Below are 72,089 nucleotides of genomic sequence, written 5' to 3' on the forward strand. Positions count from 1 at the left end.
GAAGAAACCTCCAAAATTCACAAAATATGCCAAACTTCACTTAAAAAAATCTGTTTATTGAAAACTGATTAGCTGTAGCGCTTTTCATTCAGAGAATACACGAACTTCATCAGATAACAGATAATTAACTATACTTAATATTTCCTCAACTAGCATGAATTCAGATGGAGGTGCACCTTTTTCTTTTATAGTATTGTACTAGCCCATAATTATATAATGTTTAAAAATATTTTTTTCCATCAAAAGAGCGGGGTGGTAATGAGTTCACCCTGCGGGTCAAGTTTTGCCAATTTAGTTATGAACTATTGGGAAAAGCACTATATATTTAATAAAGAACATATAAATTCCCAAATTATTTATTACACTCGATATTTGGATGATATATTTATTTTGTTTAAGGGAAATCAAAACCAGGCTGAAGACCTGGTAAAGTATTTGGATGAAAGTACTGACTTCCTTGAATTTACATATAACTTTGAAGAGAAACAAATCCCATTTTTAGAGGAGCTTTTGATTAAAAATAATATTGAGAAGAAGTACAAAACTAGAATTTATAGGAAACCTTCATATTCTAATACCTTCTTGCATTATTCAAGCGCCCACCCTATGTTTCAAAAAAAGTCAGTTGTCAAGGGACTAGTTAGGGCAGCACGAATGATTTCAAGAGAAGATGATTTTTATGATGAATGTAACAATCTAAGAGAGATGTTTCTCAGAAGAGCATATCCAAATACCATCTTGGATAACATAATAGAGGAAGTCTAAGGGAAGAGAAATAGGGGAATTTATACACCAATTGTGAGAAGTAATATAGAATTACAAACTCAAGAAACAATAGTAAATACCTCTAGGGACTCTATGTATGAAATAATGGACTCTACCACAGATGGAATACTTGGGGAAAGAGCCTTACATTTTGAATATAGTCTTACTCTGACCTTTAATTCCGATTTTTACTTTCTCAAAGGTATTATATCTAAAAATTGGAATATTTTGAAGGAGAGTAAAGAATTAATAGAGAAAATAGGGGAAGTACCCAAATTTACAGTAAGAAGAGATAGAAATTTTAAAGAACTTTTGGAGGGCATAAATAAAAACACTAAATAAATAAAATAAAAAATAAAATAAAAAACAATAGTTGTAATAACAACAAAAATAGAAGGGGCATGTATAAATGTGGCTTCTGTTTTACTGTAAGTATATTTTAGTGAATAACTCACTAACTATTAACAACTTTGATTTAAAAAGTAATGGTAGATTCAACTGTAATTCCAAAATGGTGGTATACTTGGCTAAATGTTAGTTGTGCCCATGATTTTACGTGGGGAAAACTATTCGTAGACTAAGAGACAGAATCTACGAACATACTTATAATATAAGTAAAGTCAAGCAAGAAAATGCATTAGCCAAGCATGTGTTGGAACATCTACACATATATTTAAGTTTTGGATTCTCGATCAGGTAACACCTAATATAAGAGGGGGACCTATAGAAATATAATTAGAAAGGCAGAAATTGTTATGGTAGATCAGACTATATGCATATAACTGGCCGGGTCTCAATGATATGTGTTCAATTATGGCTATATTAAAACTTAAAAGCCTCCATAGGTAGCTGTTGTTCATTATGTATTATTATATGTACAATCTTTTAAAATATGAGCAAATGGGATGTAGCTGCTGTTTTACATAAAAAAATATATATATTTTTAAAAAATATATATATTTAAATATATATTAAAGGTATCAATTTAATTGAATATAAATTTAAATAGTTGGTTAAAAAAACTTTTTTAGAATTTTTTGGTTGCTGCTGTTTGGGTTAAACTGTTTTAAATTGTTTTTTAATATCGGTATGGCTGATATAGTTTCAGTGAACTCAATGAATTTAGTAACTATCGTGAAATTTATAACATGAATTTAATATATGAAGTATATCCCTTTAATTTTCCATCAATGTACCAGCTGATTAAGTATGGATACTATTTAAACAGTATCACTTGATTCAATGTTACCTGATAAAGTTCATGTATTCTCTGAACAAAAAGCGCTTCAGCTTATCAGTTTTCAATAAATGGATTGTTTTAATGGAAGTTTGGCATATTTTATGAATTTTGGAAGTTTTCTGTGTTTTGTTTGTTTTAGCTTACTGAAGAAAGTAATGTTGACTTGGTCGATAGGTCTTTAGTTGTCAGGATCCGTGGTGGGGTCAGCCTTGTTGAGGATAACTAGTACAGCTGTTGTCCAGACTTCTGGCACATTTCTAGGGAAGTGGCTATAGTTGAATAGTTTAAGGAAAAGGTCTGTTTGAGGGAGTTAAATACTAACCAGGAAACAGCCCAGTATGTTATCTGGACCAAAAAGCTGTTGATTTTTCATTTTCTAGAATACTTTTAGTATCTATCCAGAGGTGATTAGCATGGGAGTATGGACTGGATACTTTGTACTGGGAAGTCTGAGGATAACAGAGAGGAGAAGCAAGAGATAAGTTTATTGGCAAGGATATTCTCTATTTCCTCCTCATGGTTAGAGTGGGTGATACCATTTGAGACAATACCCAGCAGTGCACCAAACATATTCTTTGCATTTTTTTTATTAATTTACTTTCTGGTCATCAGGTAGGGTTGACTTGTTGATTGACCATTGTCAGCTGTGGCCTGGGCTCATTAAGTAGCAGTACACACATAAAATGGAGAATAAGCATACAAAGAAATGGTACTCATTCCCCATCAGGTTCATACTAAAATACAATGTGCCCTTCTGCATGCCTGTCAAAACACCTAACCTAACTTAAAAAAAACTCAGTGGTTCCTATAAAAAAAAAATCTCAAGTATGAGCTCCTGTATTATCCAGAGCAACAAAAAAGGTCTGGTCTGTCTCCTATACTGCCAAGGATTGCTCTATGCCTGTCCTACAAAGTTATAAATTGCCTAATCCTGTTTGACCTACTACATATCTGTTAGACTGGTAGTAACACAAATGTAAGGTCAAGGGATGTAAATCTATACTGCAAAATAAATAAGACTCATTGGCATGACAGATATTCCTCCCAAAATATAGCTCACCTTTGGAACAAACTTTCACTCTCTGTAAAGCAAAGTACTTCATTCACTATCTTTAAATCTAGCACAGACAAATGGATGGGAAACCTAAAATTTACCCACCTCCCCACATCTGTTATAGACAAGGGGGAGTAATTAATTGGATGCACCAGTGGACTGGTATATTGCCTAGTATAATATATGAACCTATGAGCCTATGCCTATATTCAATATAAAAGACTTACATTACATGTCCTGGGGAATGGTTTTAAGCCACCTGTGAAGAAAATGTACTTAAATTAAATGCAATGGCTGACAAGGGTATGTGGATTGTTGGTATTCATAGTATATATATATATATATATATATATATATATATATATATATAAGTCCGCTTCTAAATCTTGAAAGCTCATAATCTTGAAATTCAAAATACTGAATCCAAAATCTTGAAAGTTCAAAATACTGAAAACTCAAAATACTGAATTTCATAATATTGAAAAAAAGTACAGGATATTAACACTTTACTTCACTATTAGCAGGGGGACAATTCCCGCTGCACCCCCTACACCCCCTGCTACTTAAATATATCAACTTCAAGATCACACTTTACTACACTAAGATGAGTTATGTTGTTGTATAGCAAATTAAAAGGGAACATGACTAAGGTTACAACAGGCAGTCATGAAGCACATAATGATATGTTTACCATTTTCTTCTGTGAAGTGCGATCTCAGAGTTGATATATTTAAGTAGCAGGATATGTGTGTATGTGTGGGGGGGTGCGCAACCCCCCACATAGGGGGTGCAGGGGAGCACAGCCCCCCTGCTTATAGTTGGAGAAGAGTAATATGTCTTGTTATGTAGTTGTGTTGAAATATTGTAAGTGTTGGTGTACTCTGTTTTTTCAATATTATGAAATTCAGTATTTTGAGTTTTCAGTAATTTGAACTTTCAAGATTTTGGACTCAGTATTTTGAATTTCAAGATTATGAGCTTTCAATATTTAGAAGTGGACTTATATATATACATATATATATATATATATATATATATATATATAATAGATTGTGTGTGTGTGTGCGTGTGTGTGTGTGTGTGTGTGTGTGTGTGTGTGTGTGTGTGTGTGTGTGTATATATATATATATATATATATATATATATATATATATATATATATAATCACTAATCATTGATAGATAAATAGACTGGTAGGTAGACAGATCAATCTGTCTGCCTTTCTTTATAAGTCAATCTATCTCTTTGTCTGTCATTTGTTAATTATATGGCTGGACTACCTTTATAAGAGCCTACTTCAGCCATATTATGAGCAAAAGAACAAAAACAAAGCAATGCAAAAACTATACAATAATTTAAATTTAAATGAATTATTTGCTACACAATTACAAATTACCATTCTGAATCTGATAGTCCAATAATTACAGCTGGTCTTGTTACCTGGGAAACAGTATACAGAATGTTATACTTGGCCAGTAGCCAACTACAACAGCATTTACCTGTGAGCCTTTTTGCAAGGTAACATATACATGCTAATGTGAAAATGGAAAACAGAGGAAGGAACTGATAAAATCAGGGATGCCATTCTGAAACTTACTTTCTGAAGCAGAAATATCTTTGAAGCTTTTAAATAGTTTGTAGAGGAGGAGATTGAGCTGACATGGTTGAGAGAAAGGTGACAGGTTGTCACAGAGGAATTGTATGAAATGGCAAAGGCTAGAGTAGCATGTTAATCTGTGTAAAGGAGCATGTAGACAAATGAGCCAAAGAAGAAAGAAAAACATTCCGCAATGGAGAGGTGACCATTTTTTGACAGCCAGACAATAGTGTTCAAGTTAAGAAGGAAGGACAATATATTTGCAGATCTTGCTAATGGACATCTGTATCATAAGTATGCCTGAAGTTAATTTTTTGCTTAATTAAGTTACAATGATATGCATGCTATGGTGGGATAGTGGAATATATGTGGTTGTGGGGGATGAAAGCCAGAAGTGCTACCAGGGCTAAATTGTGACTTTATCCCAACATAATGCATATCCCACACCAGCTTACTATCATTTAAAATAGATCTTTTGTCCTCCTGTTAGAAGTAAGAGTTTAGGAGACTTGGATGGCACAGTAGTGCAGCAGTAGTGTTGTCGCCTCACAGCAAGAGGTTCTCTGATTCAATTCTCAGCTGAGGTGCCTTCTGTGCGGAGTCTGCATGTCCTCCCTACATTTGTGTGAGTTTCCTCTGGGTGCTCTGGTTTCCTCCCATGTTACAAAGATATGCATCTGGAGCATTTCTCCCCGGGCCTCCGCTGAAAATTGGCTCGTTCCAAGTCGGACTTTCCCGGTTAACAAATGTAAAATAAATAAATTGTGTGTAACAAAGTAGCATTATGATTATTACTATTAATAAGATTACAATGCAACAAAAACCCAACTGGATAAAATATTCACCAAAAATGTTATGGTAGCATCCATCTGCAGTTCAGCAGATTCAAATAGTATGCACTTCAGAGTATGCATTCTAACAGGCTTTTATTTTTTTTAATTGCCTAAACCCATCCACAGTTTCTGATTTCTGCACCTATTTTATTCTTTTTATAGGGCATTCTACTTGTATTCCTATCATGTTGTCTATCTTGCCTGCTTGTTCTATTTGGAATTCAAGAAAGTAATCCTCTGTTCAGGTTCAATGGTGCAATATATATTCCAGCTGTCACACAAGAGAGGATTTCAGAGAATGGAAAACCATTCAGAAGTATCCACAGCAAGTTAAAACAGCACAGCATGTCCTCAAGTAAACAAAGCAGAATGACAGAGATTCTTCATGACCAATAAATGACACATTAAAATAGCTTTATGTGTGTAGCGCTCCATTTTATACATAGAGAATTAATATGTAAAAAAAAATTGTGAGCTCAAATAACATCATGCTCTATTTTAGCACAAAAAAAATAATGTTATGCTGCCCCTCCACACACACACACATACAGAGCCTCTTGATTTCCTGTCCTTACTATCTCAGACAATAACAGCGTTATTATTCCTTTTGTAACTAAGAATACACGTTTAGGCCTAACCCTTGACTCTACATTAAGCTTTAAACCCACACTGATAATACCATTAGAAAAGTCCTCTCACAACTAAAACTGTGCTATAGGATATCACATTTACTATCTCCTACGGCCTTCAAAGCATTTTCCAAGAATGTCCTTCTCCGTAAACTATAATACTATCTTCCTGTACTCTCTGTGTGCTCTACTTATAACATTCAAAGACTGCAAGTGACTGCAATAACATTGCCAAATATGCCCTATTGTTAACACCAGCATACACTATTGCAACCATCTTAATGACAGAAATTGGCTACCCATTACTGAAAGGTCCACTTATATTCTGTGGACCTTACTAATATATTTTTTTTAATTATCAAATATCTGAATCTACATTGTAAGTGCAAAATACTGATAAATGTCAACATTTTATTCAAATAGCACACCTCTTGACTCTAGTTATATTTTGTAAACCATAGAGACATGAGATAGATTTCCAGAGTGATACTTTTACAAATATATTAAACACTTACACAGAGTTGACCTCTTAGCCATGGCATTCTTGTATAGCTCATGGGTTTGAAAATCAGACAAGAAAGTAAAAAAAAAAAGTCTACCAAGGTGTGTGAGTTGGGCACCAGGGTAGATGATATAAAACAAAAACACAGCAAGGAAACAAGCAAAATTCTTCTTCTCTTTAACTTTAATTAGGTGAAGCACTTTTCGTTTGCTCAGTTACAAACTTAATCAGATGACGTTTGTAACTGAGCAAACAAAAAGCGCTTCACCTAATTAAAGCAAAAGAGAAGAAGAATTTTGCTCATTTCCTTGCTGTTTTTTTTGTTTTATTCAGTCTGTTATTGTCGGTTTTCATAGGTTCATAGGTTCATAGGTTCATACTAGGCTATCTGCCTGGGGCATTTATAAGCCTAGCCCGATTGTGTTTGGCTTACGCCACCCCTTGATTTGAGTATACTGTGCCCTTTTTAAAGTTTAGTTTACTGTGCCTCTGTCTAATAGTGACACAGAAGTAATCCACGGGACAAACCTACGATCCCGCATCCACTCATCAAGATTCTTCTTGAAGAGAGTCAGTGAGGTGCTCTGCCTAATATGAATTGGAATTCTATTCAGGCTGAAGGGGAACCTCTGGGTTATGAATCTGTACATGTCAGCATATTCTATTTATTTCTGTGTGCACTGAGGGTTCAAGTCCCACTCACGGCGGCGTGGCTCCTAAGGAATTTAGATTTACTGAGGTGGAGCATGTCCATTAATTCTGGGTTGGACATAAGCTTTATATGTCAGGCATAGATAAACCTCCGAAGTAGGCGGTATGCAACTGGGAAGTAGAGCTGCAGTTTTTAACCGGAGCAGCATATGGCATCTGTTTGGAGTCCCTTGATCACTCCTGGTGAAGGTACTTTTGGGGTCTTTCCTAATTGCTGCAGGTGTCGGGGAAGGTACATCCCAAAGGGTCATTGTATTCTATGATGGGCCTGATGAGGGATGAATAAAGGGAACGCGATTACCTCTCTTGATCTAGATGTGAATCCTTTCATGATGATGAGAATTGGGCTATGTAGAAGGTCTTTCTAACCACTTTGGCAATGTGGTTGTCAAAGGGAGAGATTGCTATCAACTTGGGTCCCCAGATCCCTAATTACTTTCTCTGTACTTAATGGAGTTTACCACCTATGTGGTAATTTGGCTTTAGACATTGTTTTTGCCAAAGGGGTATGACTATACACTTTTTGGCATTTGGCGCTTTAGTCCATGGCTCTGGCACAGTTATCCAAGTCTCTCGCGAGACCTTTTTGAAGGAATGTTTTGGTGTCAGCTGAAGAGTCGAATTATAGTGCCCAGTTTGCAGTCATCTGCTTGAACTTGGTGAGCCATAGTCCTCCGCGTTGGCCTATACCTCAGAAAAGTAAATACCGGGTGAGAGGTCCCAGGACAGAACCTTGTGGGATGCCACTTGTGACGGTTTTAGGAGTCTGACATGACTCCTTGGCAACTCCTGACTCTGTGTGTGTTCTGTCTTCCCAGAGCCAGTTTGCTAGGCCATCTTGCTGACATAGGGTTTGTATTTAGGCTGGATAAGCTTATCTATGATTCCCGAGTGGGGTATTGTGTCCAAATGCCTTTGCAAGGAGTCCAGAATAGGCTGTGGCCGGACTACCTTCCCTTCATCTATGGCCTTGTTGACTGTTTCAAAGAATTGGAAGCCAGGTTCAAAAAGGCAGGATCTGCCCTTGATGAAGCCAGATTAGGGTAGGATCTAGTCTGCTGTAGGTCCCCAATGTGTCTTTGTTTATGATTTTCCACTTGATGGTCCTCTCCAAAGCCTTTGCAGACTAGGCTAGTCAGGCTTATGGTGGAAGATAGTTTCCAGGGTCCGTGAGGCGCCACCTTTGTGGAGTGGGACCACTGTTGCTGCTACGCCATGGCTAACTTTGGAGCCTGTACATATCCTGCCAGTGAGGCTGGGGTGTGCAGCAGTTTTACTTGAGGGATTAGTTCTTCTTGGGTTCATGGCAGGGCGCATAACCTGGGACACCATCCTGCGGTGCACTTGGAAGCAGTGACCTTTTGCTTTTGAGAGAGCCCTTCACCTGAGGCATCAGAGATGTTTGGGAGAGCTGCACTCTTTGCGAGATGGGATCACTTGCTCTTTTGGGGGTTTTGCACTGAACCTGTCTGCAGGATATTGTGGCGATGTCTGTGGGTCAGTGTATTTTGTCGTTAGAATCCAACTCAGGGTAAGTCTGGGAGTTGCATTTCCAGGTTCCTAACACCAACTGAAAAAGCCTTATGATTGTCTTTAGTGTCCTGTGCAATTTTCTCTCAGAAGCTGGCCTTGGAGGGATTTTTATGAGGGATCGTAATTTTTGCTAGTACTAGTCAGAGATGCCTTCCACTTTTAGGGATTTTGCTCTATCATGTAGTAGCTTCCTCATCTGTTGTACAGTTTATTTATGGCTGGGGTCCACCAGACTGGATGCACCTGCTGCTGGATGATTGGGTCTTGATTTTGTTTGGGATAGCATGAATCCATACATTCCTGGAGATGTCCATAAGAATCTTTATATAGGATTTGCAGTTTGGGCCATAGTTTCCCACTGGCCTAGGGCCTTGAAGGATTCCACTTGGTTTTGAGGAAGTGTGAAGTTCTAAGCTTTTGAGACATTTTTCACAGTGGTTCTGGGCTGGGGGTGGGGTCAGGATGTGGATATCAGTGAAAGTGAATTTATGGTCTGGTCTTACAATGGGGATATACTTCTGGTATGGGCATAGAGTCCCCATGTTGGTAATGATCAGGTCTAGTATGTTTTCCCCTCTTGTGGGGTGGTGACTAGTTGTTCCATAGCATTTGAGTTTATAAATTCCAGGAACCTTTGGGCTGGGTGCTGCTGGGGCCGAGTAGTACTCCCAGTCTATGTTTGGGTAGTTGAAGTCGCCAATATATGGGTGTTTGGAGAGAGATCTTCATGTTCTCAATGTTTTTCAGGAAAAGCCGAGTGGGATTCCTGACTTTGTGAGAGGAGTGGTCATGGAGGGATGCTATAAACTGAAAAGCAGTCTTGCCACTGTCAGTTGCACATGGATGGTCTACGATGCCGTGCAATGCCACTAACCTGGAGGTGTGGATATCCTTGATAAATATGGAAACTCCCCCTCCTTTTGTGGTTGGGTCCAGGGTTTTGGGGCGAAAAACATGATATGGTCATAACCTGGTAGTGCTGGGGTGCTCCTCTGGGCCAGCGAACCAGGTTTCTGTCACTGCACAAATATATACGATGTTCTCCATTACTGAGGAGGCTTGAGTGCGTGCATCTTGAGTTAAGACTTCTGGTGTTTAGCAGCATTACCACCCTTAGTTTCTTGTTCCTTGTGCTGTCTATGGAGGTGGGTTTGACTTTTGAGCCTTGCCTAGGCACTATGGGGGTGGCAAGAGCCTTTGCCAATATCCAAAGCCAGGGTGACAGGTGCAAGCCGTCCCTAGCGAAGCAACATGGCTTGTCAGAGCGTATGTCCCCAGGCTGACGGGCACTGGATCCCCTTTGGGCAGCACCAAAATTTTAGCCAATTGTTAAAATCGATAATTTTGTCTTTATACTGTGGCATCATTCTAGATGAGGTAGACCGCTGCTCAAGGTCAGGGTCATACCGTGCGTGGGCTACACATGATCAGAAGGCTCCTCTATGTCTCTTTTCATGTAGTCAAGGGAGTGCGTCTCAGGTCATTCACTCTGGCATGTACAATGGCTGGAGTCATTTGTATTTGCTTTGGAGTGACCTGAGTGCTAACGTTATGTGGCGGATCTGGCCGACAGGCAGCTCACTGTGACCTTCTCTTTGTTATTCAGCCTGGTGGCCCGGGGGCGTCAAGTGTGTGCGACAAATAGGAGTCACCTATTACAAGGGGAATAGTTTGTAGAGGAGGAGATTGAGCTGATGTGGTTGAGAGAAGGGTGACAGGTTGTCACCGAGGAATTGTACGAAATGGCAAAGGCTAGAGTAGCATGTTAGTCTGTGTAAAGGAGCATGTAGACAAATGAGCCAAAGAAGAAAGAAAAACATTCCACAATGGAGAGGTGACCATTTTTTGACAGCCAGACAATAGTGTTCAAGTTAAAAAGGAAGGACAATATATTTACAGGTCTTGCTCATGGACATCTGTACCATAAGTATGCCTGAAGTTATTTTTTTGCTTAATTAAGTTACAATGATATGCATGCTATGGTAGGATAGTGGAATATATGCGGTTGTGGGGGATGAAAGCCAGCAGTGCTACCTGGGCTAAATTGTGACTTTATCCCACCATAATGCATATCTCACACCAGCTTACTATTATTTAAAATAGATCTTTTGCCCTCCTGTTAGAAGTAAGAGTTTAGGAGACTTGGATGGCACAGTAGTGCAGCAGTAGTGTTGTCGCCTCACAACAAGAGGTTCTCTGATTCAATTCTCAGCTGGGGTGCCTTCTGTGCGGAGTCTGCATGTCCTCCCTGCATTTGTGTGAGTTTCCTCTGGGTGCTCTGGTTTCCTCCCATGTTACAAAGATATGCATCTGGAGCATTTCTCCTGGCCTCCATGAAAATTGGCTCGTTCCAAGTCGGACTTTCCCGGTTAACAAATGTAAAATAAATAAATTGTGTGTAACAAAGTAGCATTATGATTATTGCTATTAATAAGATTACAATGCAACAAAAACCCAACTGGATAAAATATTCACCAAAAATGTTATGGTAGCATCCATCTGCAGTTCAGCAGATTCAAATAGTATGCACTTCAGAATAATCATTCTAACAGGCTTTTATTTTTTTTTAATTGCCTAAACCCATCTACAGGTTCTGTTTTCTGCACCTATTTTATTCTTTTAACATGGCATCCTACTTGTATTCCTATCATGTTGTGTATCTTGCCTGCTTGTTCTATTTGGAATTCAAGAAAGTAATCCTCTGTTCAGATTCAATGGTGCAATATTTATTTCAGCTGTCACACAAGAGAGGATTTCAGAGAATGGAAAACCATTCAGAAGTATCCACAGCAAGTTAAAACAGCCCAGCATGTCCGCCAGTAAACAAAGCAGAATGACAGAGATTCTTCACGACCACTAAATTACACATTAAAATAGCTTTGTGTGTGTAGCGCTCCATTTTATACATAGAGAATTAATATGTAAAAAAAAATGTTGTGAGCTCAAATAACATCATGCTTTATTTCAGCACAAAAAAAATAATGTTATGCTGCCCCTCCACACACACACACATACAGAGCCTCTTGATTTCCTGTCCTTACTATCTCAGACAATAACAGCGTTATTATTCCTTTTGTAACTAAGAATACACGTTTAGGCCTAACCCTTGACACTACATTAAGCTTTAAACCCACACTGATAATACCATTAGAAAGTCCTCTCACAACTAAAACTGTGCTATAGGATATCACATTTATTATCTCCTACGGCCTTCAAAGCATTTTCCAAGAATGTCCTTCTCCCTAAACTATAATACTGTCTTCCTGTACTCTCTTTAAGTTCTACTTATAACATTCAAAGACTGCAAGTGACTGCAATAACATTGCCAAATTTGCCCTACTTGTTGAAACCAGCATACACTACTGCAACCATCTTAATGACATAAATTGGCTACCTATTACTGAAAGGTCCACTTATATTCTATGCACCTTACTAATATATTTTTTTTTAATTATGAAATATCTGAATCTACATTATAAGTGAAAATACTGATAAACGTCAACATTTTATCCAAATAGCACACCTCTTGACTCTAGTTATATTTTGTAAACCATAGAGACATGAGATAGATTTCCAGAGTGATACTTTCACAGATATATTAAACACTTACACAGAGTTTACTTCTTAGCCATGGCATTCTTGTATAGCTCATGGGTTTGAAAATCAGACGAGACAGCAAAAAAAAAAGTCTGCCAAGGTGTGTGAGTTGGGCATCAGGGTAGATGATATAAAACAAAAAAACAGCAAGGAAACGAGCAAAATTCTTCTTCTCTTTAACTTTAATTAGGTGAAGCACTTTTCGTTTGCTCAGTTACAAACTACATCAGACGATGTTTGTAACTGCGCAAACAAAAAGCGCTTCACCTAATTAAAGTAAAAGGGAAGAAGAATTTTGTTCATTTCCTAGCTGTTTTTTTGTTTTATTCAGTCTGTTATTGTCAATTTTTTTGGATCGGGGTAGATGATCTCTGTTAACAGAAGGGGAAGACACTCACTGGTTTGAGAGCCTCTGAGTAAGGCTGTTTGTCTTTTGCCACTAACGGGCTTTTTGGAGCTCATCTGCCTCAAAAGTCATCGCTTACATAACAGTGATCACTATGACAGGCAGCTAACACTGAGAATTTGCACTCCTATTTAACAACAGCAATAAGTGGTTGTTTATTCTTATTTATTCTCATTGAGGGATAATGTCATAATAAAAATAATTTAGTAGCACTCAACAAATAAAATTAAAATAGGAGTGTTTGTAGGGAGCGGTTTTGGTCCTAACTTGCTGGTATGGCATTTCACAGGTTAGTTGCTTCCACTTTAAAAAAAAGTGTTTATCCACGTACATATATAAAAGCAACACTCTACTTTGCTAGGTTTTAGTTTGACAGGCTTTCTGCTCTCTCTCTCTCTCTCTCTATATATATATATATATATGTATGTATATATATATATATATATATATATATATATATATATATATACATATATATATAGATATATAGATATGCATACATATATATGTATATATATATATATATATATATATATATATATATATGTCTACTTTGAAACATCTAAAACCCATAAAATCGAATTTCATAACATTGAGATCAGAACATCTAAAACCCAAAACATCTAAAACCCACAAATCACAAGGAAATAACATCCCCTCCACATATGACAGCACCAAACTACCAAACATACTTTTTACTATGTTTATGCAGGGGGGAAAGCCCCCCTGCACCCCCCATGTGGGAGCTCTGCCCCCACACCCTCCGTAAATTAAATATAACAGCTCCAAGATCACACTACAGTGGGAAAAACTTAATTTCCTAACCCCACTGTATCAAGCCCCCCTGCAGAAATGTAATAAAAAGTGTGTTTGGTAGTTTGGTGTCATTATATGTCGTTATATCTGGAGGGGATGTTATTTTCATGTGATTTGTACTGTTAGATTTTATGAAATTCAATGTTATGAAATTAGATGTTACGGGTTTTAGATGTTTTGAAGGGGACCCATATAATATATAGCTATAGTCCGAATTTATTAAAACTTTATTTTCTTTCAGGATTTCACCATGGCATCATTGCACAATTGGAAACAAAGATGGAGCCATATATATAAAATTAAAAAACAAAAAGTAAAGGGCTCCTTCCACTAAAAGTTCTGCCATAAAAAATCCAAATAATAAATCCAAAAGTAAGGCAAGTACTACCACTCTGTGTATGAAGCAACTTCACTTTATTAAAACAATGAAAGCAGTATCATAAGTGCTTTCGGGTAAATCCCTGCATCAGATGATAAAACACTAGTAAAAACATAGCATCTAATATAGTACAACACAACTAATGAAAATCAATAGTTTACCCTCCTTTTTGCTAGAGCTGGTTTTAAAGGGAAAACATCCTTTAATCCTGGGGCTTTGTCATCTCCTAGTCTAAGAATCCATTGCATCTTTTTGTATTCAGTTTCATTATACAAGTCACCCATTCTTTGACTTCTGTTTACAACACAAATAACCATAAAGGCAAATACATGATCACTATGCAATTCTATATCCTTGTACAGTGCATTGTATTCTTTTTGTAACCTTATATCTGATAGATGCGTAAACATTCTATCTTTAAGTCTGCAATTTGATTTTCCTACATAATATGCAGTACACTGTTGACAGTTCGCAATATAGACAACATTTTGCGTGTTACAGTCAACATACATATTCAAAACATAATTCTTGTTGGTCCTGGGGTGTATAAAACAGTTTCCTTGTAAAATGTGCTTACAGGCTTTACAATGTAGGCATGGATAAGTTCCCATCTTCTTAATGCCTGAATTTTTAAAATGCATACGTTCTTGACACAAAATATCTTTCAGATTTTTATTTCTTTTAAAAATAAATCTAGGTTGTGTCCCTGCAATTCCAGTTATATTCTCATCTGTTAAAAGAATTCTCCAGTTGTCTCTAATTATATTACATATACACCTATATCATTACTGTATGTTAAACTTATTTTCAAACATTCATTAGCTTTTTGAACCTGTGCATCTACCTTATCAGGCCATTTTTACCTCTATGTAACCATGGTTTTACACTTTGTTTTCTATAGAGACTGCTGTTGTCCATTTCCTTTTTCAATAGATTTTTGCTATAGCCTTGTGCTTGAAAATGGTTCTTTAAAGAGTCCAATTCCTGTATAAAGGAGTTTTTATTCATACAAAGTCTAGATATTCTACAGACTTGTCCCTTGACTATGTGTTGGAATACATGTCTAGGGTGCATGCTATCATATCTAAGCATGCTGTTGGTCCAACAAGGCTTCCTATATAGTGAGGTCTCTACCTCCCCATTTTCTTTCTTAATACTAACATCCAGGTATTCAATAACAGAACTGGAATAATTCAATGAAAATCTGAAGAAGCTGGTAGTGGACTCTAGATACTTAACAAAGGATGTTAATTCTGATGTGGTGCCCTCCCCCCACAAAAAGAAAACATTGTCCACAAATCTATTGTAAAAGAAAAGTTTGTCTTTCCAATCATGCGTTGCCTCAAATATCACCATATCTTCCCAGTATGCTAGGACTAGGTTAGCATATGTGTTCGCACAAGGTGTACCCATAGCTATACCTTGTCTCTGGGAATAATATTTTGTTTGACAAAGAAAAACATTGTTCTGTAATACTAGTCTTAATAAGGAACATAACCATATATTTTCATCTATATGTATATTCACCTTTTTGTTCAGTATTTCTTCTATGGCAGTAATACCATATTGATTTTCTATGACAGTGAACCCATTCTTTACATCTAGGGTGACAAACATATAGGAAATATCACTGTTCTCTTGTAAATAAACACCCAATGATTCCAAAAATATAGCAGCATCTTTCAAAATTCTAGGTAAGGTTTGTAACATTGGTCTAAGAATACATTCTAACCAGATAGAAATATTTTCTGTTACCCAACCCCTACCCGATACTATAGGTCTCATGGGTGGTGTTTTAGGATCCTTATGAATTTTTGGTAAGGCTTTAAAAACTGGGATAGTAGGATGTTGTATATATAAAAATGTCAGCAGCTCATGGTCTATCAAACCAGTTTTTTCCATGTTAAATAAAGATTTGTGCACTTTTTGTATATAAGAATTCACCATTAGTGGTGACAGCTGAAGAAAAGTCAGTCTATCAGCTAGCAACAGATCTGTGTGTTATAAAACTCTTTACTAAGTACAACAACAGCACCACCCTTATCAGCAGATTTTATAACTATGTTGGTATTATTCTTTAGCTCTTGCAGTGCATTTCTATGTGGTTGGTCTAAGCTGAAATACATAGATCTATGTGTATTCTGTAGATACTGTTCAATTTCATGTTCACATGATTTAACAAACAACAACAGTGTAGAATTTAAAGTAGGTGAAAAAGTGCTGACAAAGCCCCAGGATTAAATGATGTTTTCCCTTTAAAACCAGCTCTAGCAAAAAGGAGGGTAAACTATTGATTTTCATTGGTTGTGTTGTACTATATTAGATACTATGTTTTTACTAGTGTTTTATCATCTTTTGCAGGGATTTACCCGAAAGCGCTTATGATACTGCTTTTATTGTTTTAATAAAGTGAAGTTGCTTCATACACAGAGTGGTAGTACTTGCCTTACTTTTGGATGTATATATCTAAAGTTGCCGGGCTGTTGTTTGAAGAGTTTTCAACAGAAGGGAGCAAGACAGCTATGGAAACCATTTAGTCAACCTCAGGACAGCAGGGCAAATTAATGAAACAGCCAGTGTAGAAGAAGGTACCACTCTGAAAGGAATGAGAAGAAACAAAAGCACCAGTTCAGGACCTCAGGGAAAATCTTCAGCAAATTAAGACAGGTATGACGAAGACAGTAAGACCTGTTAGTCAAGGGGAAGACATATGGAGGACATTGATGAATATTTAGAATCATTCACTGAAGCACTTAACAAGGAAGATAAGATTAGTTTAGGTAAGATAGTAATCAGGAACAGCAACGTTCCAGATAATCAAAGGCTTATAGATTCAAACAATATCCCATCTTTTCCTTTATTGCTGGCAGTGACAAATGATCTCAGGAGTTTTACAGCAACTCCAGAGGTTAGTAACATTAACAAAATCCCTAGTAACTACATTCATGAAAACACAAAACAGGGCTGAACTATAATGGCTCACATAATATTGACAGTAAAAGAAAATATCTGGAAGGGTGATTTCATAGGCATTTTTCATTTAATTGTTGCAGATGGCATACAGAGGATCACAGACACTGAATTAAAAGGGCCCAAAAAATTCTAGAAGCTTTGGTAGGTTTGGGCAGATGGCAAACAAAAAAAATTAAAAGTAAAGTCTTGGAATAACTTGGTAGCAAGTTTCATACATTACATGGCACTACTGATTGAGAAGCAACCTTCTATGGCCATGCCTTTACTAGGTTACTTCCTCATAGCAAGAGAGGCTCATGTGATAAAAGAAGGAATGGCTTGGTACCAGTATGATCAAAAATATAGGAAACACAAGGTGAAGGACAGTCAGTTAAAATGAGAAACCAGACACATGGGCACCTTTAAGTCATACCGCAGGATTCAATAAAATCCATGTAGGCTTCAATAAAATCCATGTAGGCAGAGGCAGATCACAGTAACATGGATATTGAATCCATGTAGGCAGCAGTGTAGTGTCCCGTGGATGTGGATTGTCCAGGGAAGTCCTGGATAGATGTTATGTACAGGATAATGTACAGGATAATGTACATACCTGTAATGTACCCTGGTAGTCTAGAAATATGTTTGCTTGTAATTTTTTTAATGCATGTTTATGCAGCACAAAGTGCAGCAATGCTGAACTGCACTCAGACATGCACAGGTGACATTTGCCAGATGTCTAAAAATAGAAACCAGACGCAATCAATGATGTGTTGTTAATGATGTGTTGTTGTTTACTGTGTTTTAATATTATGAATGGCCATTTGGCCAGCGCAGTGCTTAGCAATGCTAACAGGTAGCTTAGTAGTATATGTAAAGAATAGCTAGATTTTATGCTGTCCATGTAACTGAATAGGTAGAGTCACAACCTAGAGTGCAGCAAGTCCCAGGTTTGAGTCCCCAGCAGTCATATATTTTTTATACAATTATTGCTGTGGAAATGTGTCAGATGACCTAAAGAGCAGTTTAATGTAAACAATATTTGTTACATTTGAAAAACCTGCATGGTGCTAACCACTGCTTAAAGAAGGTTAACAGCCACACCTGTCTGCGCATTGCTAAGCTTTGCTAAAACACAGTTATGTGAGTTTGCGTGATGCTAAGTGGGTTTGCTTGATGCTAAGCATGAATGTTGCAGTATGATGTGCAAGGGCAGGAAAACAGCCTATATTAAGGGCACTAGGCAGGAATTCTGCAGCGTTTGTTGGAGTCTCATTAAACTTTCAGTATGCTTGGTGGTGTTGGTAAGGGAGAGTACTTTCGGGTACTGAGGTGGGGTGTGCAGAAGTCCAGAGTGCTTGTTGGACTCCTGGTCCAAAAGTACAAACCCTGGCTGTTGCAGGGTGATTACCAGGGTTCAGAATGTAAAACTGAAGCCTGGGATAGGTTGGCCAGGGAACTTACCAATGTTACTGGTATCTCCCACACTGGTGACCAGTATTGTCACCACTATGATGACCTGATGCAAAATAAGAGGGAAATCTTGAACACCTGGGTCCAAGAGGCTAGGGCTGGGCATGCCCCACAGATATGTAAGTATATTTCTCACTACTTTACTAAAATATAAGTTGACTCTGTGTAAAACTGGTATGCATAATGGTGTGCTTCTCTTCCAACAGCTGCAGCTGAATGGACTCGCAACATCCAGCTTCATGCCAGGCGTCTGGCCAGGATATGCCGTGAGTCTGGTACATATATTTTCTGATAACTATAGTGCAATAATCAATAAACAATACCAATAACAATAAACAACAAGGTGTAAAGTAGGATTGTGGTTTGATAACTAATGTGTTGTAGTAAGTAGAGTAGTGCTGTATTCATTGCATGCCTGTTCTAATGTTGCTGAATTCAGTGGTAAAACTGAAATACACAACCCACAGTATGGTTCAGGGCTGTCTGCAGCCCACTTTCACTCACATAATGCTCTCAATTTCCCACACACCAGGAATGAGGTATATGGGTAAGGTAGCCCACATTCGGGGCAGCTATCATGTGTGTACCTCACAGATTCTAATGAGCAATAACAATAAAGTGTAAAACAGGATTGTGGTTTCATAACATTATGTTGAAATAAGTCCTGTAGTGAAACAGGACCCGGTCAAGTATCACAAAATTTATTCCAAACACAAACAATCACAAAGACGTCGGTTAAGCGCTTTCATCTGTAAATTACAGACTTCATCAGAACACCATATCTGTGTACTACTGACAATTTTAAAAACTTTATGGCGCCAAAATGAACTACTGAAAGTTCGCATTTAAAGTGACAAAAAGATTCCCTTTCACATAACTGTGCTTTATGATTACCCCCCCAGCTGATATATATATTTGATCAATAATTGCAAATTTGAACATGTGTGTGTCACCATATTTGTTTATATACGTAAACAAGGCATTTTTTGTATCTTTGACTTTTATTTTATATAGGTGTTAATAAATACGTCTTTTCAGTTGTCTCTCTGTTTTCCCTATATAAAATACAGTACATGTGCTACAGCTAAATAGACAATGTTATTACTGTTACAATTTCCTTTTCTAAACCGTACATATGTCTTATTAATATCATCCAGTTTTATTCCTACATCTTCAATCTACAATTGATTATATTAATAAAGTTCAGACTATATTAATTGAATCTGGGAATTATGAAGTTGTCTCCCGTAATGAAATAAATATAGGTTACCATAAAATTGATTTAGCTTTAGATGAATATTTAGTTGATAATAGGATAACAGTTGATACATATAATTTTTTGAAAAATGATAATCCTACACTGGCGACAATAGTATGCATCCCTAAAGTACATAAAAATATTAATAACCCATCGTTCAGAACTATTATTTCTGGTAGTAAAGCTAAGACTTTTAACATAAGTGTAGTTATTGATGAATGGGTAAACACATTTATCAATATATTTCTCATATAGTAAAGGACTTGTGGATGTTTTTATCCAAGTTAACAAGTAACAAATGGAAAAATAATTTGATATTTGTCACTATTGATGTGATTGATTTATTCTCGTGCATCCCCAGAGAACAGGGTTTAGAATTTTTTTGTGATAGTTTGAGGAAATATTCCCGTTTAAGCTGGGACCGTATTAATTTAATTGTGGATATGATGAGTCTTGTGTTAGAACACAATTATATTTATTTCGAAGGTGAGCATTATAAGCAAACTCAAGGAGTGGCTATGGGTGCATCATGTGCCCCCATATTCGCTAATTTAGTAATGCTTGAATGGGAGAATCAATATTTATTCAATAGAGACTATTTTAAACATATCATATATTACACACAAAAAGATTTTTAGATGATATGTTTTATTATGGGATATAGAGAGAGAGAGGGAGAGAGAGAGTCCAAATTTATTAAAACTTTATCTTCTTTCAGGATTTCACCATGGCATCATTGCACAACTGGAAACAAAGATGGAGCCATATATCTAAAGTTAAAAAACAAAAAGTAAAGGACTTCTTCCACTAAAAGTACTGCCAAAAAAATCCAAATAATAAATCCACAAGTAAGGCAAGTACTACCACTCTGTGTATGAAGCAACTTCACTTTATTAAAACAATAAAAGCAGTATCATAAGCACTTTCGGGTAAATCCCTTCATCAGATGATAAAACACTAGTAAAACATAGTATCTATTATAGTACAACACAACCAATGAAAATCAATAATTTACCCTCCTTTTTGCTAGAGCTGGTTTTAAAGGGACAACATCATTTAATCCTGGGGCTTTGTCAGCTCCCAGTCTAAGAATCCATTGCATCTTTTTGTATTCAGTTTCATTATACAAGTCGCCCATTCTTTGACGTCTGTTTACAACACATATAACCATAAAGACAAATACATGATCACTATGCAATTCTATATGCTTGTACAGTGCATTGTGTTCTTTTCTTAACCTTATATCTGATAGATGCGTAAAAATTCTATCTTTAAGTCTGCAATTTGTTTTTCCTACATAATATGCAGTACACTGTTGACAGTTACAATCAACATAGATATTCAAAAGATAATTCATGTTGGTCCTGGGGTGTATAAAACAGTTTCCTTGTAAAATGTGCTTACAGGCTTTGCAATATAAGCATGGATAAGTTCCCTTCTTCTTAATGCCTGAATTTTTAAAATGCATAGGTTCGTGACACAAAATATCTTTCACATTTTTATTTCTTTTAAAAATAAATCTAGGTTGTGTCCCTACAATTCTAGTTATATTCTCATCTGTTAAAAGAATTCTCCAGTTGTCTCTAATTATGTTACATATACCACCTATATAATTACTGTATGTTAAACTTATTTTCAAACCTTCATTAGCTTTTTGAACCTGTGCATCTTCCTTATTAAGCCATTTTTACCTCTGTGTAACCATGGTTTTACACTTTGTTTTAGAGACTGCTGTTGTCCATTTCCTTTTTCAATAGATTTTTGCTATAGCCTTGTGCTTGAAAATGGTTCTTTAAAGAGTCCAATTCCTGTATAAAGGAGTTTTTATTCATACAAAGTCTAGATATTCTACAGACTTGTCCCTTGCCTAAGCGTTGGAATACATGTCTAGGGTGCATGCTATCATATCGAAGCCATGCTGTTGTTTTAGCAAGGCTTCCTATATAGTGAGGTCTCTACCCCCCCATTTTCTTTCTTAATAATACTAACATCCAGGTATTCAATAACTGAACTGCAATAATTCAATGAAAATCTGAAGAAGCTGGTAGTAGACTCTAGATACTTAACAAAGGATGTTAATTCTGATGTGGTGCCCTCCCCCCACAAAAAGAAAACATTGTCCACAAATCTATTGTAAAAGAAAAGTTTGTCTTTCCAATCATCTGCTGCCTCAAATATCACCAGATCTTCCCAGTATGCTAGGACTAGGTTAGCATATGTATTCGCACAAGGCATACCCATAGCTATACCTTGTCTCTGGGAATAACATTGTTCTGTAATACTAGTCTTAATAACGAACATAACCGTATATTTTCATCTATATGAATATTCACCTTTTTGTTCAGTATTTCTTCTATGGCAGTAATACCATATTGATTTTCTATGATGAAGGCAGATAAAGGCGCTGGTGTCGTCTTATATAATACAATTGATTATATTAATAAAGTTCAGACTATATTAATTGAATCTGGGAATTATGAAGTTGTCTCCCGTAATGAAATAAATATAGGTTACCATAAAATTGATTTAGCTTTAGATGAATATTTAGTTGATAATAGGATAACAGTTGATACATATAATTTTTTGAAAAATGATAATCCTACACTGGCGACAATAGTATGTATCCCTAAAGTACATAAAAATATTAATAACCCATCTTTCAGACCTATTATTTCTGGTAGTAAAGCTAAGACTTTTAACATAGGTGTAGTTATTGATGAATGGGTAAAACACATTTATCAATATATTTCTCATATAGTAAAGGACTCATGGATGTTTTTATCCAAGTTAACAAGTAACAAATGGAAAAATAATTTGATATTTGTCACTATTGATGTGATTGATTTATTCTCGTGCATCCCCAGAGAACAGGGTTTAGAATTTTTTTGTGATAGTTTGAGGAAATATTCCCGTTTAAGCTGGGACCATATTAATTTTAATTGTGGATATGATGAGTCTTGTGTTAGAACACAATTATATTTATTTCGAAGGTGAGCATTATAAGCAAACTCAAGGAGTGGTTATGGGTGCATCATGTGCCCCCATATTCGCTAATTTAGTAATGCTTGAATGGGAGAATCAATATTTATTCAATAGTGACTATTTTAAACATATCATATATTACACAAGATTTTTAGATGATATGTTTTTATTATGGGATGGGCCTATTGAGATACTTATGGAATTTTTTGAATATATAAATACCACTAGTTACTTTCTGAAGTTTACATATAATTTTAGTCGTGATGGTATATCATACTTGGATACCTATGTGAGCCACACTAATTCTGGTTTTCAGTCAGAAATATTCAGAAAGGAAACATTTTTGAATGGCTACCTTGACTACACTAGTAATCATCCTACACATATTCTTAAGAATATATATAAGGGCCAATGCATACGTGTGGCTAGAATGACCTCTGACTATAATAAAATGAAAGATGAAATAAATAATATTCGAACTATGTTTATTAACAGAGGGTATCCTCTAGCCATATTAGATGACATATCAGCTTATGTTATTAATGAATGGGGTAAAAAATTTTAACCTATTCTTGGTAAAGAGAATGTTATTATGTCAAGTACTATAAATAATGTACAAAAAGAATATAACAGAGTTTGTGTTCTTACATATTCCCCATTCGTATCTGATATTAAGAACATTATAAAGATGCATTGGAATATATTGGTAACGGATGATGAATTATTAAATGTCATTGGTAGGAACCCTAATTTTGTGTTTAAAATAGGTATGAATATTAAGAATTTATTAAACACATACAATTACAATAATAAGGTAACAAATATTCATACTAAAAAATGTGGGCAGTGTAAGCAATGTTTTGCCATTAATGAAGATGTAGGAATAAAATTGGATGATATTAATAAGACATGTACGGTTTAGAAAGGGAAATTGTAACAGTAATAACATTGTCTATTTAGCTAAGTGTAGCACATGTACCGTATTTTATACAGGGAAAACAGAGAGACAACTGAAAAGACGTATTTATGAACACCTATATAAAATAAAAGTCAAAGATACAAAAAAATGCCTTGTTTAGGCATATAAACAAATATGGTGACACACACATGTTCAAATTTGCAATTATTGATCAAGTATATATATCAGCTAGGGGGAGTAATCATAAAGCACAGTTATGTAAAAGGGAATATTTTTGGCAAATTGTAACCAATGCCACAAAATTTCCTGGTATTAATGATTTTATTTCTATTAAACCAGTATTACAACTTTTATAACTTTTTTAGCTGAGACCATCTTAATGTAACATATGTTTTTAATTTTTAGTTTTTAATTTTTCTGATTATTTTTAATCATTCATGTATATATTTATTTATTCTTATATATGAGGTTTTAATAGTATTTATATGTTGTATGTGCATAATTTATGTACTGTCACTTTAAATGCGAACTTTCAGTAGTTCATTTTGGCGCCATAACGTTTTTAAAATTGTCAGTAGTACACAGATATGGTGTTCTGATGAAGTATGTAATTTACAGATGAAAGCGCTTAACCGATGTCTTTGTGATTGTTTGTGGTTGGAATAAATTTTGTGATACTTGACCGGGTCCTGTTTCACTCGTGTTGTCTTACATAGCGGAGACAGTAGTTTGTCTCAATTGCTTTTTCTTTCTGTAGTCATTTTGGCTTTCTTGGTTTACGTTAAGTCCTGTAGTGCTTTATTCATTGCATGTCTATTCTAATGCTGTTGCAGTCAACTGTAAAACTGAAATAAATAAAGGATGCAAAAGTAATTGCCTAGTAAATGTATTGCACAACCCACAGTATCGTCTAGGACTGTCTGCAGCCCACTTTCACTAACATAATGCTCTCTATTCCTCCCACTCCAAGAATGAGGTATATGGGTAAGGTAGCACACGTTCTGAGCAGATATCATGTGTGTACTTCACAGATTCTAAGAAGCAATAACAATAAAGTGTAAAGCAGGACTGTGGTTTCATAAGATTATGCTGAAATAAGTCTAGTAGTGCTGTATTCATGCTTGTCTGTTCTAATGTCACTGCAGTCAATTGCTATATAATGTGCACATGTTCCCTGCAGTCACAGCTTTGGGGTTCTACTCCCATGCCTGCCAACTAAGACATGATGGCTGTGTAGTCTACGTAATGTACACAAACATACCTGTAATGTAATGACAACTACCCAGTCTGTCTGGTCCCTGATTAGCAGATAAATGATTATCTGGAATGCATTCTATGTGCAAATCCATTTACATAAGATCTTGGTAGTCATGTACATGCACATTATGTGAAATAGTTCTGTGTAGTTGTGTACCTGCGTTTGAGAGGTATTGAGTCACTGTAGTCACAACTGACACTGCACACCTGTAGAAGAATGTATTAGCAGTCTGTGTATTAATATAATCTGGGAATTCACTAATGGTATGTTTTTTCTCTCTCTCCCCACCCTTTATCTTCTTTAATTTATTAATGTAATTTATTATTATTTAATATTAACATATTCTGTTAAACTAACTGTTTTGTTACCATTATGGGTTATTTTATTTTGGTTTGCTGTTAACATACTTAACTATTATGTTACATAATGTTGTGTTCTACATAATATACCTAAATATGTATTTGGATTAATCAATATTATGTTCCATTATGTTAATACTAACATTGGTTTGGTTATTACTAACCTTAACTTATCTCTATATCTAATTTACTACATTACAAGGGAGCCCAGTTCCCACAGATCCACCAACCTTGCCTCCTCCAGCTGTGGCAGCTCAGCCCAGAATGTCTGGGATGCAGCCTGGTGGTGCCCTCTCAACTGCCTCTGCACTGCCTGTGGTAGTTCCACCTCTCAGGATGGGGCTCGTCTCCCCTCTGTAAATGGTGTTGGAGGGGGTGTTATGACCAGTGATAAACTGCCAGGTTTGGTGTGCAATATTGTGTACTGTGGTTTTGGACATTGCCTGCACTGGTTGAAGAGCATGCTGGCCACCCTGGTGGGACAGGCTCACCCCAGAGCGCAGCCTCCAGCACCGCCACCCCTGGGGCAGTGAAGGAGCAGTGCTGACATTACCAAAGGTGGGGACTTGAGTTACGCTGCTACCTTGTGGAGGTATTGAGACTGGGATTCCACAACATCCTCCCTATCCAAGGTGTTCACCCCCCTCTTGTGTCACTCACCACCCCTGCCTGTGGTCTTGTCTGTTTGCAAAAGCTTCTTGACCTTCCCTGCTTACCTCCCCCACATGTACCTATGTCCCTTCCCCAATATTTCACTTTCAACTTAAAAAAAAGAAATGGGTACCTGTCCCAAAATATATATATGTGTGTGTGTGTATATATATATATATATATATATATATATATATATATATATATATATATATATATATATATATATATATATATATATATATATATATATACCATCCCATATATTGCTCTCCGTTTCACACATCTGTCCAGTAGACACACATAATCTGGTCCAGTTGGCTTGACAGCACAGTTATGTTGTCCTCACCCCTCTATCTGGGGGTGACAGTACAAATTTATCTACAAATTCTGTCAAAATGTACAGTTGTTGCTGTACAAGAAATGGATAGCTATGGTTCTTCCCTACACCCTTCCTTCACATACCTACCTGCCTTTCTCTGTGTTATTCCCCCCTTCTTACATCCCATTTCACCACTGTCCTATCTCTATTTTTTTTCTTTTCTTTAAAGATTTTTTTGTGCAACGCTGCACAGCACCACTAAGCTCAGCTAAATGGAGCTATATAGATATATGTGTTTTAAGTGATAATAAACGCATACAAAATAAACACTGGTCCCCTATTTTGAACCTGAGACCATTGCACCTGCAGACCAATGCATTAACCTTCCATGTCAGACAGCTGTTAATTAAAACAGGTGGTTTAAAACAAAACATATTAATTGCAAGTTACCATAATTAAGCATGTGTAAGCACAGCTGCGCATTGCACTGTCATGCAAACTTGCAGAAAAAATAATGGAAAAACTGGGAGTGTAATTTCCAGTCTGGTACAGGAGTACACCACTAGAAAACCACACAAATGCTAATGGATGTAACTGAGGTCTCTAATAACAGGTAAATGGGCACTTTTAATGGCAACATGTACAAGTACACCTGCTGCAGCATTAATGGCAAACTGCATGTTCAACTGGGACTCTGGTGGACAAATACATCCATATAAAGCTAGGCACATAATAATGGATATAATGGAGGTATGTCACAGACTGTATGTGTGCACTTATACCATCAAAAATACATATGCTATAACAGGACTCAGTAGCTCAGTCTGTTAAATGCTGTGCAAACAGTAACGTTTGCCACACATAGTCCTGGGTTCAAATCCAGTGGTGTGTAGCATTTAAATTATATTATTGTGGTGCCGTCAATGAATGACAGAGTCATGCTCTCTTTATCCACTCAATGCATTTCAAATGAAATGAATGCTTATCACTGATGGAAGTCACAGCCCTGCAGATAGGAACACAATTGACATATCCATATAGTAACTCTATAAGTGCATAAAGTGTCACATCATGCATTAATATGCATTCACAGAGGATTTTAACTTAGGTAATGTAAATGAGACCCACTAATATCAGAGGAGCACAACACAATTATTTCATAATGATACATGTTATCACAGCTGCACAACTAACATACACATATGGAGGTCCTGCTAGTAACAAGGACTGCAAGCTTGCACATTTCACAGGACTACCATAATGTAACACATGGCCTGGCAGTTGCCCAAATAATTGACATAATGGTATAATTACCCCTTATGTTGCTAAAGGACACAACAAATATGTTGCCTAGTATCCTGTTAGTGATACCATTGCCTAACATACTTACTTTAAATACAAGCCTTAATTTGCAGTGAAATAGGTACCCTTATTATGGCCCTGCCTCTACAACAAGGCTGACTCAGCTCCCACAGTTACTCTTACAGCTTCTTGTCCTCCAAAGAGGTCACACTCTCTGCCTATGCCTATTGCATTCAGCATCAGCTGCAGCCTATAGCACACATATCTGTATGTAAAAGTAGCTGCTACAGACATACCCTCTTTGATGATGTAGTATCCTAATCCCAAGAATTTCCAGCACAACATATCAGAAAGAGCTTCTAATGTACATGAAGGCCTTATATCTTGTTCAGTGGTTGCAAGTCATTGGCCAATTATACTGTAAATCAGCTGTGTTGGCTGCATTTAGCAGTTCAGAACCATTGATTGGTTAAGAGCCAATCACCTGGTAATGAGAACCATGTTAAAAAGTCAAACAGCTGGCTAGGGGAACCAGTCTGTATGAGACTTTCTTCAGACAGTAACCACATTGCCAAACACTTTATATATATGCACATATCTACAGAGGATTATTGTACTCTATTAAAGGTGTCAGTGTACAGATGCATTTACATAGGTGTCAGGTGTTTGCTCTTTGGGGGGGGGGGTTACTGCAGTTTGAATCTCATGCTCAGATTGTGACCAACATATCAGTTAACAAAGTGACTACTGTAAATATGAGATATATGGACATATTACCCTCTTATAGTGCAACATGGTATTTACATTATCTCTCCCTCAACTCTCCACAGGCCCCTCAGGAATCGGACAAGGCTGTGGTCCTGCTCCTGGTAAGCACAGCACTGTTTTGTTACAGTGGTAGATTTACTGCAATGTATTTCCTAAAATGTCATCCCAGGCCTGATGGCTGGATTGCTGTACTGCCAACTTGATTGCCAACTGCACAGATATTTTCTGACTGTACACACTTGAGAGTCATACCTATGCCTCTTAGGGGTGACAACACTGATAGATGTGACAGTATTATCAGGGCATTACAGATTGCCATATGTGTCAACTGTGCAACGTCTTCACAAATGTCAACAGTGTACCTCATTGTTGCTGATGAGACTGCAATGTAAAGAGCTTTTATTTACAAGTAACTACAGGTGTTTGTGGGAAAAGTAATGTCCTCATGGGCTACTATATGAGGTTGGTGGTTAAACAGAGCTGTAATAGTGAAAACAATGCATACAGCTTTACATATACATAGTACTGTAGATCATGATAGTGCAGGCATTAATGTACTGTTTTTCCCTTTTTTAACACAGGTGACCAGGGGGTTGGTCTCTGTCCTACACAACCTGATGTCATTGTCTCTTCAGACTCAGATGATGATGATGGCCAAAGTGAGGCAAAGATGGGGTTTTCAGGGTCTGAATCTGTCCCAGAGGTTAACATCCCTCTTCTGCCCTCATTATCACTGCACACTACCTCCACCACATTGGTGATACCCTGGATTGGTTCACTGATGCAGTGGAAAGAAGGTGGTCTGAGACAGATCACAGAATACCTGTCTTGGAACATACATTTGTCTGTGATGGAACATCTGGTTGGAGTCGAGTGTCAGACCTGTGGATGTAGGTCAGAAACTACATCTGCTGAGAGTCCACGTGGCTATGCTCAGTCACACTCCCGTAGTGGCAGTACATCCCGCGTTCCAGAGGGGAGTGTGCTGTCCACACCAAGATGTGGCAGGCCATGGGTCATGGTCCTGGGCATTCCCATGGAAGACATGGTCCCAGCAGACATCATTCACAGTCAGGTACTAGCAAACTTCTGACCTTGGGCATGACGGTGCTAGTGCTTCACCTGGCAGAGTCAGTTCCCATGTTTGGGAGCAGAGGCGGTGAACTGTCAGCTCTACCATGCATGGTTCACAGCTGTCCAACATACACACTTGTAGGGCAAGCACTGAGCTTGACTATGTTCATGCACACACTCACACACCACCATCAAAATTCAGGTCACCTATAGACATATACAGCACATTGCCATGACCCATCTTGCCTGCTTTCCTTCCTGACTCACACACATGCTTTCAATCTATTGGGTCAGTCTAGGCCTCCTGCACCCCCTACACAACACCCTGTGCAATTGATGATACCTGTGCCACATCCCTGTCATCCTCGTCATTGATGCAAGAAATTAAGCTATGTGTCTGATGCACAGGCTGACTATATAAATTATTATGCAATTGTGTAATGCAGTGTTGCTTTGCCAAACCACCTGTACTGGTCATGGACAGATACTGTATGCTAACATTTGTAATGAGTAAGCCAGATAATTTTGTGTACCTTATGTTGTATGATGTTGTAATGGCTGCATACTTACACAATGAAAGATGTGTCATGGACCTGTTTATGGTTCAGTTTCAGGAGTCTGTAGGGGACACCTATGGATACACAGAGGCAATAAACCCATAGACTTTACAGCACAGGATGGAACGTCAGCACAGAAGACATATGTCTCCAACAAGGTTCAGCAATATAGATGCATGGCTCCATAGGGTCGGTCATATGTGTATAACAGGCTAACCAGGACAATGGCATCATGCAGCCTACTCATACATCCCTCATCTATGACACAGTCTGATACCCTTGATAAGTTTCACCAAGGTTTCTGGACCTTACACATCTACATGTTGTGGTGATGGGGATGACCCATCTACAAATTTCCTGTGTCCATTACAGACATTTGTCCTACACCAGTTATGATTGTCTTGTTCTGCATCCCATAGTGTAAATTGCACATGATGTGCATAACAGCAGATGTGTGCTTCACATACATGGGAGCCTCTTACATATAGGGTTTAGTGTCTGTGTTACATACCTGCCTCTCCACTATGTACTATTTATACCACAGAGATGGTGCAGGTGTGTAAAACAGGTAATACATGTGTTAGTTCTGTCTTGGATAAGCAAGAGGTACACATTGGGATCTGACACCTCCCTCTATGGCAGCCATACACATCCCCTGCAAAACATGTAGCAGACAGACTACACATGTACGCTCTTGACATGGACTGTATCGAACATGTTATCTGCAATGTTTATTGGTTTACCACGGAACCTGTGTGGCTGCTACAGTTGTATGATATGCCTGTGTAGTGGCATAGCAAAGGTGCCATTGCACTCGATAAGTGTGATGAGTGCCAAATAAGGTATGAGAATGACAGTCTGGGATTTACATGCCATACCTTTCTGTATATGTTGTACAAAACTGAATGGATCCCCACATCTTACTGACCAGTGAAAGTCAAAAGCTACATTACTCGTTTTCCATAAGTCCATGGGTATTGTTCAACTGTGTGCGATGTGCGGACTCTATTATATTTTCCAGGGGTGGATGAGTTCCAAATTGTGCAGTTCTTGGCATTTACTATTTGTTAGTGACTCTGACAACAACTGAATATGTGTCTCAGGCCATCCAGGAAAACAGCTCCTAATATACAATCACCTGCTAACATAGTCAGTCAGAGATCAATGACAGTGTCCGTGACTGCAGAGAAGGGAATGGCTATGAGGGGTACTCTATTAATGATGTCTGAGGGAAGGTCACTGTTGACTTGCATCATTGTAGTATAGGTCTACCTAATGCTATCTTCCTAGATTATGACTATCAGAACCTTGGCTATCTTCCAGCTGACATACCACTCTGTAAATAATCTACGCAGTTTCCAGCAAGGCCTGCTCAGCTAATATTGTCAAACACCTTGTCAGGCCATGGTAGGTGAAGTGAGTCATATTCCCATCATCCACTGCATACTGTAAAACTCAATGAAGTCCACCAATTATGACAGCTAGGCATGATCTGCCCTGGAACAAAACAAACTGTGTTTGGTCCAGTGCCAGTAGGTGTACAACATTGTTACTGATCGTATCCATGCTAACTCCTTTCATGGCTATAGATATCAAATGACTTTGAGATCGGTGAACACTGCTTGGCACTGCATGCTAGTTGTCCTCTGTGCAACTATGTATTGCAGCTACTTTCATCATGTTCCAAGAAAAGAGTCATCCAAGGTGTCTGTACAGAGCACAGACAAACAATGGAGGAAAGCGTAATATGTATATGATGTGAAGGTAAGGTGGGAGGTATTACACAGGTATTCTACAGTTGGACTCTACTCCATTAAACAACCAGTTTGTTGTGTGTTTGCTTTATAGGCATTGATTGCTTGCAAGGGAAACATAATGTCAGCAAAAGTTGAACAAGTCCTCTGTGCATGCATGGCCATCCACATCTTCACTGCAAGGTGTACCTACAAACACTGTGTTTCAGGCTGTCAACCCCAAGGATGTGGCAGCATAACCCTAATTTTGCAGGACTTGCACAGTGTCACATTTGTAGGTATGGTATTGTGACCATGCCTAATGACAAGATTATGGTCAATCCAAGGTCCACGTGACTGGCAAAGCATTGTATGGCACACTGTCAGGTGCTGTTACCTTTGGGGACCGACATACAAGTGACGTGTTACATTTCACCATCTGTCATGACACTGCCTAACGATGGCATGCTGTGACATACACACAAGCATGACTGTATTGTTAATGACACTATCAATGACTGCTGATGACATGTGGAAAGTGTACCCACCCCTCTACTCTTATGCCACACAAACACAATGTGTGACAAATGTGACTGTACTTCAATCCTTGATTGCATGGTGTCTCACACAGTAGTCAGTACATATGACAATGAGTATTTTGCCAACATGCACAGCTCAGCTCATGCAATATCCACACCCACAACACACACACACAGCTGCATGTGTGCATCTCCTTACCAGACACATTCCCAAACAACAGACACCTCCAAAATTCCTACCTCTGTAGAGCACAGTACACATAATAGTGCATGCACCACTGGTCTTACCAGTCACACACTGGAGGTACATCATAAAAGCAGACCTATTATTCATACTTGAGTTCATCTTGAGACACACTGATGTCCATGTCACCAGGTTACATATGGGAAACGTTACAGTTAGCTGTATGTGGGTTGACATGATACTCCATACCACACATTGGTGCAACTCAAGGAATATTAGATAACATAATGATAACATCATAGTTTCTGCAGGTGTGTATGACTAGGGACATACATCACCAAACTGTATGCAGACACATGACTGAGCTTACACACTCTATGTCTCTTCTGGGTATGCCCATAGCTTTCAGCTGCATTTGACCCTCACCTAGAATGATGGCTCAATACACACAGAACATGAGGGACTTCAATAATTGCCTTAGTGCGTTGTGTCATTGTAAGGGGATCCACTACATGTCTGCCTGGGATGATTTGCTCAACAGACGTCAATGCTTTGCCAGAGATGGTCTTCATCTCTCACCCCTGGGATTTTGAGCACTGGCCAAGGTTGCTGACACCCCCACAGTGCAACTAATAGGCACTATTTAGAGGGTAACTTTTCCAATGAGAATGCCATCTTCATACAACATCACAGTTATGCTGCTACATGCTGAGAACGGCAACACTAAATACCACTCTGTGGAAGGTGTCCCCACCCTGGAATATGTATACATTTGTGCAGTCAAAGACACCTGGTTTATGGCTGTGGGTACATGTCCTTCCACATGTTCAGACCGCAAACTGATAGTGTGCAAGGAATGCAGGTGGTGTATACATATTCATTAAGGATAGATACACATTCAGATTTAGTGAAATATTATGTGTTCCCGGGGACACTGCAGGTGCTATTCACTGCTGAAAAAGCATGCAATCAAGCCATCACCAGCTACAGGAGCAGCTCCATGAATCCAGACACTTATTGTGCTTATTTGCATGTACATGTGTCTATCAAGATATATCAGTACACCATGGTTTGGGGGTGACATTAAGTAACCACCAACAGTGTTGGCTAGTTATGCTGAAGCTCACTTGCCCAAAGGTTACTCCATGTCCTTAACTACAATATCCTGGACCAGTGGCATGACACCCCCCACAAGGGGAGGCAATGTAGTGCTTCATGTATATCCCAATATGGGTGACCACTGCTGCCCACCACTGTAAGGTCTTCCCCGGTGAGATCTGAACACAGATCACTCTCAATAAAACTATCAGACCTAACCCCCCCTTGCAGACAATACAGATATATACATCAACAAAGCAATGTATTACCCCCTATGGGATGGTTTACATAGAGTGACTGCACCTCCCCCCTCAGATGGGATGGGCAAGTATGCAGAACTCTACATCCATGCTGCATAGACTCAGCTGTATCTGACAGGAGGAACACAAACTCCTCAAGCCACAGCAAACCTGTGTTTTGGATAACTGCCATTAGGAGGCTGTACAATAAATGATGGGCATTGCTGTGTGACAGTTGTGGTGTGTTTGCCTCTAAAATGGAGGTGCAACCGCCTCAGCTAAAACAAGCAAATAGTGTGTGTGTGACATTGTGTACAAACAGTATGTGACAAAATTAGCCTCCCCCACAAAGCAGAACCATAATGCACAGTGTAGTTACATGTGTAACCTCAGAGCACAGGCCCAGATTGTCGTTGAACTTATACATAATGATGCCACATATAGTGTGTCTGTACTCATAGCTAACCTGCTGCTCCACAGGTTCTGCATCAACTTCACTCCCCTGTCCCCACCACATGTGCAATATGACATTCCTACAACCTGTCCCATACCTTCCATATCTACAGAGCAGGTTGTAACTCTCCTCTCAATGGTGTATACACAGCATCTATTGGACATACTAACATCCCAGTCTGCATCCTACATGGGATCCACCAGGGATTACTAACACCATCGGGAACTCCTTACAATCATACCATAACCACTGGCTGCATCCCAGCTGACTGGACAATGGCAACTGTTATTCCCCTACACAGAGGTGGTGCTTCCACCAACCACTGGAACTATAGAAATATTTGTCTGAGTAGCCATATCTGTATCCCCATGGGGCAAATCATCATGGATCTGATCAGCAAACATATCTGTGATCTACAAACAGTTGACTGTATACAGTTTGAATGTCTGACAGAGAGATCATGGCTGTTAAATGTGGTGGACATGTCCGAGGCAGTCACCAATGACCTGGGTGAAGGGACATCAAGGCATACTACCCCCTGGATGTAGCCAAGCTGTGTGACTCTATCTCCTACTCAGGTATCATTGACAACAGCATCCACATAGGCATCCATGGAAATATCATTATAGGGGTCACTAACTGGCTCATTTATGGCACACATACTCAGAATAGGGAAATCCACCTGCAATAGCTGATCTGTAGGCAGTGATGTTCAACGGGGCTCAGTCCTGGGTCCTGTACTGCTTGGGATCCATTTCACCACAATACAAGTGAATACTGACTGTCTGTGGCTGACAATGTTTCTGATTTTGCACACTGTGAACGGTCATAGACTGTGTGAGTTATGTCAATATCCTACAAGAGGGTATTGATAAACAAATGCTTGTTGACATACTACTGGCCATAAACCCCATGCAAATATATATGTAGTATAATTTCCATCAGTAACACCTACGTTCCTGTTAGTAGCACATCAGTCGCAACATGTGATGTACATACCCAGAGGTGATAGATCTGGGCACACAGGCCTGACCACACAGGTTTACACCTAATGTACATGAGATCACCATGTCTTGCCAGTGGTAAGACAGGAATCATATGTCATAACTGAGGGCACAGTCATTTGAAACTGGCATACTTATAACCTCCATGTACTCTCCCTCAGTATGCCAATATGTAAGTGCAATGGTTATTTGGTAATGTACCTTTCCAACTAGTACTGGCAATTGCACACAACACAATGGTCCCTCACAAGGGAACTTCACGTCTTCAGTATCTGTCCAATGGGCTTCATCTCACATCAGTGGTCATTGTAGTCTGCGGCATATAGACTACTCAGAGTTGATCTCTGCCTTGCATATGGGGCAATGTGTGACCCTGCTTGATTGGAAATGCTGCATATCTGTCACTGCTATGGCACATGGATTATTCACTATAAGGACATTACCCTGGTATGTGACATTAGTAATACTTGCTGGTGGGAGAGATCTGTCTAGCAGACTTTAACACAGCTTTGGATCAGAATCCTGCCTAATGGCAAATAAAGAGCCTCAGTGGACCTCGTCAGATGCCATCTGTATAACTGGCTGGGTGACCATCATTTAGTCACAGGGGTTCTGCCTGTGTCCATCATGGACAGGGGCAATATGTGCTGATCATGTAAATAAGTGTATAAACTTGGCTAGGATTGTGAGGGCTGTACGGCCATTATGCAACTAAATTTCAAAGAGCCTATGATTCCATAAGCTGATGTAAAATGCTCTAACAGCCACACACACAAACCTGGCTACATTAAGGATAGCACCACTTCCACTTACTGTTTACAGGTCACAGCACATACACACACATTGCAAGTTGGCTGCATGTAGTTTAGGACACATACCTATCTAATGGTACACACCACAGATCACAGTATGTGACACATGCGCTACACCTCAAGTATACTATTATTATCTCTTTAGGACATCTCATGCTTGATGACATCAACAGGCCTAGATGTGATCAGGCATTTGGAGGCCCACATCACCTGCTACAACCAAAATACTGAAAAACATAACCTTTTTCTAAGTTAGTGACATGATCATGTTTATGTTGTAGACAGATATGCACACACACGAGTGGCCTGGAGTGAGATTAAAATCCCTACCTCACTATTCTTGCACACTATAGATCACAGTACTTATCTCACATTCCATAGCCTAAGTTGGACATTATAATGGCAGCTGGTAGTCTTAACGTCGATAACATTAGCAGGCCTTGTAGAAGAGAGTGGTTTTTGACATCAGCAGCAACTTACAGTGCCAAAAAGTGCAGAACTATTGCAGTTTCATAGTCAATGTGGGATTCTCCATTGTCTTGGAGAAGGATACATGGGCACACACACACACACACACACACACACACACACACACACACACACACACACACACACACACACACACACATCAAGTGGTCTGCAGTGAAATTAGAACCCCTACCTAACTACTCTTGCACACTATAGATCACAGTGCTTATCACACGTGCCATGACTGTCTTTTTTAGACATGAATGCAGGCAAACTACTTGTGGATTACACAAACTAGGCTTGTGTTGAACAGCAGCTGTGACATGCAGAGTGAAATTGCTTCATATTGTCCTCTGCATCTAGTACCCTTGCAGTCAGATAAGTGTTATTTATCCTAGCTATGTGGCTACATATGTAGATGTTTGCATTTGGATGGGCATGCCTGTGGGCAAGGACAATGAGCTCTGTCCATGAGTGCGTACACAACATTATACATTATGGCACCTGCTCACCTGTTGTCATATGTGTGGTGACATCCAGCAGGCACAGAGGTCTGTAGGTAAGTACATTATGTACTGTTGAGCCCTTACTTTGGATTTTTTGAGCAACATTATAGATGTGTGACAGTGAAGAATTACTCACCATTATCAGGGTATGTAGGACAATACAGACAACCACACACATATTTATGCATATAACAGGGATATATATATATATATATATATATATATATATATATATATATATATATAGGTTCATAGGTGTGTACTAGTCTATTGGCACTGGAGCCTTTACAAGTTTAGCCCATAGAAGTGTCCTGGCATCATGCTGCCCGACATTAGTTCCCAGTGCCTCTATCAAGTACAGCCACTGGAGTGATCCCTGGGGTGAACTTTCTATTACCCATCCACTCATCAAGATTTCTCTTGAAGAGGAACAGTAAGGTGCTCTGCTTGACATGTATGGGAAGTGTATTCCAGAGCATGGGCAGTCTCTGGGTGAGGAACCTGTCCCTCCAGCATGTTCTGTTGACTGCGGTAATGAGGTTGAGGTCTCTGGAGCATGTAGTGCAGAGGGATTGGGATTTCTTTAGATGCAGCATTTCTAACAGAGTTGGGTCAGACATGGCTTTGTAAGTCAAGCAGAGATCCCCTCTAAGTAGGCAATATGAGACAGAGAATAGCTGGAGTATTTTGACTCTGTCCATGTAGGGTATGTGTTTAATGCCTAGGATCCTCTTCGTGAGGTACTTCTGTGGCCTCTCCAGCTGTTGCAGGTCTAGTGATGTACATGCCAAATGGGGCATTATACTCGATGACTGGCCTAATGAGGGAAGAGTAGAGAGAGACAATGACCTCTTTCCTCCTGGATGCAAAACCCTTGGTAGTGAGACGTGTCACATAGAAGGACCTTCTGACCACAGTGGCAATGTGGTAGTTGAAGGAGAGGTTGCTGTCATACTGCATCCCCAGATCTCTTATAATTCCTTCAGTGTTCAGTGGGCTCCCATTCATGTGGTAATTAGTGGGAACTGAGTTTTTACCAAAGGGGATGATGATGCATTTTTTGGTGTTAAAGCTTAAGGCCGTGGTTTCGACACCAGTCATTGGTCCCAGTGAGGCCTTTCTGTAGGATGTCTGCATCACTTGGTGAATTAATAATGGCTCCCACCTTGCAATCATCTGCGAATTTGGTCAGCCAGAGTCCCTTTGTGTTGGCCTGGACTTCTGAGAAGTAAATGTTGAACAGGAGGGGACCCAGTACTGATCCCTGTGGGACTCCACTCATGACTGGTCGGCAGTCTGACTTGGAGTTCGCTACGTTCACACTTTGTGTTCTATCTGTGAGCCAATTTGCAACCCACCTAGTGATATAGGGGTTGATGCCTAGTTTGGTGAGTTTATTAATAGTTCCCAAGTGAGGAATGGTATCAAAGGCCTTGGCCAGATTGAGTTAGGCTGTATGTGCTGCCTTACCTTCATCCGCAGCTCTGGTGACTGACTCAAAGAAGTCAACCAGGTTGAGCAGGTATGATCTCCTTTTCACAAAGCCAAACTGCATGGGGCTCAGATTTTGGAGCTTTCCTATATCTTTGTTAATCAGATCCATGATGATGCACTCCATAGCTTTACATATCAGACTCATCAGGCTAATGGGGCAATAATTCCCAGGATCTGTAGTTGTTCTCCTTTAAGGAGAGAGATGACTGTAGCAGTGCGCCATTCAGTAGAGACAAAGCCTGAGGTGAAGCTGTGACTGAAAAGGGCACACACATGCGGTGCCAGTTCGGTTTGTAGTTCATGTAGAACACAGCCAGGGATATTATCGGGTCCCACGTATTCTTGGCCTTGGACAATGCACCTTTAACCTGTGCTGCAGTAATGCTGGGTGCCTGGCATTCTACCAGCATTGTGATTGGTCTTTTAGGAGGGGAGAGAGGGGTAAAGTTGGTACTGAGTCGGCCAGTATGTTGGCAATATCTGTTGGCTCAGTATAGGGGGTACCATTGTGCAGTAACTCAGAGCAAATCTGGGTATTGCCGTGGAGGTTCTTGATATAACTATAGAAGGCCTTGTGACTGTTTTTAGTGTCTGCCGCAATTCTGCCTTCATAGCTGGCTTTAGAGGTGTGTTTTTTGGATTTGATGAGGGATCTCAACTTTTTGTTGAGGAAAATGAAGGAGTTTTTCTAGTCTTGAGACTTCACCTTTTTCTCCAACAGTTTCTTCCTTCTGTTGTAGAGTTTATTAATGGCAGGGGACCACCAGATTGGCTTCCTTTTTTTGGAGGAGAGCTTCTTGGTTATGTTGGGTATGGCTAGTTCCATGCATTTATGTGCATGTTCGTACAGTGCATTGGTGTATGATTTGGCAGTCATGCAGCTATTTTCCATTGGCATGGGTGCCGTGAAGTTAGCCACCTCTGTTTTTAGGAGTCCAAAGTCAGCATTGGAGAAGTTTTTCAAGGTGGTTACCTTTGCGGGGGATGTGGGTGAGATGTGGATTTCCATGGTGATTAGTCTATGGTCTATGTGTGCGTATGTGTGTGTGTGTGTGTGTGTGTGTGTGTGTGTGTGTGTGTGTGTGTGTGTGTGTGTGTGTGTGTGTGTGTGTGTGTGTGTGTGTGTGTGTGTGTGTGTGTGTGTGTGTTACATAGATATATGGGGAGAGACCTGAGATGAATGTTTTATATATAGATATATAAAGGTATATATAGGAATACCTCTAGTTGTATATTCATAGAGATAGATATACTACCTATGGGAGAGAAAGATAGTGACAAACAGACATGTATACATATATGTATGTATGTATAGACATAGCTATACATAACAGGTCATTTTGGGGAAGGAGCGACAGAATTGCACTATTTTTAACTGTGTCTGAGCATGCTCAGTGGGATTGTCAGTAGTTATAAACTGACTCCAGACCACACCTACCTGTACCATTCTGGGATTTTGTGTGTTACAGGCAATGACATCTGTCCCTGTGACTATAGTACTGCACTTCATTGAAATTTTCCATGGTATTCTTCAGCTGTCTGATTTAATTAATATGTGACAGAGGTTAGTAATCTTACACCACAAACAGACTGACAAAAAAATAACATATTACTACCTCACTTCCAAAAGATGTGTATACTTCCAGATCAGAATCATAAACATCACCCATGCTAACTTCCCTAGTCCACTGAGCCACGCAAGCTACCAGAGAGTAGTCATGCATCATACAATCAACAGCATCAATATGTACATTGTCATTCCTGCGTTGTGAGACATATAATGTATGATCAGTTTCTATGTTACTGCCCTCAGATTGCCTGGACTGCTGATAGACCATTGATGAGTTACTGTTAAAGCAGTTATAAGGGAATACTGCTGTGTTGGGGATGGGGGAACAACACCGCATGTTCTTCTGGGAGAGTCTATATCATAAGAGCGAAAGTTCAAAAGAATGAACGCTCTCATGAGGGAAAATACCGTACATCAAAACACTTTTTCTGGGGTTGCAGTAAAGTGAGGATAGGAATATTTGCCCTTTGCTCACTGTAGTGTGACCTCAGAGTTGGAATATATATTTAGCGGGGGGTGTGGGGGGCTGTGCCCCCCACAATATAACGTTCGATGTTTGTGCCTTTTCGATGTTTGAGCGTTCGTTCTTGTGAACTTTTGCTCTTATGATATAGACCCCTTCTGGGATACACAGTAGTCCAAATATCATGTAACCCCTCTGTTTAACATCTCCCTTGACTGATGTAGTGAATATACCATGCATGAAGCCTAGTGACTATTAAAAGACACATGATAGTGGACTCGGTAGCTGTAGTCCCATGTGGATGTTACTTTTGTCCAAATAGCCCACTATATTTACTTGCATAAATGTAGCACATCCATACATACCATAGTATATCACATTAATCCTTATAAGCACTGTGTAGGTTAGAGACTTACCTTGAAAATGCAGTAGTTGACAGAACTCTAGTTCAGGGGTGACTCTGTCTGATGCAAGCAGTACACAGCCAATACATGGATAGGTGCTGGCTATGTGGGTTGCCTGGCATCAAGTTTGATATATGTATGTGAGTAGGAGTAATGTGTCAGTCCCTAGGTCCCAAGTTGTCAGTGAATGTGCCATGTGTTGTCTCTTAGTCAAAGCCTGGGTGTACTGAGCATGCCTGCATCTGTCTACAGGGACATCAGCAGGGGGTTCCTCCACCGAGTCCTCCTGTGACTGTAGCTGTGGTGACCTAGGCACTGGTGGAGGGCTGTGTATCTCTTCATAGGTGTTTACTGGTCTAACAACAACAATGGCCTTTTTAAGCCTAGCCATGCATCCCAAATCTCTGACAAGTTCTGATACCCTTGATAAGTGTAAGCATGGGCCTGTGAGATAAACCATTTACAGGTTACCTGTGTGCATTAGAAACATAGGTGCCAAACCAGGGATGAATTCCCGGTTTCCCATACAATTTTCCAAGTTGTACTTGAATTGGGTTAGGGAGGAACTCTGCATCACATGGATGGAGATCCTGTTCCATAGACACAGTAGTCTCTGGGATAAATATCTATCTCTCCAGCAGGTCCTATTTATATCACAGGCAATGTTTAAGTCATTAGAATGGGCAATTCTGATGCTGTTTGTTTTGTGGATATGCAGGAGGTCTATCAGAGTTGGTTCTGACAATACCCTGCATGCCAGGCATAGATCTGCCCTCAAAAGCCTGTAGGAGACAGAATACATGGATAGGACCTTGAGGTGGTCTACAAAGGACATTTTACTTATGCTCTATATTCTTTTAGTAAGAAACCCCTGTGGACTTTCCAATTGCTGGATATGCCTGGTTAGGTACATACCAAAGGGGGCACTGTACTCAATGATAGGTCTGATGAATGCCAAATAAAGTGGAACAATGACTTCCTTAGACTTAGATGTCATACCTTTGTTTATAAGTTGTGCAACATAGAATGATTTCCTCACCATGTAGATATATGATGGTCAAAGGCTAGATTACTATCTATGTGTGTCCCTAATTCCCTAACAACTGGATCAGCTCTAAGGGGTGTGTTGTCAATATGATATTTACCAGGGATGGACGACTTCTCAAAGGATACTATTATGCATTCCTTGGCATTTAGTTTTAGTCCATGACTCTGACATGAGTTGTTTGTCTGTGTCAGCTCCTCCTGGAGAACATTTGTGTCAGTGTGAGATTCAATGACAGCTCCTAATTTGTACTAATCTGCAAATATAGTCAGCTAGAGACCACTGATATTAGCCTTGACTTCTGATAAGTAAATGCCAAAAAGGAGCAGTCCATGGACTGATCCCTGAGGGACTCCACTAGTGACTGGCCTCTTTGTAGAGGTGGACTGCCCAATTCTAACTTCCTGGCTCTTGTCTATGAGCCAGTTGGCAATCCACTGGGTGACATATGGGTTTGTACCTAACCTCTTGAATTTGTCAACAATGCCCGAATGGGGTGTTGTGTCAAATGCCTTGGCCAGCTCAAGGTAGGCATTGTGAATGATTTTGCCCTCATCCACTGCTTTGGTGACCTTCTCAAAGAAGTCCACCAGGTTGTGTAGGCATGATCTGCCCTTGACATAACCAAACTGGGTTGGGTCCAGTGTCTGGAGGTTTACTATATCTCTGTTGATCATTTCCATGATAATTCTTTCCATGGCTTTACATATAAGACTAGTGAGGTTTATGGGTCTGTAGTTTCTGGGGTCTGTAGATGGCCCACCTTTATGCAGAGAAATGATTGTTGCCTTTCTCCATTCATGAAGCATGAAGCCTGTTTGAAGGCTACAGTTAAATAGTAATTCCAGAGGCCCTGATAGGTCATGTTTCATGCTATTTAGAAGGCATCCTGGGATATTTTCTGAGCCCATTGATCCAGTGTTCTTGGTCTTAGACAGAGCATTAAGGAACTGTTTCCTAGTGACAGTAGGGGGAGTTATACTTGATATTTCCTGAGGAAAGGTTGAGGGGAGAGAGGAGTAAAGCTGGAGTTGAATTTATCAGAGAGGAGGTTTTCTATATCTTTTGGCTCAGTATAGGTGGCTCCATTTACAATGAGCTCTGCACACAATTGTGTATTGCCTTTGAGATTGTGGACATAGCTAAAGAATGTTTTGTGGTTGTCCTTGGCCCGGGAGGCTAAACTTACCTCAAATTTGGCTTTAGTAGACTTTATTTGCCCTCTGACTTGTTTATTTAGTTTGAGAGTGCTGCAGCTGTTTCCACAGGATCATATTATGTAGCATAGCACATACTGTGAACATATATGCACATGTGGCTGGAGGGTACTGCAGGGCTTCACCAGATATATCAAGGCACCAGAAGCATGACTTCAGAAGCCCAAACACACACTATGTGATGTTCCAACTTTGTGTGTGTGCCTCATTATGTCATTTTTCTGTGGGTATGTGTGCATTTCTGATGGGTGTCATCATCCACGGTTCCAGGGCATAGCCAGCATCCACCAGTAAATGGTCATGTGGGATGTACCCCCTAGCAAACATCTGGTACAGCTGTGATGCGTGCCAGATATGGGAGTCATGATAACGGCCAGGCCTGCCAGCACACACATTCAGGGCAATCCCCTGGGCACTGCACATGACCTGGCAGTTGATGGAGTGGTACCCCTTGCGGTTGATGTAGATTCTACCCAATTCACCAGGTGGTGCTTTGATGTGAGCATGAATGCAATCTATGGCACCCAGTACTTCAGGGTAGTGTGCTATATGGTAAAAGTGTGGCATACTGCTGGCCCTCACCTCAGGGGGTGAGGGGAAAAGATATGTGCTCACTAGCATATGGTAGCATGGCATCCAGGAACCGGTGGAATATCCTGGATGCAGATGCCTGTGAGACCCTCATCATGTCCCCAGTTGGTCTTTGGAAAGTACCTGTAGCTAGTATCCTAAGGGCTGCACATACCTTTGTTTCCACTGGGATGGGTTCCCCTCTGTTGGCTCTGGGTCTGAGTTGAGGGTGGCAAAGCTCAGTGAGTTCCTGTATTATGCCTCTGTCCACCCTGTAGCACTCTACAATCTCCAGATCATGTAGCTCCTGGAAGGTTACCTTGGACCAGAACACTCCTCTCCTTCTCTGCCTAGGCCTATTGTCAACAGCACCAGCAGCATTAACTTCAGCCTCTAGCACATACAGATGTAGCAGACCTGCAGCAGTTCCTAGCATTATGTCAGTTAAAATTTCCAAGTCTGTAGTCCAATGGTCCAGAGTACTGGAAGAAAATCAGAATGTAGGGTGCATGCATATTTTATACAGCTTTCCTGTAGGTCCAGAATGTGTTATTGGCTAACTATGATGCATTTCACCTGCCTTCAATATAATTAACATAATTTAATGGCCCGATTCCAGTGTACAACACCATGCACAAAGCCACAGCATAGCTTATACAAAGGTCAAAATGACTAACTGCATGCATCCGGTTTTGGGAACATGCTCAGCCAGGTGGCACTCCATGCAAACATGCGCACCTAAGCTTAAAAGAGTATAGAAGTGAGAAGACATACACCCCTGATGTCAGCCACATCCTGTGTAAACATTAACATGATGTAAGACCCTACAAGAAGGGGATATGAGACATAATTATTACTTTCTGCTATTCAATAGTCCCACCTCCTTTGCATACTTATCTGTGCTGGCAGCCTAAACACTACATGCTTCATATAGCCCTATCACCTTAGTAACAGCAGCAATGTACCACTGTAGGGAGCTCACACAGACTCCTATAATACATTTCTGTCACATACTATAAACTTCTTTTTTTTCTATTTTTTTTTTCTATTAAGCTTGTTTACGCACTGTGGCTCATAGCGCAACCATCCCAAGATTATTTAAAAGATTAATTTAACTTGTTCCATTTAATCTTTCTGACATACAGACTAATAATTTTGCTCATATGTGTATGTGGTCTTACATTTTCAGGAGGTTTATATAAACATTTCTACACTTTTACACCCCTTTTGTCTGTCTAGACTTCTGTACGCAGAATTTTTCTGTGTACACTATGGACATTGACACCGGGTCCGAGCAATTGCCTTTCTACATGTTGGATCACTCTACCTGTCTCACTTGCATGGGATTCTCCTGCTTCTGAGGTGATTTGCATGCCATGAAAGTTTCCATGTTTGCACTTGCATGCACGCTCCTAAGCAGCACTTATTGAATCTAAAAATGTTCACGTCCGTGTAAGCACTGCAGCACGATGCCTACACAAAAAAATGTGCAGGCTTTATTGAATTCCCCACATAGTCAAGAAAAATCAAAATGAAACTAGTTATACCTCTCAACTGTGCAGATTTTCTCTGTCCAGATTTTTGCTTCATATTTTTGTCCGTTTTTCATAAAATTGTTGTTTTCTGGCAAATTAGTGACAATTCTTTAAAGATCAAAGTTCAGAATAATGACAGACATTTGAGTTTCAGACGTCATACCATTCAGAAAATTCATGTGAATGTAAAACCTGTTATTCTATCAAATTTCTACATTTGTAAGAGCAATATTTAAAAATTGTCCCTATTTTTGGGCCTTTGTCCCATTCTTATTTATGACTTTGTCCAGATGTTTAATCAATTCTGTTTATTCAGCCACAGAAATAAAGAAAGCAAGACAGATTTGATATGAAGACAGATAGTGTAAATTGCAACTATATTAAGTTAGTAAAAGTATTTGTAGTGTATAGTGGTCAAAACATTTAAGGTGGTTTAATTATATGACTACGAGAACAGACAGTGTTCTTTTAGTGCAAATTTAAATGTTTTAAAGAGTCTAATTGAGTAAGAGAGGGAGGGAGAGCATTCCAAAGTTTGGCAATGGCATGGGAATAGGGGCATGGATTTCAAAAGTAGGCATACAGTCTGCTTTCTGATATTTATCCATATGACCTCAAGATTGGCACAAGTAGGCATGAAATTCATGGGCAAGTACTTCATCAGCACAGCTATGTTCCCAGGGTGATTGGTAACATGTTCAGTTTTTGATTGTTTCAGCAAGAGCCTTTTACGGTGCTGGAAACAGTTAAATCTCTCCTTTTATTGAGCACAGTACATGGATGATTTTTTTAATCAGGGGTGAAGGGGAAAATCAAACTAAAGAGGGTCTGTCTGTAGGCATTTATCAAGCTATGCAACTCCTTAGGTGTTCCCTTAGCAGAGGATATGAAAGATGGACCAGTTAAGGTATTAACATGTATGGGCAAGAGATAAACACTACAAAAATGTTTTTGTTTACCAAAGGATAAGATTTACAAGATTTATTTGCTCTTAAAAGGGTTTTGCCTTAAAAAGGGCTACCATCAGACAGGTTATGGATCTGTTAGATCTCCACAAGTTTGCATGCTGAGTTATAATTCCTGGTAGAACCTTTACCAAATTCTTATCTGATCTACAAAGAGGCCATAAGAAACATCACAGGGTTGGGATCACTATTAGAGTCAAAGACCTCAAACTTTGGTCTTATTTTATCTTGGATTATAATGATGCTATATTTTGTCAGGACAATTGGGTAACAAATGAGTACCTTCAGTTGTTCACAGATGCCTATGGCAAGCTTGGCATGGATGGGTACTTCAAGGGAAACTGGTTCTCACAACCATGGCTAGTAAATTGATCCCATGCCAGCAAGAAAGAAAGACACCACTTTTTTAGAAAAGTTCCCTATAAAAGTTAAATGTCCATATATGGCAAGATTTATTCAGAAATGAATGTGTTGTATTCAGACCAGACAACCAAGCAGTCATGGATGTCCTCACCAAAATGTCTTCAAAAAATGTCTGCATTAATTCAGTTTTAAGGCTTTTGGTTCTCACTTCCTTAATGGAAAACCACACACAAAAAAAACTGATAAAATGTATGTTTTTCAGCATATCTTGAACATTTCTGCATAACTAATGTCTCTGTATCAAAGTAAGTAGTTATTATTATTGTCCAAGTTGCTCTACCCCAAAATGTCCTGAAAAGGGGCTTCCATGGGTAGCATGATTTTGTTTTAAAGTCAATGCCATCACTTTTCTGATGTCATTTTAAAGGGATAGACATGTGAGGATCACTTACTGTGTTTCCTCTCTATCAACAGCTTACAACAGTACTATGATTGCCTAGTTTTAACTGTCACCATCAGTCTGCCATGGTGGTGTAGCAGTTACCATTGCCACCTCACAGCAAGAGGTCCTCTGGTTTGATTCTTGGCTGGGGTGCCTTCTGTGTGGAGTCTGCATGTCCTCCCTGTGGTCATGTGGGTTTCCTCTGGGTGCTCCAGTTTCCTCCCAAAGACATGCTGTAGGTGTATTGGACACTCTAAATTGGCCCTAGGTGTGAGTGTATGCCTTCTGTGGAAGGTTGGGTGTCGGGCTGGCAACTCAACACTGTAAAGTTCCACTGCCAATCATGAGAAGGCAGGTGATCTGCTGTGGCGACCCCTAACCGGGAAAAAGCCAGAAGAAGATCAATCTGCATTTTTAATTACTTTGCTTCCTTTTATTTTTCATTAGTGACCATTTATGCTACAGTAGTTTAAGGAATGTTTGAATGAGAGGCTTGAACATGTAACTGAGTTAACTGTTCTTTTCAAAGTTTGGCATTAAAGTGTGAGAAATCTGACCCCTGTGATTAATAGGTGTTACTGGGGTTGAGATGGTTTGTGTTGCATCCACAGATTTTAATACAGTTGCTAAAGTTTAGAGTCTTTGATGTTAATCTTCCTTCCCCAATTCATTTGCTTCAGTCAACAAAACATTGCATGCAATACAAAAATGTTGTAAAAAAAAAACACCAGAAGAAACATGCACTTTTACTGAAAATGCACTGTATAAAAATGCAAAACCAAATATTGATAGAAAAGAAAACAATATGAAAATATTGTCTTTCTTTATGACACTCAGAGTTTGATTAAAGAGAAAGGCAACTAAATTATTTATTTTAACATTTGTTTACCAGGAAAGTCCACATTGAAATGAACCAATTTTCAGCAGATGCCTGGGAGAAACACTCCAGATGCATGGCTTTGTAATATGAGAGAAACCAGAGCACCCAGAGGAAACCCACACAAACACGGGGACCACATGCAGTCTCCACACAGAAGGCACCCCAGCTGAGAATCAGACCGGGGAACTGCTTGCTGTGAGGCACCAATGCAAACCACTGCACGATTGTACCATCTTTTGTAAATAAATAAACTAAACTGGGGACTCAATAAGTGAGAAGCCTACACAGTTTGCATCTTAGTACAATGAGCAGCATTGCTAATTGCATATGCATGCAGCACATCAAGCTTACAAGAATACACGCACAGTTTATTGGCCAGCCCTGTAAAGCAGCATGAACACCTGCAGACATGTTTACCTACAGGCAAATTAGTTCTGCAAATTGCGCAGACAGCCACAATGGCTACCAGTGCTTAATATAAGGCAATGCATAAAGTTGTAACACATTATAAGAATGTGTTGTAAGTGCAGAGTACTGTGCAAACCTGTTTTAGGCATACAGAATAAATATTTTGGTGGTGATCAGCAAGCATACATAGACTTCTTCTTCCTTCGGCTTTTCCCGGTTAGGGGTCGCCACAGTGGATCATCTGTCCTCTCATGATTGGCAGTGGAGTTTTACGGTGTTGAGTTGCCAGCCCGGTGCCCAACCTTCCACAGAAGGCACACACACACACACACACACACACACACACACACACACACACACACACACACACACACACACACACACACCTAGGGCCAATTTAGAGTGTCCAATCCACCTACTGCATGTCTTTGGGATGTGGGAGGAAACCGGAACACCCGGAGGAAACCCACGCGACCACAGGGAGGACATGAAAACTCCACACAGAAGGCACCCCAGTCGAGAATTGAACCAGAGAACCTCTTGCTGTGAGGTGGCAATGCTAACCGCTGCACCACCGTGGCTGCCCAAACAAGTTGTGTCTTTCGGCTTTTCCCAGTTAGGGATCGCCACAGCGGAACTCTGGTCCGCTAATGATTGGCAGTAGATTTTTATGTGCCGAGTTGCCAGCCCTGACGCACAACCTTCAACGAAGGTATGAAAGTCAAAAACAGAGGGCTCACCACAGCCGATGAAAAACTCTTTTATTACTGCAGTACAAGTAAGCACTTTTGCGTTCTCTCAACACTTTATCAGACTTCAAAACAGTTGCATTCAGAGAACCTTCTCTTTAAATACACTCACCAATAAAAACAACCAATCAACATTGTTACAAAATCATCACATGGTTGCATCACTTAAAAAATAAAGATATATATATATATATAAAACATGTATATATTATATAAACTCTATTCATTATGATTGATAAGATGGCAGGTCATATAAATAGGGAATGAATATATTGTTTATTTATTTATTCATTGTTTATTTATTTATTTATTCATTCGATTAATTATCTATTTGTCTATTCATTTAGTCTGTTTGTTATTAATATATTAATACAGTATTTCAATGATAATTGTTTTTATATAGATATGCTGCTTTTTATGTAGATGTGCCTTTTTAATAATAATATTCATTTATATATATTTATGTATTTATATATTGAGACTAATTTTAAAGAAATAATATATATTTATATAATATATACTTTTAATATAGTTTAATCGTACATAGTTTTAGTAATATACATAAGCCATATTATAAGATTGCTCCGGAGGGTTTTAGAATGTCTTTACTGTCTTTACTGTCCCTTTTTTTATTAGAGTTTTATACTGAACTATACATATCTTTAAGAAAGTTTTGCTTAATTGATTAATTTATTGATTGATTGTCTTAATTATTCAATTGAATGCATTTGATTCACTATATATATTATGAATGAACTGCCATAATATGTTAAGATCTGATGAAGCGCACTATGGTGCGTGAAAGCGCTTGTCTGTTCGTTAATAAAGGATAATATTTGTGTCACAAACGAAGGATTTTTATCTCCTGGTGGTGAATCTTGCAGTGTTTTTTCTCTACTAAACTCTATTCATTCCATAATAAATATATATAATAAACTTTCCTAAATATATATAGACAAATATATTAAAACCCCTCAATAAAAATATATTTAATAATAATGTACAATTTCATAAGATTAGTGCTTATAGGGGCGTGCTGCTAGAAAAGGTTTTAAAGTAACCTTCTCATTAAGTCCTCGTCCCTTGTGTGGCTGTAATCTAATAATCCATCTGTTTTCACATTCTTCTGTCTGATTTTTTATATTCCCCAATCTATTTGTTCTTTTCACTAACTGCAGTACACTAAACTTAAAAGAGTGTGATGTTCCTACACTTAATATATGTCTAGCTAGAGCATTGTGATCATCCTCCTTACTGATGGCATATACATGTTCCCTCACGCGTTCCCTGATACTTCTATTTGTCTTTTCCTACATAGAAACAAGAGCATATCTGACAAACAGCCAGGTATACTAAGTCTCTCGACCTACAATCAGCATAGAAATCAAAGTTGAAAGCCTTTCCTGTGTCTGGATGAGTAAAGACACTATTTCTAGACATATATGTACATTGATGGCAGCCTCTACAAGGGAGTGTACCCTTCCTATTAGATAAAATAATATTCTTGCCATTGCTCTAATAACAAAGTAACCTTTTCAAAGATTTCATATTCCTATAGGCAAAGCTAGGTTTATTACCCACTATTTCAGAAATGCTGTCATCAGTGGTGAGAATACTCCAGTTCCTATTCATTATATCCTTGATCTTCATGTTCTTATTAGAGTAAGAGATAGTTATCCTATTTACAACAGTTTGATGTCCCCTATTGCCCTCAGTAACTTCATAACCTTGGTGTTTGTGTAAATATGGCTTACCCTTCCCTCTTCCCATGGAATGGCTATTACAATAGATATTTTCTACTTATTTCTTACTGTAACCTCTTACTAAGAGATTACCAGCTAACATCTGTTGTTTACAGTTGAAAGTCTCATCTTCTGTAGTGAGACGAGAAATTCTCAAGGTCTGGCTCTCCACTATATTATCATAGATATGTTGTGGGTGCATGCTGTTACAATGTAAAATACTATTTCTCCAACAAGATTTCCTATATATTTCTGAGTGTATCACTCCATCTTTCTTTTAACACTTGCACATCTAGAAATTCAATCGTATTATTTGAACTTTTATATTCAAAACTCAGAAAATTAGTTGTACCATTTATGTATTCAATAAATTCAGTTAGTTCATCCATAGTCCCATCCCATATAAAAAACACATCGTCCACAAAACGCTTGTAGAATTTTATGTTTTTACCATAGATTGTATTGGATATGACATAGGTGTTCTCCTAATATGCCAACACAAGGTTGGCATATGAGTTGGCACAAGGGGTGCCCATTGCAACCCCTTTTCTTTGTAAATAATAGGTATCATTATACATGAATACATTGTAGCTTAGTACCAAATCAAGTAGCGTAAGAATTTTAATGACCAAATCCCTTGATATTCCTCTCTCAATAAGGTACAACCTTAGATACTCCATCCCTGCATCCTTAGGAATTGTAGTAAACAAAGATACAGCATCTAGAGTCACTAACAGCTCTTCATTAGTTCCATCATGTGAAGAAAGATATGCACCATAACTCTCTAGAAACTGTTGTGTGTCCTTAAGTATAGTTGTTGTGTTATCAGCAACTGGTCTAAGGTGTTTCTCAATAAAGATGGAGGCCGGCTCCATAAGCCATCCACCACCTGAGACAATAGGTCTCATTGGTGGACAAGTCAGGGTTTTATGTATTTTCAGGAGTCCCCTAAAAGTAGGAATCAAAGGAATCTCAACCAAAAGATATTTGTAGAGTTCACCATCTATATCTATAACACCACACAGAAACAAATCATATAATTCTAAATGCACATTCTTGATCAATTTATCTAATGCCATATTGTTCAGCACAGAGTATGTATCAGCATCATCTAACATATTTTGCATAGTATTAAAATACATCTCATAATCTAAAATCACAATTGCACCTCCCTTGTCTGCCTATCGAATCACAATACTATCATTATCTTGTAGCTTCCTAATAGATGCAAATTCATCAAAGGGTAGATTATAAAACTCAGACTTAATATTTGATTGATACAAATCAAATAAATCACGTTCACATGGCCCTATCAAATGCTTCAAGAAGAGGATGGGTTGGAGGTATATAGGTGGAGGGTTTTCTAAATACATTCCCAATTTCAGCACCATTGTTACCAAACAATATTTTTAAACTTACACTTCTGGTGAAATTCTTAATGTCCAATAAGACATCAGTAATATCAACAGATTTGAAGGGTATAAATGAAAGACCACGATTTAATAAAGATATTTCACTATTGGTTAAAGTATATTTAGATAAATTAACCACTAAGTCCTGGTAGTCGGTTTCAAAACTTTCCTCTGAAACTCGTACCTGCCCTCCGATGTCTTCCGCTTTCTTGTATTCCCCTGTGGCGACCAAATCGGTCTGTCCATTTGTCAAATCGGTAAAGGGAAAAAAACTGTTGTATTCTGGATGCGTTGTCCTCCAGGCGTCGCATTTATCAAAATGCTGTCATTGGATATACGAGGATATTCCTTATTCAGTGACACCGTCCCTAATACTTTTGGTGCTGAGTCCAATGGACCAGAGAAGCCCTCTCCTCCATTACACTCACCTCTACCCTCCGAAGCATTGGCGCTGATGATTACAGGGTGCATAGGTGGTGTAATACGTGATGACGTCACATCTGTAGGAGTGTCCGCTCTTACAGAATTTGAAAGTGCTGTAACCTCAGTACGATTAATACGTGCATCAGTTAGATTGTTCATATTTCTAGGAGCATTCTCTCTCGGCCAGGAAAAGACTTATAGATTGGGGAATATAAAAGAAATCAGACAGAAGAATGTGAAAACAGATGGATTATTAGATTGCAGGCACACAAGGGACGAGGACTTAATGAGAAGGTTACTTTAAAACCTTTTCTAGCAGCATGCCCCTATAAGCACTAATCTTATGAAATTGTACATTATTATTAAATATATTTTTATTGAGGGGTTTTAATATATTTGTCTATATATATTTAGGAAAGTTTATTATATATATTTATTATGGAATGAATAGAGTTTATATAATATATACATGTTTTATATATATATATATATATATATATATATATATATATATTTTTTTTTTTTTTTTAAGTGATGCAACCATATGATGATTTTGTAGCAATGTTGGTTGGTTGTTTTTATTGGTGAGTGTATTTAAAAAGAAGGTTCTCTGAATGCAACTGTTTTGAAGTCTGATGAAGCGTTGAGAGAACATGAAAGCGCTTACTTGTACTGCAGTAATAAAAGAGTTTTTCATCGGCCGTGGTGAGCCATCCTCTGTATGTCACTGTTGTATTTCAACACTGTTCTAGGGTTGTCCACCCCATCCCAGTTAGTGTAGTAGAAGAAGCCATAACATCCCTCTGGGTTCACGATCCAAACCAAGGTCTCCTGCTAAATTGTCTTAATTCCTTACATCCATCTGTTATTCTACCTACATCCATCAATGAACAACCATGTGCTATAAACTGATGGTTTAAATCATTCATCTCCTGTTCAAAAACATCATCTTTCATGCACAACCTGGACATCATTAATGACTGTTAATTATATTCCCAAAGATATGCTGCAGGTGCATACTATCCCACATCCACAAGCTGTTCCTCCAACAAGCTTTCCTATAGACCTTTGTCTGAAATTTACCAATGTCATCCTTATAGAACTTCACATCTAGTAAGTCTATTTCATCAGAGGAAAATTTAATCATAAATTTCAAGAAGGTGGTACTGTCTTCTATTTATTGAACAAATAGCCGCAATTGGTCTACAGTGCCTGCCCAGAGAAAGAAAACATCATCCACAAATCTCCAATAGAAACACAGCTGATCTGACCATCTATTACTATTGGAAAACATAACCTTGTCCTCCCAGCTAGGCAGTACCAAATTTGCATGGGTATTGGCACATGCTTTACCCATGGCAATTTCCCATTGTTGTCAATAGTATTGTTTATAAAACAGGAAGACATTATTCTCCAATATCAGCTCAAGAAATGAACAAATCTGAAAGATCAACTGTGAATCAAACAAACTATGATTAATTAAGAAGTCTTTAACAGCAAATATTCCATACTCGTTCATAATCACTGTAAATAAACTGTTAACATCAAGCATACCAAAGACTAGCTGCTGAACTCCTCCCACCTTTTCTCTAAAGTCAAACAGGGATTCAAGAAAGTGAGCTGTATCTTTCAAAATTGCTGGTGCATATGTCAAAGCTTGCTTCAACTTATTCTCCACCCATAGTGAGTATAAGGAGTGGGTTTAGCTTATCCTTGTGCACCTTTGGTAATCCTTTTATAATAGGCAAAACAGGGTGTTCTACAGTAACAAAATTATAAATCTCCTCCATTACCATCTGCATCATAAGCATCTCATTTAAAATTTCTTTAATATGATTAATGATGAGCTTGACTTCCATGACATCTATGGCCCGACAGGTCATTCACAGCCAGAAACTCTGCAGATGTACGATTATAAAAGCCATGGCATCTCTTTAAGGATACTAACGCTGCAATTTCAGCTTCACATGTTCTCAAAAATGTGTCAATTACTGGATATGGGGGAGGTAAAAAAGAACTGGGTTTCCTTAAACGAGTCATGCCACTAGCAGCAAAGCCTTCTTTATCAAACATATTCCTAAGCAGGCCACTGTGGCCAAACAATTGCAAGTCCATAACAATTTCATGAAGCCTGGGAGGTTGAGACAGAACAAAAGTTAAACTTCTGTTGAGAACCCTCACTTGCTCATCACTCAAAACCTCTTTCGACAAATTAAAGCTAAATTAAATACAGTCCATCTATTAAAGTAGGCATCTTCCTCCATTTCCTTCCTCTACTGGTTGATCTGTCTGTCTGCTGATTTATTTTGAGTCTCATGGGAACTGGAAGGGGGGGACCTGACCCGATAAGTGGTTAACCTTAGGTTTAACCTTGGGTCTAGCTCCAAGCACTTGACTATTAACAGTTTCATGTCTTACACATCGCAGCATCACGTTGCTGTTTTGCCTGATGTCTCTCTGACAACTAAACCACAGATGATCCTTCTTTAGACATACTACTCCCTTCCTCTTGCACAATTCTTTGTTTACCAATAACACGCAAATTCACAACAGATGTATCATCTTGAGTCAAACACAGGCCAGTCTCATTAACAGTCTGATACGTACTCTCTCCCACAGACGTAGATTTGGGCTACATAAAAATATTACCTTGTATGAAATCCTGATAGTCCCTTTGAAGTTTACACATCTTAATTTGCTGTAATTTGTTATCATACAAGGTGAGGATATAATAGAGATTATCTAATTTCATAAGGTAAATGTTACTGGAAAATGTCCTTTCACTCCCCACCTGCTTCCTTTCCACATCCTCAATAAGTTTCTTCTCCTGCAGTTCAAAAAAATCGATTAGCAAATACATATATTTAAAACTAGTTTCTATGTTAATTCTCTGCCATTGAGCAAGAAGATCAGGAAAAGTACTCCCATGGGTAGGCATATGCACAACACACAACCCTAGGCACAATTTTAAAATGTAGGCAACCTTCTAGGTGGAAGCATTTAAGTTTATACAGATCATTCTCAAGTCATTGAAATCCCTTATTAAACAGCTCACCATCATCCCCAGACTCTTTATTCATTATTTCACTTTTACATAAATCAATATTCATTAATGGATTAACCTCCTTGTGAACAGCTCTTCTCATTTGTTCCTTAAAGGATCACTGCCAGAGAATCAGGGTGAAGGTGTAATAGTGTTATTGGATCTGAGAAAGAACTTTGGCTTGAAAGCACGTATCATTTGTTTTTATTCAGTTTTTGTTGTGTTAATAAATTTTAGTTTATTAGCCATGGGGGCTTGAGTGGGTTTTCTTTTCTAGCTTTAGAAAAATATCTGAAATTAAATTACTTCATAGGCTATGCCATAAAGATGTTTCAATGCAGCTAGAGACACAAAGTCTGTACTAGGAAGCTTTCTGTATTGTCTTTATGGTGAATTAATTGCTACTTTGGAAGCATGAAGGAATGTAATTGTTTTATGACTTCCAGCATCTGCCAAAGATCTGAGCAAAAGCCCTTATATGAGTATTTTTACAGGTAGACACTAAATACTGCCAGCTTTAGCAATGGAGGTTTGCATGACAACTAGAAGTCAGATGACCAGAAATGATGTCATTCTGCAAGCTATAACAGCAGTAATATTTTAGATATTATTTTGAGAAGTTTCTGTCCTGGACCTGAGAACGACCATTCACCACATCTGTCTTGCTCTAATGAAGTAAGTTTCTAGGGAATAATATAATTCTCTTTAGATTCAGTCAGGAGTATATTAAAGCTTAGAATATATGCTTTTTTTATTTTTGTGATCTTGTACTATAGTGCTATTTTAAATATTTCCTGTTATTTTGAACTCTGATGTCACTGCGAATATATATTTACTGTTGTCTTGTTCTTTTAATATTTATTATTAAATATATTTAAACCTTTCATTGTGGCTAATCTATGCAGATGTATTTAAGTTTTGTGAGTACTTGCATATTTATTTGGTGACACTGTGTGGGCCACTCCTAATAACCTTGCTCTTGGTCAAACTACCATTTGTGTTAATATTAATATTACACAGTAAGATTGGACACCCATTGTGAAGGGCCTTCAGTTAGCTGGTAGGAGTGACTGGTGGCAGTGACAACTAACTTATAGTCTGGGGAAAAGGGGCATAGCTAGTAAACCTGAGCCAGCCTTTCCCAGGTGTGTGTGTGTGTGTGTGTGTGTGTGTGTGTGTGTGTGTGTGTGTGTGTATAAATTAAACCTCAAAGAGTGTGTGTGTGTGTGTGTGTGTGTGTGTGTGTGTGTGTGTGTGTGTGTGTGTGTGTGTGTGTGTGTGTGTGTGTGTCTCAGCTACTTGCGCAGGGACATGAAGCACTGGTTGGACAGAGTGGGTGCTGGAGTTCTTGGCTTGGTCACTCAGCTGAGAGCTCAACTCCATAGCTGTGCCAGTGGGGAGTCTCATTGGGGATCTGGAGAAAGAGGGACAAACCAGCCCCAGATTAACTGTGGGCTCTGTGTTCTCTTAAGGGAAATTGCACTTGATGCAGAAAGCTGCATCTGGAAATACTGTGTGTGTGTACTTGTTATCCTCTCAGTGAACATTCTTTCACTGTTGCCAGTGATGAGGATTGAGGCTCCTTGATTACTGGTCCAGTGGAGGGTTGTCACACCCATAACTGACTATCTACAGAGCACAGTATTTAACATAAGCACCACATCATAAATCTGTTTTTGTAGCTCAGAAAACACTTTATAACTGATGACATCAGCAGTGTCTAATGAGAAGAAGATGGTAGCAGGACTGTCTCACATGCTGATCTAAAATGGTCTCTTGAATGTCAACCAAGTGAACACAAAGAGGCGCACACAGACTCCAGTACTTAATGCAAGCGTCACACCACAAATCTGACCTTTATAGTCTAAGACATTTTATAGCTGATGACATAAACAGTGTCTGGTGAAAATAAGATGGTAGTAGGAGTGTCTCACATGCTGGTCTAAAATTCTGGTTTAAAATGGTAATTTGAATGTCAACCAAGTGAATACAAACACACACACACACACACACACACACACACACACACACACACACACACACACACACACACACACACATACACACATTGACTGTGGTGAGAGTAGAACCCCTATCTATTTACTGAGCACAGTACTGCAAGCACCACAGCATACATCTGACTTTTATAGTCCTGCTGGACAATTTATAGTGAATAACATCTTCACTGGATGTTACACAGAAGATGTAGAGAGGCCTATATGAAATTGCTAATTAGCCAAGTATGACTGCCAAAATTATTTGTGAACTATGGGACTGGATTGCTGACAGTAGTATACATACACACTTACGCTGTTCTGACTACACACACACACACACACACACACACACACACACACACACACACACACACACACACACACACACATAAACCAGTTGACTGCAGTAAGATTAAAACCCTTACCTAACTAGGTACACCAGCTACAGAACTCACCACTTAATGCAGGTGCCATGGCGCAAGTCTGATTTTTACAATACTGCTGTAGAATGTGTAGTGGATGACATCCTCATTGGATGTTTGCAAGAGGATGTTGTGAGGCCAGCATGAAATGGTTGGGTAGTTATGTACAATTGTTAACATAATACTTCTGCATGGGACCAGATTGATTACAGTAGGATACATACTGATGTTCCACTTGCACAAAGACACACACATAATGTGGCTGTTGTGCTAATTTAACACACACATGTAAGTATTTTGTTCCCATCTGCAAAACACAGTATGTGATGATTGCAACACCCCTAAAGTAGGTTTTTGCCTTGTCATAGTGGTCTTTATAGATGATGCCATCATCATTACATGATCTGGTTGACATATACTGTTATGAGAGTGGTGTGCAGTTTGGATGTACTGTTTCCTATTGTGTTTCCAATGTGCAGGTATACTTTAAGAGTCAGCTTGTCAACTAGATGCAAAAAGCTGTCAGGAATGCAAGAAGCAGAAATGAGACATATGCAGCTATTTCCCAGTATGTTATGTACATTGAACACTTAAATTGTCACATACAGACACACAGTTTTTTATAATCTTATTTGTATGTTCAAAATTTGAAAAAAGGGGTTTTGCATGGATGTATTTGTGTACTCATATTTGTGTAGAATTGTTGTCTGTATTAATACATGTATAAGGCAATCTGAATGTCTATTGTCATTATTAAGGTGTACATGGTATGTAACAATGCCATTTGTACTGACATACCAAATTTCAAGTGCATGGGTGCAGGAAAGAGACAACTGAATGTACATATGTGTTCAGTCATTAAACAAGTGCCTTCCTTTTGGTTGTGTTTTTACATGGATTTTAATGGGATGAAGACTAACTGGGCCGTAAACATAAGTAACACATGCTAAGGAGCACTTTCCATAGTGCATGGCCAAGCAGATGGTTTGCTTGATTGATGGCAAAGTGAGCATACAAGATACTGGAGAACTGGAGAAGTACTTATCCATACTGACTATGGTAGACACAACTAACAGATACTATGATGTTCATAAGTGGTTCATGTTGGAACGGTTGTGTCATAAATTGTGAAACCTTATAAAAGTATTAATACTGCTTTCCCCATTTGCATGTAGTTAAGCAATGAGCAAATGCAGGTCTCTGTTTCATTGAAAAAAATTATAATAGGTCTATTGGTTTGCTTTCCTCTGTGCAAACACAATAAGCAGAGAGGCATGGTAGTAAGCACTTTGGACAGTATTGAGTGGAAGAAAAACACCTACTGCCTAGCTCACTCTGGGCAGTAGGTGTAATAGCAGTGAGCTCTTATTTTGAGCACAGATGATGCAGGGATCAAATCCAGCTCTATTTATTTTTTTTACATATGTATTCATGATGTAATTAAATAAATACATATGATAACTATTGGAAATTTGAGCTGGAATGACTACAGTGAAGCACTGTATAAAAACAAACAGTACTCAAGTGATTTATGTTAACAGTGCACATATGGAGTTACATACTTATACAGTCATCAGTCTAAATAAATATTTTATATGAATTTTTTAATATGAATTCCTTTATTCTGCTTTAACTGTGTGCTTCCTTAGCACAGTGAGTTTAATCAGCATTGTGCGGAGATAACCAGACAATGCCATAGGACATGAAGATCCATTTACCATCGTCACTCGGCATTGGTGCGATATGCCAGACTCCACACAGATGCAGATGACAAAAAGTGAAGAGCTTCACTGGGGATTTATTATTTGTCTGGTGTGTAATTCCATTTTTTGATCAGATTAAAGATGTGAAAATGGGATAGATAGGAAACTGGAGAAATGGGGGCAAACAGGGGGAAGAACAAAGGGAAAGCAATATAGGAATGTGCAGGAGGGAATTAGGAAAAAGCATTGCTATCCCCTTCTTTAGCCGAGTAAAATGAACAAGGACTGAATGTTGAATTTGGACTGTCACCTCAACAAAGATGGGTGACAACAACACAGTAATGTTGCATAGCCGGTTGGACTGAATCAAGTGTGTCAAGAAGATACATGTGCAAACTAGAGAGCTACGTATGGGGTGATAATTTTATTTTTTGTACAGGTGCCCATTTTTGTGATTTTACTTCAGTAAGAGAGGAATGTTGGGTAAGGGACATAAGTATGTCAGGATCAGGTAAGTAGGGTATGTGAGGAAGTGGATGCAAACAAACAGGACAAACAATACAAGAGACAGGGATGGTGAGGGACACAGGTTGGGGGACAGCATGATTGGGCACAGGGAGGGCACATCAGATGCCCATGCCCATCAAACATGGGGACAGTGAGAATCTAGTCCTCACCCTAAGAACCGCCATCACCATCCCCCCTCCTCAGATTGCTGATGGAGTGCTTGACATTTTCTTTTGCCCAGCATTCTGGTGAGCATCTTCCCCATCCAGCTGAGGTATGCACCAGTGGTACTGTCCATGACGTCATGCACCATGCCTGCCATCTCCTGGCAGGTGACAAATTTACCACCTCTGCCAATACTCCTAGAGGGTATCACTGCACAAGTTGCCAGGGTAAAGCTACCTGATGTGGAGGGCAACATTGCCAAACAGAGAGTAAAGCAGTATATGAACTAGGAAGGGTAATGTGACAGTTGGCATTAGATTTTGGTTTGGATGCTGCTGTAACTGTTAGTTGATTTAACTTTGCAGACATTTTTTCACATGTGTCTTTACACACTGATAAAAATAATTTGTACAATGTGGTATTGAAATTTATGTAATATAGATAAAACATATTCTTCCACATAGGTGTTTTTTCACCTTTCCCACAGAAGAAGTGCTTGCTAGACATGCTTATTAATTATATATACACATGACAGAGTAAGAAGTTAAGCACATATGTGTGTGATCTGACAAGATCCTGGTTTATACATTCGCATATATGTATGACTATCATTGAAGTATGAAGTCCATCCAAGGCCAAAAATGACAATTACAATTACAGAAACATAATTGTCAGTATACCCTCAGTCACACATATAATTTGTATGAGCTTGAGTGCTATACATAGTTATTATTTATAAGTATGTTTACATGGTTCTTTACTTTTTGAAATTGAGTGAACAAGCCTTAATAAAATTGGGGGTGTGCTAGATTAGAACCCTTGCACATTTGTATTGTGAGTATTAACTCATATCAGTTGCCACAAGGAAGGGTGGGCTGCAAGTGTGTTGTTTACAGTCATTATTGAGCAGAGAACGCATTGCAGCTGACACCTTGTTTGTCACACCTGCTCAATAGTTATACATACACATTAAAGAGTCAAGTGTTAACCATGTATGTGTGTGACATGAAAGCTCAGGAAATAAATGTTTAATTGTAGAACCATAATTCAACTGATACACACAATTACACATTTAATATATATCTGATATCCTGTCTGTGTTCAATGCACCTGCTAAAGATAGTTATTTCTATGTGTAATTATTTTTTTAATGTTAATTTTTATATAAAGTAAACTGGAACACTGGAACAGCAGTAATAAAATGTTGGATTTTACTGTATTAGAAACCAGGCTCACCTGTACTGTAGTCATTAACTTACACCTGCTGCCACAGGAACATCTAGGCAGCAGGTGTATATTTTCACATTCATTATTATGTATGTGTGTTAACTGCCACGCAACACCACTTAGCATGTTTGGACAGTGCAAACAGCATATGATAGAATGTATCTGTTTTGAAACTGACAACTGTCTGCCTATTATCTGCAGGGTTTCTGGAACTGCGGGTGTTGTGGACCATCACTCAATGCCGCTTATCTGGTTTGCGTGATGGAAATTAAAAGACATAACAATATATCCTTTTTGAAACTGAAAATGTCTGCTTGTTGTCTAGGCCATTAGACCATGTTTGTACAAAGGTAAGCAATGTGCTAACTTGACAGGCAAAGCACAACATGCATTATCTTTGCAACAAGTGTTTATTAGGTTTCATCATTAAAAGATGAATGTGGGACTTGAACCATGATCTAAATATGTTAGGTACTGTATGATTCATTGTGTTTGCCAGGTCTGCTACACACACACACACACACACACACACACTTGATTCACAGCTGTAATTTATGAAGTCATTATCATACAAGTAACTTACATTAAATTTAATTTATTTATCCATTTCATCATGTTTGCAAAAAGCCACATGCCACACAAATATTAATATTATAAAAAAAACTAAACATTTCAAAATTTATTTAACACACATTATACATTTTTACACAACTCTAGATTTGAACTGTCAGACTAATGAACCTACAAACCACAGTACAGGTGACTTATCTGCCCTTGCCACAGAAACAGCTTTGCAGCAAGAATGCAAATTATTGTGCATACGAGCAAGTCCCATTCTCAACACAGTATTGCAAGACATATAACACTTGTACACACTCTGTTGTTTGTACGTGTTGCTTACGTATTTAGTGCAATGACTGATCACACAACCATTTATGAGTATTATTTGCACCAGTGCAACTCTGTCTTCTCTTTATATTGTGTTCATTCTTCTCTTATTTGCACTGTACTCTCAGACATGCAGTCTATAGGGCATTTTGTATCACTGCCCTTAAAATGTATGAGAATACTATATGACGGTAATATATAGTTTTCAACAAAGGCAGGAGAGTTTGGCTATTACTGAACAAAAACTGAGAAATGTGTTCTGCTCACCTCCATATAAAAGCTTGCTACAATTACTTCTACACTTTTTAAGTGTGTCCCGGGTGACACACTCACTGCAGGTAAGGGAGTCTGAATTGCTGTTATGTTTTCCTTCTCCCTAGCAGCAATCATTCAGAGTTGCGATCCATTAGCAAGTAACACTGAGGCATAGCTCTCAAACTGGAAACATCAAAAATCTGGACAAAGGCCTATGAAAAATAGGTACAAATCTGTACACTGATTAACATAAAATTTATGTGCATAATTATGTAACCCCACCCACTCCAACGGAATTGTGGGATACCAACTTTCAAACACAGACTGAAGAACAGACAACCGAAATATGGCCCCAGAGTCTCCCTGCAGCCATTCCAATGTCCCATTACTTGGCTATTTTGCCCCATTTACCATAAACACTAATGTGCATACTGCTTTACTTCTACAATGATTTGGATTTTATTTTACATTTTACAGCACAAACACTAATACACATCTGCTAAACAAAGCAATAGTCTCACAATGAAAACAGACTTAGCATTAAAACTTCTCTGCCCTTAAAACTCACATTCACTGAAACAGCATTGAAACCCACATCCAAAGAAAATGCAACTGGCCAGTGGCAGATAAAGATTACCTTTGAGCTGTTTCAAATCATAGGCCCCTTGCACATGGAACATACATGTGTTCTCTGATACACTTTCCTGACTGTATTAAATTATATTCCTTGTATAATACAGCACACCTGTTAGAGCTTGTTTTAAAATTGTTTTGAACATTTTCCAGTTAGCAATGAAACAAAATGCATGAACCAATAATGACAAAACTGCCCAGTTCAGAACATTTCCATCATAAAAGTCTACTCAAACTTCTACAATCCACCAGTATCAGTAAATATGCACACAATCTCTGCAGAAGTAAAAGTCATCTAAATAATTCCACATTAAAGAGATATGTAACTAATGAAGATGTTGCTGCTAGGAAACAATGTTATATTTCATTGTTTCCCTTGAAGAATAACTTGGCTATGTTACATTAAAAATGATATGCTAGTAATATTTCAGTAGGGAATGGATGGATGGCTGACTGATAGGTTCATAGTTACTAGGTATCTCTGTCAAAGAGGACATTCTCAGGACTGCAGCATCTGCCAATTCCACCCCCTTTAAAACTACAACACAGTACAGTATCAGCAAACCATCTACATACTGTGGGAGTAGAACCCACAGAACCCATAGCCTTCTGCATCAAGTGCAACTATTCCACCTGTTGTGCTACTAACACAAACAGACTTGGCCTAAGCAGTCCTGCTTATGCCAAATTGGTTTGTGTTGTTAGTAGAACAACAGATACAATGCTTGCTTTTGATGCAGAAGGCTGTGGGTTCTACTCACACTGCGGGAGAAGAATCCACAGCTTTCTGCATCAAAAGGCAAGCATTCTACCTGCTGTACTACTACTAACAGCACAAGCAGACTTGGCAAAAGCAGCACTAAACTTCTCTCCCCCTGAAGAACTATGCAGCACAAGAAATCTGGAAAAGCCAAAATTTATTGGGGGGAACAAAAGCCCAAAACCAGGAACATATTTTAAACATTGCTGGTATAATCTTAGAAATGTTGCTAGAATAAAATGTTTTGTGTTACCATGTGTTTCCTGAAAGATAGGAAGACTGAAATTTAAATAGCTATCATTATTTAGTGAACTCAGTTCAACTTCAGTTCACACTGATTTGCCAGAAACCCACAAATTTTAAGAGGAACAGACCAAAAGTATGAGCCAAACATTCCATAAACATTGGACAGTTGCAAACTATGGTTAACTCCTTGAATCACAAGGGGGTGGTGGTATGGGTAAGAGTGTTTAGGCTCTTGCTCCTCCTTGTACCTAAGGTACAGGGTTTGAGTCTGAGTAACTCTAACCAGCAGTTGTAACTAACTGGGACACACACACACACACACACACACACACACACACAGCAAAGCTGACTTTAGTAAATAAAGTAACCCACTGAAAGCAAAGCAGGCTGTAAAGTAACACACATTTGGCTAGAAATTAAAGCTGGCTGGCTGTAATGGCTATACACACTAGGCTATGGCTAGAAATGAAAGCTTGGCTAGAAATGAAAGCTGGCTGGCTGTAATGGCTATACACACTTGGCTATGGCTAGAAATGAAAGCTGGCTGGTTGTAATGGCTACACACACTTGGCTATGACTAGAAATGAAAGTAACACACACTTGGCTATTCTGATGCATATTACTGTTACAAACACAATTAAAGCTCAACTGCTGCTCCATTTCTGTTACAAACACAATGGAATCTGCCTGTCATAATTAGTTTTACTGGGAATGAAAGATGTTTCTTCAAACACAATGAAAACTGCCTGTCGTAATTAGTGTAACTGGGAATCGAAGCCATTTCTTCAAACACAATGAAAACTGCCTGCCGTAAAAAACATATTGCTGTTAGTGTTACCAGGAACGAAAACTGTTTCTTCAAGCACAAGCAGGGGAATTCAAATGCTGCTCTGTTTCTTTTCTTACCATAAATAAAGCCTAAGCAGGGACTTAAGTAAGCATGGGCAGGGAATTCAAACGCTGCTCCATTTCTTGTCTTAGCGGGTCTGGGAAATAAAGTAAGTATGAGCAGGGAATTCAAATGCTGCTTTAAGCAACAAATGCGTGGTGGTCCATAATTGAAGTGTACACACATGGCAGCTGTAGTAGCTAAGTTTCAAGGCAAAAACACAAGCACAATGAAAACTACCTGCCATTTCTTTCTAGGAGTGCTGTGGTTCTAAAGCTTACTGGTCTGGGAGTGGTTCTAAGTGCATTAAAGTAAGCACGATCAGCAGTAGCCACAGAATTCAAATGCTGCTTTAACCAGCTGGGGAACTGAATACTGTGGCTGTAAAAATCTCCACAGAATTCAAATGCTGCAAGTTCCACAGAATTCAAATGCTGCTTTAACCAGCTGGGGAACTGAATACTGTGGCTGTAAAAAGTTCCACGGAATTCAAATGCTGCTTTAAGCAGCTGGGGAACTGAATACTGTGGCTGTAAAAAGTTCCACGGAATTCAAATGCTGCTTTAAGCAGCTGGGGAACTGAATGCTGTGGCTGTAAAAAGTTGGCAAAATCTAAGTAAAAAGAGGTTTGCACAGTTTGTCTTACTGGGAATGGCTGGCTGTTGCTTTTAATTAAAGACTGCACAGTTCAAGCTGATCTTTAACCGTGGCATTCAAATGCTGTTTTAAGCAGCTAAGGAACTGGGAACTGCATGCACACTATGGCCCAGAAAATGAATCCCTCAATTCCAACAGGCTGGCAGGCTGTTCATGGAGCTGACGTCATCGTGCACACCTCTGCACGTGATGACGTCAGCTGAAAAGCAAAAGAACATTTTAAATAAAGTCTGGAAATTTGGAAATTAAGAGGTGCTACTCGGGAATCCTGGCACCCCATTATTTGGACCACAAAACTGGTAAAAACCGACAAATGTGGTACAGTTGAGAGGCATGCACTGAGGTAGTGTCTACACTGTGTTTACCCCGCTACACAAAGTCAGAAGTTTAGCATTCATCAAATGTCCTTACATTCCCTGCTGAAATATTCTTAACATATGGGATTCCCTGCTGTGGAAGCCTGACATCCAGCCAGTCTACAAAAGACTCCAGTTGCTTTAAAGGTATGTTGAACATCACCCAAGCAGTCTTTGCATAGTCTAGATCATAAAGATGACATTCAGACCTACCAAAGTCAGAACTTATTTGCTACCAGTCTGAATGTATCTTTTCACCATTGATCTGTTTATCCATGTCCATTTTCTGCCAGTTGAATGCATTTTTGTTCTCCAGTGACAACATATGCCTGTTTGCTGACTTCTTTGCAGTTGCAGATAAGTGCCCCATTGGGGTTTTTGTTTTTTCTTGTCTTGTTTTATACTCCTTGGGGTTAATGTCATCCAGGAAGGGTAAATGCCAGTGTGGGAGACAGATTCCCCATAAAGACTGCTACAGTATGTGTTTTTTTATGTCTAGGAGCCTCTCATAGCCATACATCTTGTTCAATTTTGTCAGGCATTTATCCCAAAAACCCTTCGCAGTAGACTTTCTTCCCTTGTATCTTGAGAACCAGAATCTTAAGCTTCTCGCTAAAGATACAGTGGAAACAATCTCCCACACAGAGGGTCAACTGTTAGGGAAGAAGAAGGTGAAAATGTTATGACTGGAATCTTCCACTGATCAGCCTCTGCCAGGTGCTTCTCCTGAGGTCTTTACAAACTCAGAGGCTTGCCCAGCTGTGTAGTCAGATTTCTCTGTCATGACTGTGTTGGAGGCCAGTGAGGATCTGGCTTCCAGCATGTCCAAAGAGGCTTTGCAAGTATCCATCTCGGATGTTCATCGGGAGCCATGGTTGATTTTTTTCTGAGGAGCCTAGGGGAATTCCTCCATTTTTAAATGGGGAAGAAGTTTCTACTATAGCTCTCATCTGTCGTACTGGGTCTGAGCCTTCTCAGTTTTTTGAAGGGGATGTTCCCTTAAAAAAGAAACAAAAACTTAAACATGTTTCTTCTGCTCCTAGGGATCCACAAAGTGACTGGCAGGCCTTTACTCAGGGGCTGTTTACTGCTTTAATGTCCTTAAAGCCTCCTCAAGGGGTTTCGGTTCCTACTCTTCTTGGTCCTCTACTCCCCTTAAAAGGCCTAAAGAACAGGATTCTTCTGAGGATGAGTCAGATTCTGATGACAAATCCCTGAGTTATTCTACACATATTCTTTCTCCTTTGAACTATGGGTTAAATGAGTAGGAATCTATTAGTCCTGATGTTTCTTTTGAAGAAATTTCCTTTAGGGACACTTTCTCTTAGATGATGGATTTTTTTAAGTGGGATTGTGCTCAGGTCTCTGATATCCATAAGAGGTACTATGAGTTGCTGCAGTTGGAATCTCCTAAGCCAGCTTTGCTGGATGCTTTTTCCAATGCCTCTCATGCACCTGATTTTCTGTCCCCTGCTCCCAAGAAATCTGACAGGTTTTATAGGGTGCCTGAGGATTATTTTTTTCATATAAATGTCCTGCCTGCTGACCCATCTTTTGTATCTGTAGCCTCTGATAAGCTGTCTCCATTGCTTCCTTCGCCCAGGTTATTGCCTTCTGACAAAGGCAGCAGACCTATGGAAAGGCTGGGTTAGAAGGTTCACACTTCTGCTACCCTAGCTTTTAGGGTTATTAATTATCAGACCCATATGTCTGTGTATGTGTTGTCTCTTCTTTCTCAGGCCTGTCGACTTATTTCTGATTTTCCAGACTCTGAGAGTAAAACATCTGTTCTTTCCTTGCTAGCGACTTCCTCTCAAGTTGCTCATCATTATATTAAATGTAGTTATGATGTTTGCTTGAGGAAATTGCAGAGAAAGTACCCCACCAAGCCTGCTTTTGTTCGTAGGTAATCCCGTCCTTCTACTAAAGATAAGAAGAGAGGCAAACTGGCTTCTCCTGCTAAGGCTCCTAGATTTTCAGGAACACCAAAGCCATCCTTTCCAGACAAACCAGGTGCTGTATGACTATCTGCCCCTTCCCAGCCACATTCCTCTTTCTCTTCACTTTTCTTTTGCTCTGCCTGTTTGGCTTCCGATCACTCAAGATTCTTGGGTTCTGTCAATCATTCATCAGGAGTACTTCATGGTGTAGAAATCCCATCCTCCTTTGATGTGCATTCCTTAGCCTCCTCAGGAGCAACTTCCCTTTTTCCTAGAGGTTCTTCAGAATTGCTTGACTCATGGTACTATTCAAGAGGTGCCTGTGTCCCAAAGTGGGAAAGGGTTCTATGCCAGTCTTTTTCTAGTGTCCAGGAAAGAGGGCACTTGGAGACCTATTCTAGACCTCTCTCATTTAAACACTGTTTCCTCTATTGCTCCCTCAGGCCTACATGGTGTATCTGGATCTCAAGGATGCTTATCTCCATATTCCAATCCATCCTCATTTCAGGAAGTTTTTGTGCTTCTCTGTTGCTTCCTGGCATTTTCAGTTCTCTGCTTTGCCCTTTGGCCTTTCGACTTCTCCAGGGGTGTTCACCGAATGCCTTGCTCCTGTGATTGCTTTTTTGCAGGCTTCAAGGGATCCAAATATTTCCTTACTTGGATGACTTGTTGATTCAGGCATCCTCTCCAGAGACTATTTTGCTAAATTTTCATTCTGCCATTTCCCTTCTTCAGAGTCTGGGGTTCATTATAAATTTCCAAAAGTCTTCTCTGACTCTTTCTCAGGATCACGTTTTTCTGGGTCGCAGGATTTAGGTAGTGCTAATGCTAGCCTCCCTGCCCCCTCCAAAGGCCTTAACTCTCATTTCTTTCTTTCACAAGCTTCTTTTTCTGGGTTCCATTACCACCAAGGAGTTGCTGGGTTTCATGGCATCCACCATTCCAATGCTCCCTCTGGCTAAACTTCACATGAAAAGTTTCAGTGGTTTCTGAAGTCAGTATGGCTTCAATCTGCACATCCTCTAGACTTCATAGTGCATCTTCTTCCTTGTCTCAGACAGGAACTTCACTGATGGATTCAGCAGTATTCTCTGAATCCAGGTATCCCTTTTCATCCCCCTCTTCACTCTCAGGAATTGTTCACAGACACTTCAGACTTGGGATTGGAGGTGACATATGACTCCCAAAATGTTCAGGGGGTGTGGTAACCTCGTCAGCAGAAGGAGCACATCAATATCAAAGAAATGAGAGCTCTTCTGCTGGCTATTTAGGCCTTTCATCCTCTTTTCTCTGCAGGGCCTCTCAAGGTATTCACAGACAATACCACTGTGATGTAGTATATCAACAAACAGGGAGGAACAAGATCTTATCTTCATAGCTGGTTGGCACTTCTGGTATGCGATCTTGCTGTCAAGTTTCAAATGGCTCTTCAGGCAGTTTATATCCCTTCCAGTCAGAACATTGTGGCAGTCACTCTGAGCAGGTCCTTAGCACAGTCCCACAAGTGGATGCTTCATGGAGATGTGTTTCTGGACATTATCCACTAGTGGGTTCTCCTCAAGTGGATCTTTTTGCCTCCCCTCTGAACAGACAACTTCCTCTGTTTTATGCCATAGTCCCAGGTCCTCTGATGTAGAAGGTGGATGCCCTCTAATTTTCTTGGAAGGGGATGTTTCTTTATGCATTCCTTCCCCTTCTTCTTCCTCCAAAAGTCATGTTCAACATTAAACAGGATGCTCCCAAAATTGTTTTGGTGAATCCCTTTTGGCCACAACAGCACTGTTTCCCTCTTCTTATGCATTTAGCCAGGGGCAATCATCACAAGTTACCTCACAGGGTGGATCTACTGTCACAAGACAAGGGATTTCTCATCTATCCCCACCTGTCCATGCTTCAGCTGACACTGTGGGTGATAGGATTTTGACTCCTCATAGACATCTTTTTTTTCTGAAGATGTGCTGCAAGTCCTGCAGGAGGCCTGGAAACTTACAACTAGGAAATCGTACTTATCCAAATGGAAAATATTTTTTATTTGGTGTCTCTCTCGTAAATTGGACCCACTTACCGTGGATGTTCCTTTGTTTTTAACTTATTTGTGTGAGTTGCTCAATGCTGGTTTAGCTTATTCTTCTGTTAAGGAACACTTATTAGTTATCTCTGCTTCTCTGCCTTCTTCTCTTCCTTTAGCTTCTAGACTTGAGGTGAAACAATTTCTTAAAGGCATCCTCAATATTAGACCTCCCAGGAAGCATGTTCCTCCTCACTGGGATCTTAATTTTGTTTTGGAAAAGCTGACTCGGGCTCCTTTTGAGCCTGCTGCTTCAGCTTTCTTGCAACATTGTTCCTGGAAGATGACTGTTCTTTTGTCAGCTCTTACTTCTGCAGACAGGTGTCTGATATTACAGGCACTCATGGCTTGTCCTACTTTTTTGATGTTTCATGAGGACAGAGCGTGTTTGTGCACTAACCTTTCGTTTATGCCTAAGGTGGTTAATGAGCTATAATTTAATCAGTCTATTAATCTGCCTATTTTTTTCCCTTCTCTGCAAATTGACAGTGACAGGATGTTGCATACTTTGGATGTGCATAGGCAACTCAGGGTTTATTTTGGATAAGACTAAGGCTATTAGAAAATCTGATCAGTTATGTGTTTCTTTTCAGCCTAGGTCTTTGAGACTTTCTGTATCCAAGCAAACTATTTCTTCTGGAATTTCTAAGGCTATTTCTTTTTGTTACACTTTTCATGGCAACAGCCTTCTCTCTTCAGTCAAGGCTCATTCTACTAGAGCTGTGGATTCTTATAGTGCTTTTGTCAAGGGCTTAGATACAAATTCTATTCTTAAAGCAGCTATTTGGACTTCTGTGCGTACCTTTACCAAGCACTACAAGTCAGATGGTATCTCTAAAGCTAGGGCTAGTTTTGCTAGCGCCATTATTCATAGTTTTTAGGGGACTCTTCTACTCCTTCCCCCTCTGTAGTTTCCTCTTGAGCTTTGGCACTCTGCCATATGTTAAGAATACTGCCATATGTTAAGAATACTGCAGTAGTGAATGTAAGGACATAGTACAGTTGTGTAAAATCTTATCATAATGGCAGATGTCCTTGCCTTCACTGCTGCAGTATTCACTCCCTCCCTCCTTCTCCCGTCCTTTGTCTTCCTGGATGTACAGACTACGTCTTGGGTTCCTTGGACTGCTGTTCCTACTGGGGCAATCAGTTCTGACTATAGTAGGCTTGAACATCACCTTTTTTCCCTATGCTATGCAAGGTGCATTTGGGTGATGTTCAGCATACCTTTAAAGCAGCAGGATTCTTTGGTAGACTGGCCAGACATTGGGCTTCCATTGCAGGGAATCTCATATGTTAAGAATACTGCAGCAGTGAAGGCAAGGACATCTACTGTTATTGTACAATTTTACACAACTGCACTTTCTAATGAGTTCACACCTCATTTGCATCTTCACCATGCTCAGAGGCATGAATCTACACTATAAAAAGGTAACTGTGTAGCTAGGGAACTTGAAGGTGAGGACGTGTGTATGTGGATAACACTGAAGAAGATTGCTATTAATTTGGATTTATCTGCACAAAGCCTTCTGATCTTGCTAAGGTGTGATTGTATTTTTCAAGTACATGCTAGATATGTTCACATGTTATAATGAAAATATTTTATATATATGCATTAGAGAATGGAACGTTTATCTGTATGCACTTCTTATAAGTTCACCATTGACATAGGCATTT

Source organism: Protopterus annectens, chromosome 5.part1, assembly GCF_019279795.1.
Source record: "Protopterus annectens isolate FY-2018-M chromosome 5.part1, PAN1.0, whole genome shotgun sequence".
NCBI classification, from domain to species: Eukaryota; Metazoa; Chordata; order Ceratodontiformes; family Protopteridae; genus Protopterus; species Protopterus annectens.